Raw genomic sequence first — 60,948 nt, forward strand, 5'->3', positions numbered from 1 at the left:
AAAGGTTTCACATAGAATGCGAATCGATATTCTACATTTTAGGTAAAATTATGATATCCCAAATCATCATCTTTGAAGGGAGATGGCTCACAATGTAAACAACAATTTTTTTTGTAATACAATCAGATGGTGACAAGTCTGGCGACGATGTTGCTTGGAGTAAAAGAGAGGAAACAATAAGAAGAAATAAGTTAATTTAATCATGGTGCTTCCTTTCAAATATTTGTTGGTGGTGTATGTTTTTTAGCTTTGAAGTGATTGTATTTATAGATCTAAGTGCATGATCATGCATTAATTGATTGTGGTCAACTTCCGTCGGTTCAACTACTTTAAAACATTGCTACTCCAATTTATTGTTACTCAAAATTATATTTATAGGTGAAATTGTTGTTGGAGATTCTCTCTTACTTTCTTTGTTCCACAACAGTAGAGACATTTTATTTTTTACCCTTGTTTTAGAATAATACTCTCTCTGTCCCTAAAAGTTTGTCTCATCTTTCCATTTTCGTCCGTTCATAAAACTTATCTCATTTCACTTTTTACCATTTTTGGTAGTGGACCTCATATTCCACTAACTCATTCATCCTCATATTTTATTATAAAACTAATATATAAAAGTAGAACCCACATTCCCCTAACTTTTTCAACTCAGTTTCATTACATTTCTTAAAACCCGTGTCGGGTCAAGTGAGACAATATTTGGGGGACGGAGGGAGTAATAGTTAAAGTGGAAAAAGAGTAGTGTAAGAAAGAAAATATTGTAAAGAAGAATTTCTCTACATTATTCTCTTTTTTACTTTATTTTTTATCTACTTTAAATATTTATTACTCCCTCCGTCCACAAAGAATAGGCACTTTGGGTTCGGCATGGGTTTTAAGGAAAGTAAGAGAGAGGTAGAGAGACAAAGTAATTAAAATATTGTTAGTGGAGAATGAATCTCATCGCATTAAAGTGAAAAGAGTTTCCAAAATTGAAAAGTGGATATTCTTATGGGACGGATGGAGTATCATTTTTTTTCAAAATAAGTGCAGAAAATGAAATGACTCTATTAGTATGGAACATAGGGAGTACTATTGTCCAAAGTATTTGAACTAAAAAAAATTATGGCAATTAAATGAATCTTGCCACAATTAGATTAACTCAAGTGAATAATACACAAAAAAATAATACCTACTCCGTCCCATTTTGGTGTGTTCAAAGTAGTGGACAGTCATTTTCCTTTTTAGTACTTCCTCGTCCCAGAAAATTTGTCACATTTTTCTATTTATGTCTGTCCCACAAAATTTGTCACATTTCATTTTTTACCATTTTTGGTAGTATACCTCATATTCTACTAACTCATTCCTACACACATTTTATTATAAAACTAATATATAAAAATAGACTCACATTCCACTAACTTTTTCAACTCACCTTCCATTACATTTCTTAAAATCTTGCTGGGTCAAAGTGTGATAAAATTTATGGGACGCATGGAGTAAAAGTCAACATTTTTCTTCTCACTTACTTTACTCTTTGTAACTTTATTCTCTCTTCATCTCTCTCTTTTTCATTTCCTACTTTATTTTTCATTTACTTAACTAACTTAACACAAATTTTTTTAAATTGCGTGCCCAAATAAAACTCTTCCACTACCACATAAAAGAGGGAGTAATTCATAGTGTTCCAACTTCCAAACCTATAACAATATCATAATCTTAAGATAACGCGTGATATTGTTAATCAACTAATAAATCAAGTGAAACCCTAACATGTTGTAGATTCTTTCTTACTATTACTTTCTAAAGTATTTGAACTGAAAAAATGTAGGACAATTAAATGATTTTTGCCACTAATAATTTTCGGTATTTATTTTTTCTTTCAATTTTGGTAGGTATTTAATTGTGGTTTTGGCTTTATACTAGAACTAGAACTAGCTAGTATTATATTAATAATCAGTTACGTCACTACCAAATAAATTATTTTGTTGTGGGATCTAGTTTAACATTTGTAGATGTGTAGTTAATATAATACTACTACTGAAGTATATATTCTCTACGTCTTATATTAAGCGATTCACATTTTTGTTTTGGAATGTTCCTAACTAAAGTGATGTATTTTCTTATCACTTTTTTTTTGTCTTTGTTTTTCTTTTTTTTTCTAGACTCTAGTTTCGCTCCTACTTTATCTGTTTCTATTTAATCACTAATGGAGGGCATTGGGGAACATGCCGATTCACAGGAAATTGAAAGCACTGCGACTACCTCTGAGGAAATGGAACAGAGAGACCATTGGGAATATTGATGATGCAATCAAGAAATTTGAGGGCGAGCAGCTGCTGATTCAAGAAAAATTTGATTTGAGGGGCGGAGACGTTCCAGATTATCAGCAATTGAGGCACAAGCTACTGGAAGCAGCTTTCCAGGGACAATTGGATTAAGGGAGGGGATCGTAATACTAAATATTTTCATTAAGCTCATTAAGAGTGGTGGCAGGAAATTCGCGGATAACCAAACACCCATGTGGAAGAGGATTGTGAGCTCCAACCATGGAACAAATAATATTGTGGACCTACACGAGCATGGGACACATGATTCTGTAAGCTTATGATGGGATCAAATTCTGGACTTCTCTAATTTTGGGAGTAAATGCAAGAAGTGGCTAAGAAATCAAGGTTGGCAATAGGGCTTCTACAAGGTTTTGGCTTGATAAGTGGATTGAGGGAGATATACTTAAGAGGATGTTCCCGAGACTGTTCTCGATCTCTACGCAACAACATCGCCTCATTGGAGATATGGGCACTTGAGAATGGCCATTGGGTGTGCAAGTCGGAGATGAAACTTATTTGTCTGGGAGGAACATTTGATCGAAAGTCTCTACTTAGTTGTGGGTCATAAGTCCTTGAATGAGAACGAATGCGATAAAAGAGTTTGGGTCTTCGAAAAATCCAAGGCCTTTTCTGTTTCTAATTTTTTTTTTCAGGCTGCTCGTATGATGGGAAATGAAAACAATCAATTTTTACATGGAAGGTTGGCGTGGAGTAAAGTCGCCCCACCACGTGCGCAACTCTTGGTGTGGTTTATCTTTCAGGGGCGACTCAATAAAAAAGACAGATTGTTCCGTTTTGGGTTCCCTGGAATTGAAGATAATCTATGTGCTTTTTGCAAAGAGGAACCAGAGACTTTCGACCGTGTCATTTTCGGATGTAGGTGCTCAGGTAGCCTTTGGTATTTTGGTTGCAGTTGTTGGAACCTATCCGTCTGCCTGCCCAAAGACCCAATTTCGTGCTTTCATAGCTGGATGGGCGCACCTTTCTTCAAGTTTGATAGAAAGCTATGGACCTCTCTCTTCAACGTGATAGCATGGTCCATTTGGTGGCTTAGGGACAAAGTTATCTTTGAGAAGATGGTCTCGAATTGGGAAATGGAGAAAAAGTTACTACTTTGGAGGCTAGGGTTGTGGATCAAAGGGTGGTGTCTAAAATTTCCCTCCCTACAAGGGCAAATGTATGAGGAGTTGGTTAAGATTAGAAGATGGTCGGGCTACAAGCTTAGGACCAAGAATGCAATCAAAGATCATTGAGGAGGTGACCTTCTTCTTTCACTCGACTTGTTGTTTTGTGTTTTGTTGTGCGGGCTTGCTTGTGGTTAGCGTTTGTGTGCTCTTTTGAGGTCGGTGTGCCTTTGTTTGGTTGACTGTTAGTTTAGCATTGACTTTAGGCTTCTGGTACTTTGGATTGAGTTGTGTCGTTTGCTTGCTCACTGTTTTTCGCTTGAGCCTTTTGATTATATTAAAAAAAACAATACCTATTGATCTGTTTTTTTGGAGCGTTCCAACTAAAATGATGTATTTTCTTATTTGGCTAAAAACCAACACTTTTATTTCTCTACGTTTGCCTCTCTTCTACCTTATAATATTTTTACTTAATTATTAAACAACATTTCCTAAAATTCCGTGTCTAAAAAAATGTTTCACAAGTGAGACGGATAAAGTATTTATTACTCCCTCCGTCCCACAATAATTGTCACTATTTTCCATTTCGGTTCGTCCCACAATAATTGTCACACTTTATTTTTACCATAAATGATAAGTTGATCCCACATTCCACTAACTCATTTCACTCACATTTTATTATAAAACCAATATAAAAAAGTGGGTCACACATTTTACTAACTTTTCCAACCAACTTTTTTTTATATTTCTCAAAACCCGTCCCCACAATAAGAGTGACAATTATTATGGAACGGAGAGAGTATCATATTTGAGGTGTATAATTTTATTTTTATTTGGCAACTGAACAAAAAAATAAAGTTTACGTTCACGATGGACTTGAACCTGATACATTTGACCTCAGATATTACCAATCCGCCCCTAGAAAAACACGCATGTATTGAGGTGTACAATTATTAAGCCGTGAATTGCGTAGTTTAGAAATAAGAATTGGGCCATCAGTAATATTACTGTTATGGCTCGGCTTTATATTTGGAAAATAAAAGAGAGAATTGTGGGCTAGCTATGGTTATATTTTATTGGTTCAAACTTAATGAAAAATAAGGACGTTAAAAAGTCCTACTAAAGCTAAATATTTGTAAAATGTACTTTAATCGTGGCCTTTTCTTTCGAATATTGGTTGGTTTTGTTAGATTTAAATGTATTTAACTATTTATTGACCTAATTGCATCATCATACCTTTAATGGATGATTGGGTTTTTCGTATTTTGTTTATCTAAAACTTATCACAAAATGAAGTGGTAAATTGGCATTCATCCGTATTACATATGGGTTGCAATGGTGGATAATGTATACAACAATGGCACTAATATAATTTTAATTTTTTTTTATATATATCCAAGTGTGTAATTTTAGAGTTATACAAGATTAAATATTTGTAATTTAGAGTTAGAAAGATCAAATATATTCTGGCTTACATGGATCGCATGTAAAGTGGATCAAACACATTAACCTTGTTTTTAAAGTAGTTTTTATTCATCAAAGCATTGACCACAAAAGGTGTAATTTGCATATAGAATGTACTTATCTCTTACATTCGTAACAATGTCTTTTAAAGTAAGAATTATAAGTTTCGAAATTAAATTATAATTGGGTCGTATTAGAAACTACTCCCTCCGTCCCGGCTAAGATGACACATTTCTTGGCCGGCACGGGAATTTAGGAGTTATTGGTTAATGTATTTTATTAGAGAGAGAAAATGTGGGTGTAAGTATTAAAATAAAGAGAGAAAGAAAGATGAATATTTTAATATGAGTGAGAAAAAATAGTTGAGTGTATTAATTGGAGAGAGAAAGTTTCTAAAAAAAGAAATGTATCATCTTAGTTGGGACAAACTAAAAAGGAAAATGTATCATCTTGAGTCGGTCAGAAAGAGTAATTAATACTATTAAATATTTGAGGTGTATAATTAGTAAGTGGTGAGGTGCATAGTTTACAAATACTGAGACATAGGCCATCAATATTTTTAGTCTTGGTTGGGCTTTAGTGTTGGAAAATGAAAGGCCCACCTAAGCTAAATATCGGAAAAATATACAATCACATTACTAAAAATAGTTCGAGTTAAAGAATAATAATTGAAACGTAATTATTCTTTTTGAAATAAATAGAATAGTGTTGGAACTTGGCGTGACCTATTCCGTTATTTAACTAATCGATTAAGGATAGAAAATGTACAATTACTTATTCCGTAATATAATGATTTAAATTATGATCACATATATATATAATTATTATTATTGTTATTATTGAGTTTATTAAATTGATAACTAATCAGGAAAGGTGATAATACATCACTATCTTTCAATACCTATATATACTAAGTATTAATTATATTTTTAGTTTAGTATTTAAATTTTAAAAAAATCAAAATTTGATATTTTTCAAATACGGGAAAACAAAATTGTTAGAAATCATATTCCGAGACTCCAATATTCATTTTCTCAAGAATCATTTTTCCTGGAACTTTACTTTCCCGTCTAACAAACAGATCCAAAGTGTTTCATTTCTTTTTGGCTATATATTGCCAAAAATAACCTTGTGATATTTAGCAATTTTCCTCATTCAATATAATAAAAGTATCACACATACATCATAATCTTAATGCAATATACCTATGATATCATTATTAATCACTAATTTATTTAGAAAAATTCCAATGAAACCTTAACCACATGGGTATTTGGGTTCCAATCGCATATAAACATTTCTTTGTCGGTAGGTACACATTTGAGAAGTAGAAACCATCTTTCCTCACAATATAATATCATACCGCATTATGGTCGTTTTTGCATTGATTAGCAGTCGCCCACCACGTATCGTAAACATCGAACCCCTTGTCATTTCCGTTCCATTTGAAATGACACGAGAACAGAGTAGCCAAAGTGTTCTGTTAAGAGGCTCCTGCTCTTAACGTGAAGATTCTGTCCAATCTACCAAGTAACACTGCAAATCCGGCGCCTTCGACGTGAAGGTCGGCGGCTGACTTTGATGCTGGCGCGAAGATCGTTCTTCGTCGGTAGAGTTTAAGGTTCAAGAGTATTACGCAAATATCTTGGGCAAATAATTCTTCATTGATTAAAAGACGGAACAATGAATCGCCCTATTTATAATCTATGGACCCTAGGGTTGGTTCGACCTATCCTAGATATCGGGAAAGAACCAACAAAGAAAACCCGACCAAAAAATAGAAAATAAAATAATTCCCTAATTATCCCAAAAATAACCAAAAATAATTAAATAATAAAAGACTCTATTTTAGCTAAGTAATTTAGCTAAGCAATCGGTTGGGAGCTTTCAATCTATCTCTCGGCCTCAACTTTCTCCCCGTCTCCACAGCCGGCGGCGGTACCGGCGGCTCCTCCTGTGTGTCTTCTTGCGGTGTCTCCGTCGCGACCTCTTCTGCCTCTGGTGTTGCCAACGCGCCAGCCGGCTCCTCCGCTGTGATATCCTTCGACGGGCCAGCCGGCTCCTCCGCTGTGATATCCTTCGACGGTGTTGGTGCATGTGTAACAACTCCCCCCCCTTAGCGACACCCTTGTCCTCAAGGGGAATATCTGGAAAGCGTTTACGAAGCTCGGCCAACGGCTCCCACGACGGCGAGTCAGTCCCGTCTGACCAACGCACCAACACGTGCTCTACCGCCTCTCCCCTATGCCACATCGTTTGCGATTCCAAAATGCTTACGGGGTGAGCAATGGGTCTGCTCCCGTTGAACGCAGCCGGCAATGGTAGGACCTCGTTCGACTCTACGAACGCGCGCAACAGACTAACGTGGAAAACGTTATGCACCCGGCTGCCCTAGGGAAGCCGCAGCTTGTAGGCCACTGGACCTATCCTTTCCAGAATTTCGAAAGGCCCATAAAATCGTTTGGCCAACTTAGCCGAAATCGATTTTGCAACAAAGTACTGCCGGTAAGGCTGCAATTTCAACCATACAAAGTCCCCCACTTCAAACTGAAGGTGGCGACGGTGTTTGTTCGCCGTCGCACTCATGCGCTGCTGAGCCTTCAGGAGATTAAGTCGAAGCTCCACCAGGAGTGTACCTCTTTCCCTAATCAAGTCAGCCACGCTGGGAGGAGTCCGGGCGGACGACGGAGCCGCCACCAAAGTCGGCGGTTCTCGGCCGTATAAAGCTCGAAATGGCGACGTCCCCAGGCCCGCATGATGAAAATAGTTCAATGCCAATTCTGCCCACGGTAGAAAGTTAGACCAAGTAGAAGGTTTGTCCGCCGTGAAGGCCCTGAGGTACTGCTCCAACCCCTTATTCCGAATCTCCGTTTGGCCGTCAGACTATGGGTGGTAGGCCGTCGAAAACTTCAACTTCGTGCCACTAAGGCGCAATATCTCCTCCCACACTGCATTAAGGAAAACCGGATCCCGATCCGAAACCAGTGTCTTTGGAAATCCATGATGGCGGACCACAGTGTTGACGAACAGATGCGCCACACGGAGAGCGTCAAAACGGGTGGGCAAGGCCGCAAAATGGGCGTATTTGGACAACCTATCGACGACAACCATAACTGTGGTATACCCGCGGGATTGCGGCAAACCTGTGATAAAGTCCATTGGGACGTCATCCCAAACCTGAGTCGGCACGGGGAGTGGTTGGAGGAGGCCTGCCGGTTTCTGTGTCGAGTACTTCGTAGATTGACACATGACACACGCATCCACAAAGTCCCTTACCTCTTTCAGCATTTTCGGCCAATAAGATCCCTCGGCTAACAGACGGAAGGTGCGGTCGTGGCCGGGGTGACCAGCCAGCGGCGTGCAATGATGTTCCTCCAATAGAAGCTTCTTCATGGTCGATGAAGCGCTTACGAGCACCCTCCGGTTAAAATAGATCAACCCATCTACCCACGATAGGTGCGCCGGAGCCTCGCCCGACTTGATTGTTGTCGTCAGCTCCACCAACTCCGGAAATGTCGCGGTCTCCGTACGCAGTACGTCCAGCAGGCGTGGCCGGGGATGAGCTACGGCCGTCAACAAGGCAGCTCCCGAGGCGCATGCATCTTTCGATGACGCAGGCATCCCCGACGGATCCGGGTCACCCTCTTCGCGACGCGAGAGAGCGTCTGCTGCCTTATTCGATATCCCCTTCTTGTACTCAATTCTGAACTTGTACCCCATCAACTTTCGGACGTACATTTGTTGATCCGGCGTGTGAACAATTTGCTGGAACAGCTCCTTAAGGCTTTTCTGATCCGAGCGAATCACAAACTCCCTCCCCAACAGGTATTGGCGCCACTTTTGAACGGCCTCCACAATTGCGAACAACTCCTTATGATAGGTGGAGGCCGCCTTCCGTTTGGGACCCAATTTCTTACTAAAGAACGTGATGGGGTGGGCGTCCTGAATGAGCACGGCCCCGATGCCTACATCCGACGCGTCCGTCTCTATGGAAAAGGGTTTAGTGAAGTTGGGGAGGCTTAAGACCGGTGCTGAGGTCATTGCCAACTTAAGGGCGTCGAATGCCTCCCCTGCTGCCCCATCCCACTCAAAGGCATCCTTTTTAAGCAAATCCGTGAGAGGGGCTGCGATCATGGCGTAGTTCGCGACGAAACGGCGATAATACCCTGTCAACCCCAAAAATCCGCGAAGCTGCTTCACGGTCCGGGGTGTCGGCCATGCATTCATAGCTTCTATTTTCGCCGGGTCCGCCTTCAACTCCCCAGCCGAAATGAGGTGGCCCAAGTATTTCACTGTAGTGCTACAGAACGAACACTTCGTCAACTTCACAAAGAACTGATGGAGGTGTAACAATGATAGCACCTCTGTCAAGTGGTCGCAGTGGGCCTCGAGGGAAGGACTATACACCAAAATATCATCGAAGAACACGATGACAAACTTCCGAAGGAGGGGCTAAAATATATCGTTCATTGCTGTCTGAAACGTGGACGGCGCATTTGTCAGACCGAAAGGCGTGAGTAGGAATTCAAAGTGGCCATCATGAGTGCGAAAAGCCGTCTTAAATATATCCTCCCCGTGCATCCGAATTTGGTGGTAGCCCGAGCGCAAGTCCAGTTTCGTAAAAAACCTGGCAGCTCCCAATTCGTCGAATAATTCGTCTGCAGTTGGAATTGGGAAGTGGTCCGACATAGTAGCTGAATTCAGTGCGCGATAATCTATACAGAACCTGAATGATCCATCCTTCTTCCGAATTAAAAGTAATGGGGAAGAAAATGGACTCTGACTTCTCTGTATTATCCCCTGTTCGAGCATCTCCCGAACCTGACGCTCAATCTCGTTTTTCTGGAAGTACGGATAGCGGTACGGTCTCACATTGATCGGTTTGGTGTTGGGAAGCAGATGGATTTTATGGTCGAAAACAGGTTTAGGCGGCATCCCCATTGGCAAGGAGAACACCTGCTGATGAGCCTCCAACACCTCCCTGATTTGCGGTGGTAAATCGGGTGGGAAACCCGGCTCGGCAGACAGCTGCTCCCCCGTCTCCGGCGCCGAATCCAGTGGTACTATTTCGTAAAACTCGTGGGACGGCGAGTGTGCTGCCAGCAACATTAATGAGTGCAAGGACAACTGCTGCGGTCCCGGTCTATCTCCCGTCAACACAATTGATTTCTCTCCTTGCCGGAACTCCAGGGTCTTTCCCACAAAGTCCGCCGAGATCTTACCCAGGGATTCGAGCCAGTCCATCCCAAGGATGACGTCGGCCCCATGCACCTCTAGAATGTATAAATCTACCAAAAACCGGACGCCTTGCATAGTTAATTTCGTGCGACGAGAGACGTGTGCACACAATAACGAGGCCCCGTTCCCCACATAAACCCGAAACGGCCGGATGGGCGTCAGGGCAAGTTGTAGGTGTTCCGCGATCCGTGGGTGAAGGAAGTCGTGGGTACTCCCTGTATCAATTAGTACTCCCACCTCCGTGGCTCCTATGCGACCCGTCACATGAAACGGTCGCGATCGGCTGTTCCCATTCAAAGAGTGCAAGTGCGATAGGTCCGCCGTAATAACATGATCGTCCTGCACTTGACACTCAGATTCCAGTTGTGCCTCGTCATCGTCGTCTTCCCCCACATAGCACAATAGCTTTACCGCACATACATGCCCCGGGACATACTTCTCAGGGCAATGCCAACACAAACCCTTCCTCGATCTCTCCGACTTTTCTGCGAGTGATACCCTGATCGGGGCAGCTCTTGGTTGGGCCGTTTGACCCCCAGACGGCGGGGGTGCCGAGCTGCTGGGCGGGGCCCCCACAGCAAGCCGGGTGTCCCGGTTCGGCCACAGTCGTTTCGGAGCTACCGACGCCTGCTGTGCTCGGTTCTCCTGACTTGCTCCTAATCGTAGCGCTAGCGCCATCGCCTCTGCTAATGACTGTGGTTGCCGTAATTCGACCGTCTCCTGGATCGGTTGTTTAAGGCCCTCAATAAAGATTGGGATCAACGATTCATCCAAAAGACCCTGGACCCTGTCCAAATACCGCTCGAAGGTGTTATGGTACTCTGCCACCGATCCCGTTTGTACCGCATTATGGTTATTTTTGCATTGATTAGCAGTCGCCCACCACGTATCGTAAACATCGAACCCCTTGTCATTTCCGTTCCATTTGAAATGACACGAGAACAGAGTAGCCAAAGTGTTCTGTTAAGAGGCTCCTGCTCTTAACGTGAAGATTCTATCCAATCTACCAAGTAACACTGCAAATCCGGCGCCTTCGACGTGAAGGGGCTGACTTTGATGCTGGCGCGAAGATCGTTCTTCGTCGGCAGAGTTTAAGGTTCAAGAGTATTACGCAAATATCTTGGGAAAATAATTCTTCATTGATTAAAAGACGGAACAATGAATCGCCATATTTATAATCTATGGACCCTAGGGTTGGTTCGACCTATCCTAGATATCGGGAAAGAACCAACAAATAAAACCCGACCAAAAAATAGAAAATAAAATAATTCCCTAATTATCTTAAAAATAACCAAAAATAATTAAATAATAAAAGACTCAATTTTAGCTAAGTAATTTAGCTAAGCAATCGGTTGGGAGCTTTCAATCTATCTCTCGGCCTCAACTTTCTCCCCGTCTCCACAGCCGGCGGCGGTATCGGCGGCTCCTCCTGTGTGTCTTCTTGCGGTGTCTCCGTCGCGACCTCTTCTGCCTCTGGTGTTGCCAACGCGCCAGCCAGCTCCTCCGCTGTGATATCCTTCGACGGGCCAGCCGGCTCCTCCGCTGTGATATCCTTCGACGGTGTTGGTGCATGCGTAACATGTTCTCACAGAATGCGAATCGCTATTCTGTATTCTGAGTGAGATTATGGCATCCCAAATCATCGTCTCTCGAAAAGCAATGAACATTTAGAGGTGGGGAGTTTGGAGGGACATCGCTTCGAATATAAACAGCTATTTTTGATGTTAAACAATCAGGTGGAGACGATGTTGCTTGGAGCAAAAGTAGTGAAGCAATGAGAAGAAATAAGTTGTAGTTCATCATGGTGCTTTCTTTCAAATATTTGTTGGTGGTGTGAGTGTTTTAGTTTTGAAGTGATTATATTTATAGAGCAAGTTCAACAACTTTAAAACATTTCTACTCCAATTTATTGTTACTCAAAATTATATTTACAGCTATAAAATTGTTGTCACATATTCTTTCTTAGAGCATCAGCAATGGAGGCGTCAAAACCGTGACGCCGCTTTTTCGCCGACGCCGTTTCTGACGCCGAACCATTGCGACCGGCGTCGGCGAAATCGGCGTCAATTTCGGCGTACCCACGCCGATTCGTGTGGTGACGCCGGTTCTAACGCCGATCCTCACGGCGCCATTGTAGGCCACGGATCGGCGTCAGACCGGAGTCAGAATTTAATTTTTTTTTCGAAAACACTATATATACACGCTTTGGACGTCATTTTCATTCGCACCACTTGTTTTAATGTACGCCTGTATTATCATGCACAACATGATTGTCGAAGATGAAGGTGTACAACTGACTGATTGGGCCAATGACGATGATGAAGCCGGTCCAAGCCACGGCGTCGCCGCCGCCAACGTACGAGGTGGGGTACCTCACGATGAAGAAGCCCTCCTCCAAGCACATGCCGACATGCGTCAGACGGAGGCTCATATTCGACTCCAAAATGATTTAATTGAAGAGTTGTGGGCGCGGAGGATTGGAAGGCATTAGTTTTTATTTAAATTTATGTAATTTTTTTAAATGTATTTTTTTTTAAATTATTGTACTTTTTGAAATTTTAATAGTATTATTCAATTTTCCTGTATTTATCTCGTAAATTAAATTCCGTATGTTGCTACAATTGTAAATTAAATTTATATAATTGTTATTAGTGATGTGGATAGGCTATGTGAGGGCTATTTGATGTCCAGTTGCATGTCCAGATGATGTGGCAGGAGGATTTTAGTGCTGGATGATGTAGCAGTGGGAAGGCTATGTGAGGGCTATGAGAGGTCCTAGACCATTGTGGATGCTATTACTACTTTTCAAGTGTTATAATTGAAAAAATTATGGCAATTAAATGATTTTGCCACATATAATTTTTGGCAAATACTTTTTCTTTCAATTTTGGCCAGCAGCAATGTTATTGCCAATTTACTTTTCAAAGTGTTATAATTGAAAAAAATTATGGCACTTAAATGATTTTTGCCACATATAATTTTTGGCAAATACTTTTTCTTTCAATTTTGGCCAGCAGCAATGTTATTGCCAATTTAGTTACAGATTTGTTTGTATTATATTAATAATTTTACATCTCAACCAAATAAATTATAAATGGGATATTATTAGCTTGTGGGATCCAGTTTAACATTTTTAATACGAATCATATATTCATATTATTAGGCTGTGGGATGTGTAGTTAACCTTTTAACCCGTCCCACAATAATATGTACTCTTTTCATTTTAATCCGTCTCACAAGAATATGTACTTTCTAATTTTGAAAACTTTTTTCTCTCTAATGAGGTGAGATTCATTCTCAACTAACAATACTTTATTTACTTTTTCTCTCTACTTGTCTCTTACTCTCATGCCGAACTCAAAATGCATATTCTTTGGGGACGGAAGGAGTATTAAAATGACCTCTTACTTGGGTAGTACAAGATTTTATGTAATTTTATTTTGTGTGTTGAGTTGAGAGAATAAAGTAAGAAAAAAGGGAATAATGTAGAAATAAATATGTTCTATTTTTAGTAATAGATCATCTTGATTGTGACAAGTGAAAGAAAAATGAATCATTTTCGATGGGACTGAGGGAGTACTACTATAAGCAATCAATCCATCTTCAGCTATGGGTAAATCCAAACACGATCACAAGCTCAAGAGCTCTTCTTCTCCACGAGGTATTTTTATTTCAGTTTAATTGTTCAATTTGATGATTTTGCTCTCCCCACTTAATTCACTATTTTAATTTACTAAAATACATTTGTGATTTTAGACTATATATAATGAAATTTTTATTATAAAAATATTAGTATGAATAAAATAAAATAAATAAAGCATGGCACAGGTTTGGTAACTAAAAGAGCACAATTTCCAATACCTATTTCGCAAACTCTGGTGATATGGAGTACTCTATTTTAACTCAAATATTGGTCCATTCCATGTACTAGAAATATAAGATTTTTAATATTCCATCTATCTCATTTCAAGTGATTAACTATTTTTCGGCACATATTTGAAGAAAGTGATTGATAAGGGCAGGAAGCCAAAAATAAGATGAGAAAACACATCACAAATTGAAACGATGCAGTGAAAAGAAAGAGAGGGCACGCGCAACTACACAACCACGTACTCACCATCAGCCTTGATATGTTTGAGGCGACACGACAGTAGAGAGATAGGAGCGAGAACAGAGAAAGAGAGGAAACAAAGGATCATAATCCTCGGGTGTATGCGCAATGGCCTCATCAAATAGCCTCCACGCAATGGAGTTAATCGACGATCCTCAGCATCGGAAGAACGAAAAAAAAGTTTAAATGGAAACTTCTAAATTCAAAATCTGGAAACTGAAGAAGAAGTGGAAGATTTAAGAGTGGTAGAGTTAGGGTTTTTTGGTTTTTGATTTAATTAGTGAGGGCTCCTTTTTTATAGCCAGCGAAATTAGACCTTCGATTGCCCAAGCATTTCTATGTACAACATCCACCAATAAAAGAACATAGAGTATAGTTAGTGGTTGTCACGACCACACTTCTTAAGGATAGAAAGCACGGTGAATCACGACTACTGGGGGAATTAAGAAGCGGGGAAGAAAGGGGGAAAACGATCAAAGGGTACGACATATAGATCAAAAGATGAAACTTTAATACCAAGTCATAGTCTGAAATTACGAAGTAACAAAGTCTGTATGAAAATAGTCCAACGATTCAAAGAAACATAAGAGTTTAAAACTTAGAGTTGCGGGAAGCATTTGAGAGTTGACTACTACTCCCTCTGTCCCACAATAAAAGTCATGTTTTGTCATTTCTGTCCGTCCCACAATAAGAGTCATATTTCACTCTTACCTTCAATGGTAAGTGGGCCCCACATTCCACCAACTTATTCCACTCACATTTTGTTATAAAACTAATATGTATAAGTGAGACTCATATTTCAGTAACTTATTCAACTCACTTTTCTTTATATTTCTTAAAACCCATGCCATAACTAAATATGACTTCTATTTTGAGACGGAGAACGTAATGAACTACAAGTTAGTACTCACATCCCATCCAAGCCTGCTAGCTCAACTGGTTGAGAAGGGAGGAAAGGATACCGCCCATCCAGGAGGTCATGAGTTCGAATCCGGGATGGCGCAACTTGGGATTAATTTCCCATGTGGGCCTTTGGGCTTGGCAAGCTTGCAGACCCCGACCCGCTTGATGGCGAGAATTTACGGTCCCGACCCCGGCTGCCCCGGACCCGTCGAACGGGGGGCTAGAGAACGAGCCTGAGGAGGGGCTTGCTCACAGGCTGGTGCGCGGCTGCGTGTGTCAGGGTTAGTCTTCGAGCCATGAGGGGTTGTGTGTCAGGGTTAGCTCGCTTGCCGAATGTATCACGAACTCCCAAAGAATATGCACTATTTCCTTTTTCATCCGTCCCCAAAGAGTATGCACTTTCAATTTTGGAAACTCTTTTCTCTCTAGTGAGGTGGAACGCATTCTCCACTAACAATACTTTAAAACTTTTCTCTATATCTCTCTCTTACTCTACCAATAATGCATTAAAACCCGTGTCGAACCCAAAGTGCATACTCTTTGGGGACGGAAGAAGTAGTTTACAATAATGTATTTAACGCTTAGAGTTTAAAACTAGTTTGGTATATAATACAACCCCATATATATCACTTAGGATTTAAGTGTTATTGCATGAACATGGTTGCAGACAGTAGAGACAATTACACAAATATTATAAATATTTAAAGTTCAAATATTTTTGCATGTACTAAAATGTCATTGTTATCATGGTGGTTTTATTTGAAAAATACCATATAACATAAAATTAGCTTCACTTAAAATAAAAAAATATGTCCAACTTTTTCAATTTTTTATGGCTATAGTTTAACTTCTAATTTAATTTTTTATCCAAACATAATTATATAGTATCTGGAGAGTCAGATATTTAATTTATTCAAAGCACATAGATATGAGCTGATTTAGTTTAAAAAAATTCTATCCATTTCATTAAAATAGGTTTCAAAATTTGGACATGGAATCTTAGATTTTTCTAAGAAACCACCTATTTTAAAAAGTAGTGTATACTAGGGGTGAGTAAAAAAACCGGAAACCGAACCGAACCAAACCGAAATTTTGAAATTCGGTTATTTCGGTTTTTCGGTTCGGTTTTGAAAATATAAAAAATTCAGTTTTTCGATTCGGTTCGAGCGAAGAAAAAAACCGAATAACCGAATAACTGAATTTATTTAATTATTTATATTATATATATATATGTATATATATATATATATATAGGGTTTTGATCTATGCAAAACTAGATTTAAATACAGAAACGCAGAACAATATCATAATTAGGTCACTTTTAGGTCATAATTAGGTAATTTTTAGGTCATGCTAACAAAGCATGACCTAAAACGATCTTAGCATGACATTAAACTCAAATATTATAATATGACCTAAAATTGCTTAATTATGACCTTCCGTGTTTTTGGTTAATTATTGACCATTAGATCATCTAATCCTAGGGCCAAGATTTGGTCTGCATTTCTGGATTTAAACACATACTTATTTTGATCATCTCCCTATATATATATATATATATATATATATATATATATATATATATATATATTACTATTATTTAATTGTAACTGAATATAAAATCCTAAAAACTAACCCTACTTTCACTCACGCTTGCGCCTCCTCTATTCTCTAAACCTAATCTCTCTACCTCCACTCCAAGCAGCCACCAGTTGTACTGTCCACCCACCCTCCAGCCATCCACGCCGGTCGCCGTCGCCTCCGGAAGACCCACGACAGCTCCAGCCCGTCGCTCCTCCACCCTTCCACCCACGTCGTCGCCCCTCCACGCCTTCAGCTCTAGATTCACGCCATCGTCTCCAACTTTACACACCCATCCACGACACTCCTCGAGAAAAAGATAAACGCTATCTGATATAATTTTTTTGTATGTATTTATGTTTCTGTATTTGATGAAATTGAATGTTCATTGTAATGCAAAATTGTATGATTGTTGTTTGATAGGAAATTAGGAATTGTATGTTCAGTGTAATGTAAAATGCTATGATTTCATTATTCAGTTACATAGATGTTGTGTAAAATTGATGATTTCTTTGATAAATGTTGTGTAAAATTGTATGATTGCAGTTTGGTTCTCGGTTTTTCATCATTTCGGTTTTTCGGTTTTAGTTCGGTTTTTTTAGTTCAGTTTTCAGTTTTTCGGATTTAGGTTTTTCGGTTTTCGGTTTCGGTTCGGTTTTGATTTTAGCCTAAATTTGGTTTTTCGGTTTGGGCAAAAAACCGAATTGAAACCCGAATGCACACCCCTAGTGTATACCATTTTTAAGCGACGAGCACCTAGTATTCTTTATTCAAAAGCCAAAGAAATTTGCGTGTGCTCAACGCACGGCTACGTGGCAATGAATCTTACTAACAAATGATTTATTAAAAACAGCAAAAAAATTTTGTAATATTGATAATGCATTTGTTAGAAAAATAGAAGAGGTAATTAATAAAAAATGAAAGAGACACCAAATGATACCGTAAATTGTGAATTATATTATTGAGATATTAGTCATAGATTTAATTTTCATTTTAAAGTAGTGATTTACTATTAAAATACTTTCTCCGTCCCATAAATTTGTCACATTTTACTCTTATCATTTTTAATAGTGGATCATATCTTCCACTAACTCATTCTCACTTATATTTTATTATTAAATTAATATATAAAAATAGGACTCAACTTCTACAGACTTATTCTACGGACTTATTAAATTCATTTTACATTATATTTTTTTAAATTTTTTAAGGGAGTAAATAGTCCTAAGATAAATTAGATTTATGAGGTACACCATTTTCCTATATAGTATTTCCCATATTCCATAATACTATAATGAAAATTTTTTGCCCGCAAGGGCGTAGCGCAGTTGGCAACGGAGGGACAGATCTTACTACAAATGAAAATTTTTCAATTTACAGTGTGCCTCCCCTGCAAATAATTCCACTGATTTTTTGTTAAATCTATGGGGAAAAAATAATTGAAAAAACAGAATTGCCTTCATGCTAATTGTACCTTCTCTCTCCCTCTCTCGATTTCGACTCCCAAACCACACACTCCCTCTCTCTCCACGCACAGATCATCCAGGAAACGGAGGCGCCACCATCAAGCGCGAGCGCTGAGTGCTCTATTTTCCCCAAACGATCTCTTTCTCGATTTTGGGATCAGATTTGAAGGTTTTACATTACAATAGTTCCTTTCGCATCTTCGCTCTTTACCTCACTTATGGTTTTGTTCTTCTATTACCCTCGCGGTCCTGGTTTAAATTGCTATTTTCCGATGGTGATCCGCGGTTTCGGTTTGTGTGCTTAATGCAGGCGGAAGTGAGCTGACTTTTTAACGAACGTAAATCGGATCACACATGCGGCGTTGATGGCATGCACCGCATAGGAGACGTGGCCTCGCTCGCTGCCGTTGGTTTCGATTTAGGCGTGATTTGGATAATACGATGTCGCTTCAGGTGGTGAAACGGCGGCGGGAGGGGCTGGCGCCATGCATGACATGCCCGCTCTGCCACAAGCTCTTCCGCGAGGCCACCACTATTATCGAGTGCCTCCACACATGTAATTAATTGCTCGCCCTAACTGATTCGATTCGACACCATGATTTGTTTTCAATTTTATTTCCCGTGGTTATTCGATTTTTTTACCTGTTTGCTTTTACTTTGCGATCTGGTATTCGGTTGTGCAGATTGCTTGTGAGTGATCTTGTTATTTGGGCGTCTTCGTGGATTGTTTGTTACTTAGTTTCTGTATGTATGTGATTTGTTCATCGTCAATGTATGTGATTGATTTGCAGCCCGGTGGGGATTTGGTCAATTTTTTAATGTGTTCATGCCACTTAGGGTTGCTGGCTTTCCTGGTACAGTTATCTGATCGGTATTTGGGAATTTCGTGTGAGGTTAAATGACTGAAGGCACGTGTGCATGCCAAATTTCATTTGTTGACTCCAAATATGGTTTAATCTCTAAACACTCTGTCTTTACCCCCTATTGTATTTTAAAAAAAGGTATAGAGATATAAGACATAACTTAGGTCGTTATAAGTTGGAGAATTACGAGTGTCTCCATTATAAATCTTGAGAACTGCATGGAAAGTTTTCCTTGAGAACTGCATGGAAAGTTTGAGGAAATTTCAGCAAAGACTTATACCTGCTTCCATGTCATATTCGCTGCCAACATTTTTTAAAAGCTTGGGTTCTTTGTTTGAGGATATCATACTAGTTAAAAGATTGTATGTGAATGATATTGTGGTTTATTCTGATGAGATTTTGTTATCATGTGTTTGAAAATTAACCTCAAACTAATAGGTTTGTGATCTTCTTGCATTCAGAATTTGTAAGCCATGATAAACTTTTCTCTGAACTGTATCCACTTTGCATAATTTTTAGCTGTTGTCTAATGTCTAATATATGTGGATTTCTTTTCTGTGTCTATAGTTTGCCGGAAATGTATAAACAAGAAGCTCTCAGATGAGGAACTGGAATGTTGTCCAGTATGCAACATTGATTTGGGATGTGTTCCTTTGGAAAAGTTGAGGTTAGAATCTGTCATCTCCTATTTTCAGTCAGTTTTCTCATCTGTGAATTTGTCACGAACTAGACATAAATCTACAATATAATTTCTATAAGTTCTTTCCATATCTCCTATTATGATAAACAATGGCTTAGTTAACATCCCGAAAGGCTTACAAATGTATGTTAACTCGTGATCACTACGGCTCTATTTTGTACATCGAGGTGGCAATTTCTAGCTAGATTCTTGGACAGAACCATGTAAGTCTAGCTTTACGCAGTTTAACTCTGGCTATGTGCTTATCTGGTGATCATTTGAGCACACTGCAAGGCATGATTATTTCTCAACTTCACTCTGTATGGAACTCAAGGAGACGTAGGATTTCTGACGGAAAAAGATTGAAATGCTCATGAAACTTGACTCAGTACTTTTATAGTATTATTTCCGACAAACTTAAGTGTTTAGTGAAAAATATACCTTTTACGTAATGTGGACAGAGCACAACTTTGGTATGCTCCTAAATCATGTTGGAGCTACCCCCGTAAACCTGAAACTAGACGAGTTTATTTGTGATCTACTCTATATTAGTGAGCTCAAGTTTGTTCTTTTTCCTGCACTTGTGTCTCATACTTATGTTATGGAAACATAACCACCTCTCTCCACCCCCATATTGTATCTTATGTTCTGTTTATTAGGCTGGACCATAATTTGCAAGATGTGAGGGAGAAAATATTCCCTTATAAGAGGATGAAAGTCAGAGCTCCTGAAGTCGTATCTCCTGTTACATCACCTGTCAAGAGAAAGGAAAGATCTCTCTCATCATTGGTAGTTAGCACGCCTAGAGTTTCAACTCAGAGTGGAATGACTGGACGGCGATCAAGATCCATAACCAGGAAAGCATCAAGAGGTTCCAGTTTCACAACAGAGAAACCTATCAAAAAAGAAGATAACACCATGGATGATCACCATGAAAGCCCTAGCTCACCTGAAATGCTAAATAGATATACCCAGAATACGAGGAAGGTATGACATATGATTCTGAAGTTTATGAGTTATGAACACATCCCTGTGCATTTGCAAAAACCAACCCATGTTGATTAGCATGTTTTTTGCAGAGTTCTATTGCTAGTGATCCATCCAAACACCCTAGTCCAGATAAGGGAAGAGAGAATGGATCTGAGACTTTGGAAGGGAAGGTTGATTGGAAACCACTGAAATGTTTGGTGGAAGCAGCGAATATGAGCAAGTCTTCAGAGTTTAGCATGCAAGGAGTTGTTTCTAAATCAGAAGCTCCGAATTCTCATGACAATGAGGGGCCAAATAAAAGCAGAAGTAAAGAAAACAGGCAGAAATCGAAACTTCAAGATGTCAAGAATTTCAACAACCATACCCCTCCAGATTCAGTAAGGCCCAAAAAGCTTCGCAAAGTTCGTCAAAAGAAAACACAGGATTTCGGGGAATTCAGAGTCCCTCCCCAGGTTGTGTTAGATGCTGCTGGTGCTAAACTTGACCACAAGAATCATCCAATTTGGTTTTCATTGGTCGCAGATGGGCAGTGAGTATTTCCTACAAAGATCATCACTTCTGAAATATCGAAACTGGATGTCTCTCTGTGTAGTCATTTTGCTAATCTGATTTCTTAATGTATTACCCCAGGGAAGGTGATGCACTGCCCTTGCCTCAGATAACTGCAAGTTACTTTAGAATAAAGTAAGCTTGGACAAACTACTTTTATTTTAACATTTTCTTGTATCGCTCAACTGGAATGATTGCAAATTAGCCTTTGTAACTTAACTTGGTGTGAGTAAACCTTCAGCTATCAATATTGTATGAAGAGATAGTTCCCTTAAAAATGAAAAGATATGTGCATATTTTTTTATATATATTTATGAAACTAGCCTCATAACTAAATCATTTGGACATGGGTATACTTTGGTCAAACCAAATCATTAGAATTCATATCAATTGAGTAATTGGTTGTTAAGTTTTTCATAGTATAGAACATGTTTATCATCTTCTTTGTTGGTGTTTAACCTCTCCAAGCATCTGATGCCATGAATAAATCAGTTTGAACTTAATAAGATCTGAAACTTGCAGCAGTCTCTTGTATACAAAATTAGTTTGCTTTATTAGCCTAAAATTATCTGCCATGTTTCATGAATCTTTCCTGACTACGCTTTTCAGCCAGAGAAATAGCAGAATGATGACTCATCTGTAATCATTTCTCAGCAATTTTGATCATGCTATTTACCCATTTTTGGTCTTTGCTGATCTTCTTGAGGATATATAGGTTTAATAAATCTATTAAACCCACCCTTTATAGGTTTAATAGATTTATTTAGCACGAGTTAATGATTTAACAGTATGTAATCTCTCTCATTGCATTATTAACAGGGAGGGGGGCATGATGGTTTCTTCCATTCACAAGTACTTGAAGCTGAAGCTAGATCTTACAAGTGAAGATGAGGTAAACTTACCATCATCGTCATAATCTCGTTGTTATAAAGAGAAACGATGAGGTGATATGTTGTTTGTATGTGTTACAATAACAGTATTGATGAGTAAGGTATCTTACAGGTAGAAATAAAATGCATGGGAAAAGCAGTGATCCCAACATTGACACTGAATAATGTAGTGGATCTATGGCTTCAAACAACCACCACCGAGAAAGTGTCTGCCAAGATCGGTTCATCAGCAAAGGACCTAGTAATGGTATTAGGCTATGCTCGCAGATCATAGCTCCGAATCGCCATGTTATCACGTCATTTTCACATTTCATCAGATTCTAGCCGTAAAGATACTCTATCTTGTCTCAGAAGTGAAGATAGTAAACAATTTTTAGTTGTATGAAACCGAATTCATCGGAAGAAATCTATGTTTTGAGAACTCTTTTATCTGCTTGCAAATTCAAATTGTGATAGTATTAGTGTTAATATTTTGTATCCATCCCATCTTCAAACCTTAATTATCCATTTCTTTCACCAGTGATCAAATGCCAAATTTTGCATCTGTGTAATACCAGGCCAGGGAATGGATTTCAACTAAAATAATTCATTTTTAGTATGACATGTAGGAGTAGTATATTTTAGTTTGATTACTTATAAATTATTACATTGCATTTACAATTAAAGTCTAAATTATTTTTTTATTTATCTCTTTGGCGATAAAGAAGAAAAACTAAATCAAAATTTGTTTTTCAACGAAATAAATAATAAAACAAAAATAATGCTATAAATCCTCATTAACCTCAGATTTTCAAATTAAAGTAATTACTCTGATTTAGGACTTTTTTCCCTTTTTGCAGATGGGTTTAAGTAATTACAAAACGACGTCGTCGTCGTAAACTCCCCAAATCCTCGCATAATTCTCCCGGCGATCGATCCATTCGACCCCGTCTGGGTTTTGCAAACCCTAATCGCACACACAGAGTGAAGGAGCTGAATTCTCACTTTTCTGATCATGGTTTACATTGAATCTTGGGACGATTTCGTGGAAAAGTCCGTCCAATTGTTTCGATCTGATCCCGAAAAAGTATTTCTCTTCACCTCAACTATGTTGCACTCATATCGTTTGTATTCCATTAAATCTAACTGACGGATAGATATCCTTTACTGGCTGCCACAGACTCGTTATGCCATGAAATACAGGCATTGTGATGGAAAATTGGTGCTCAAAGTCACCGATGATAGAGAGGTCAAATTTCTGAATACTTTAACATTTGTATTTGTTTTCGAAATTTTGGTGTTAGCGAATCTTACATTACCTGTTGATAGTTAGTCGAATTTTGAATACAAAGTGAATGAATGGTGAGAGGAGAGAATTTTCATGCCTTGTCTTCTGGAGTTTTTGATATATTAGTTTGATGTTTAAGATTGATACTACGTTTTAGTAAATATGTACAAGCCCTGTCAGTCTATTTGATGTTTCCTTGCGATATAAGTTCAATTCTGGCAGAGATATCATGTGCTGTCGATTTCTGTGAGTGATGAATTTATTCTTGAAGATGTCTTCATTGATTAAGGTGTTTGGGGAAGTTCTTATTAGCTGTAAGTTATGATGGATAAGCTTTAGCAGCATTACTTCACAATTATGTCACACTTATATCCTTAAGAGTTACAACTTCAACCAGCTTGTCACATTCAGGGTTTAAATTATAAAAGATCTTCAAATATGTTGAGCTATGTCCTTAGAAAGTTAAAATCTAGTTGGTATATAGATCTTTGAACTTTCCTTTAAAATGTGACTGGCCTTCTGGTTATTTGCATGTGATTCAATATGTACTATGTCGATTCTAATCACTTACTGTTAAACTGTAAGTGCGCTCTGGTTCTTAGATTAGACACACCTATATCATATGTGAAGTGTATATAGATTTAAAAAATCAGATGATCAAGTAAATTACCATTTGCTTTAAAATTTAAGCTGGCTTCTGGTCCTCACGCAGACCTATTTTTTGGGACATGCAATTCTGTATCTTAATGGAAATTATAATCATCTTGTAATCTAGTAATTTACCATAAACATTCGATATGCAGACCTCATAATGGAGAGCCTTCAACTTTAACTAAGATACCTGTACGTGGTGTTCGGTTTCCTAGATAAAATAATACCAAGATATAATATAGGATTGAGTTGTGAGATTATTTTAGTCATAGGGGGTTAGCTATGACTTATTATCCCATGATTATCCATCTATGATTGAGTTGAGGGATTAAATTTCATGAACCAAACACACTACTAATGTAATCTCGGGATACAATCTTGCTAACCGAACACCCCCGTACAAGACTAAAGTTTGGACACTTTTTGTGCACAGTTCATACTAGAAGTTTCACTTGACAGGGTTAGGTGAACCTCAGATGCAGCATGCAAAATTCTTTTGGCTCATGAAATTCCAGTAGGAGTTAGCATGAACCTATAGTGCTGATAGTGATAGGGTTAGTGTTCAGTGACTTCAGTCATACATAGGGATGGAAGAGGATTAGTTGATTTCGTTTTATGAGTGCTATCTTATTTGATTAAGGTATATTTATTATTTAAGGGTCCTTTTATAGGTGTTCAATTTTCTTAGTAACCTGGCATTTTTTTTGCATTGAGTTTCCATTTACGAGCACTAGATTATTACACTAATAGGACAAGATGATTGTGATGTTATTTGGAGTGCGGTTGTATCATTCTGATTTTCTGAGTGGGTTCTTTCTTTGTCTAGATTTACTAATCCCCTTAATACATACTTAAACCATCCAGAAGGTGAAAGATCTTTCTTACTCGTTATGCATCCATTGTGAATGTGTGATTATCATACCTAAATTAGTCTACCTTGCACTGATAGATTTATTATAAAAATAATCTTGAAGATGCTTGAGATTTTAGAATTTAGCTGAATATGGCTAGCTACTTGCCACAATTTTAAGATTAAAACTTACTGAGTGGAATGTGAAAATCTATGTCGAGAACGAAGATCAGTAACTTCTTTAGTTATTTTCTTTCAGTGTATCAAATTTAAGACAGACCAAGCACAGGATGCAAAGAAGATGGAGAAGTTCAATAACATCTTCTTTACTTTGATGGCTCGGGGACCTGATGGTAATGTCTTGGCTCATTATTGTCTGTCATCTAGCTGCCTTTATCTAGGGATTAGGGTTAATAGAAATTCTGAGTTTAGGTGTGTCATTATACTTGTAATGTAAGTTAATAATTCAGGACAGAAAATATACTTAATTTATGTAGATTATGAATTCAGAGGTGATGTTAGAGTTAAGATTGGAATCTATGATCCAGTAATATTATGGAGATAGGAAGGTAATGATGTTCAAAATTTCTTAGACCTGTGCTTTGCAGGTCCTGGGATGCTACTTCCTTCTCTATAGCCCTTCAGCATTAGCAAAGAACATGATTATAGTACCTATGAATAAAAAAATTCTTAGAATTTTTTTTTGAAAACACTGTCGATTTTCATGGAAAATGCCACATAGAAATATGGAATCAAGATTGAGGATGACACCATTCCTTCGGTAAAGGTATAAGTTAGGTCTTTGATAGTCCACTTCAGGTAGACGATTTTGTGCCATAACTTCTGCTACGTTTTAATATTTTGTGCTCTGCTGTAGTAAATATGTTTTTGTGAAATGTACTAGTACAAGATATTGCGAATCTGTGATCTGTTTTGGGTTTCATTTTGGAATGTGTTTGTACTGTGATTAAAAGGTTATTTGCAAGATTTTGGATAAAGAACAACGTTTTGGAAGAAACTATTGGAGATTGTTTTAGTCTATTCTTTCCTAACAGTATGTCTTGATATGTAGTAGTGTTTTTTCGTGTTAATAAAAAACGATAAAAACCCTTATAAAAAGTCTCACTTGTTCCTGATTGAAAAGTATAATTAGACTTCTTTCTCACTAATCTCTTTGCTTTTCTGTAGAGCTGCTATAAATATGAACTAGTACTAATTAACTTGCCAGAGTTTTCTGTTTATACCAATCAGTTTTAGTGTTAATTGCGATTTGCATTCTGATTTATATGAACAGTGTCTTTCTTAAGATGCAATGCTGTGAACAGTATGCAAGCAATAGTTTGTAGTAAAATTTGCCACATCCTATTGTTGTCTATTTCCATTCATTCTCTTCTTAGAATAATTTGAAAATTATGTCTCTGTTTCCAGCCGACATATCCGAAGGTGGTGGAAAAGAACAAGTTGAAGCACAGGCACCAAGGAGAGGAAGGGGAAGGAAGCAATAGTATTACTACTATTCATCAGCATCTGCCCAACGTAAGAACCATTTTGTGAGACATGGTTTAATTTAGTTATAATTTATTTAATCTGAGATGCAAAGAATTTTGGTTTATTCCTATTATTGAAGATAATAGTGTGTGAAATGGCTTTGGTAACTTCATTTCACTTATACTTTTGTTGTCGCAAACTCTACCATCTTCTTAAAAATAGTTCAAAGCCCATGTTGTTGGTTTGTCGATGAATTTGTTTGTTTTTGTAGAACCGATTTTGAGATACATTGAATTCGTAATACAAGTTTGCATGGGCTTGTTCAAGTTCTTTGCTATGGAAAAGTAACAAATAAATCTGGATGGGTTTTGGGCGTATAGGGTCCACATATATGCCATCCATATCTAAGTTTTAAGTGTTCCAAATATAGCTATTGAAGTAATCAATTTTGTATTTTATATAATATGTTTATAGGGGTCTAAAAACCATTGTGACCAAAATATCCACACTGAGACGTCTGATTTTGGGGAGAAACAAATTTGGGAGGGATAAAATTGTCAATTCATTTCATTTCTAGGTGTGGACTTCAATGCAGCTCCATTTACCACCAAATGACTGAGAATTGATTTAGGCACATATCATAGAGGAACAGTAGGAACCGTGCGAGCCTAAAATTCTAAGTAAGGCTTTCCACATTTGAGGCATGGAATGGAACTTGAACACTAGAATTGGGTCAGAATTGAACCCATATCTGGGTTTAGGGTTTGTGATAAAATCTTTAATTTGATGCACCAATCATAAAAATAAACTTGAAACAGATAAATCATAGTACTACTGCTATTTAAAGTTCTAAAAATATATCTTTTTCTTTTCAGATCATCTTTAACCATTTTGCACCGAATTCAAATCTGCTTTTAAGTATATGTTATATTAAAACATCTTTAACCATTTTGCACCCAATTCAAATCCGCTTTTAAGTATATGTTATATTAAAACGTAATTTTACTGTAATTATTTATATCAAACTTAAATTTTACACCATTTTTGAATATATGTCTCATAGATTTTTGCAGTAGCTACAATACACATCCATATTTGGTGGGTTTATGATTGGAGAAGTTTTCTATACAAAAAATGAGATTAGAGTATGGCTGGAGATGGTCTTATGGAGTCAAAAATGCTCTCCAAAACTAAAATTTGTAGAAATACACAATTTGCCTCAACGATATGCATGAAAGCGTTTCTCATCATAAAAATGCTTATTTGTGTTTTTTTGCATTTGGATCTATGAAATATAACGCTTTTATTGTTTAAAAAAAGTACTACTCCCCCCGTCCCATGTTATTCGCACTTTTCATTTTAGGCACTAAATTTGGGATTGATTTTTTAGTGTAATTAAATTAGAATTTTTAGTGTAATGAGGCATCACTTAATAAAGGAGCTCTTAACTTAATATAACATATTAATTAAATGCATTAATTATAACTTAAACTATAAATAGTGTAAGGAGTTTGTGACGAGCCGAAAAACAACAGTGCAAGTAACATGGGAAGGAGGGAGTATAAAAGGTCGGATGAAGAAATATAGAGAAAACACACATTTGTGTTCCTATAGATGAACTATGATGAGTTGTACGAAATTAATAAAATTATGGATATAGAGGGTTTTGATCTATGCAAAACTAGATCTTAATATCAAAACGCAGAAAAAAAATCATACGGAGAGCATGTTTAGGTCATTCGTAGTGTATTTTTCGGTCATTTTAATAATGGATGACCTTTAATATACTAAAAATGACATCAAACCCAGATTTTTAAAATGACATAAAACTTATTAACAATGACCTTCCGTGTTTTTGGTCAATTATTGACCATTAGATCACCTACTAGGGCCAAAATTTGGGTTGTATTTCTGGATTTAGATGCATTCTTGTTTGGATCATCTCCTTATGGATACATATGTATATGAGGTGGAGCATATATATTGGGAGGTGAATGTCGTCACAGATTTCTTGGCGAAACAAGTGTCTTCATGTGCATCTTCATGTCTTTCAATTGAATATGTAGGGATCATATCATTGTGGATTCACTATTTCCTGAAACCTCTTTTGTATCAAGTTAGGAGATGATAAGTCTCTCAAAGCCACAGACCAAGATACAAAATGAATACACGATTACAAGTCCCTAACTACACTTAAAGTCTTCACCGCCTTAAGTCCAAGTCGTCCAACTTATATCATCGGCACACTAAGTAAACCGTTAGTAATACGAGAACAACAAATCATTTATACAAAGGGCAGTAACAATTAAGAAAATATAAAATTAGGAATATATGGTTAAGGTTGCACAACAATTGCACCATGCTCTCAATCTCAACCGACAGCCACAAGATGAACACCGTAAGATAGCTTGAACTAGAAACCCTAGGATTTCACCGATTACCGCACACCCGACCTTTTCAACACTACGATGTCACAACACTCACAATGAACTCGCACACACGTCTGAAGAACACAAGGATCTCTCAGATCTCACCAAATGGACCGAAGAAATCTCATCCAACTTGGTCATAGTTAGAATCCCACATTCATCTGCCTAGCTCAGGGGTGCCCATAACACAACCTCTTTCAAGGTGTGGTTACATTGCCAATCCCGAGTCCTATATAACCTTGCACGAGGAGAAAAAATGTTTTTGACTTGTATACTTGCAAGTAGTTATAATGCTAATAAATTGTGCATCAGAAAGAAATTGAGCTTCAAGTGGGGTCATTGGGTCGAGCCAGTTGGTCATTGACTGCATTCTCTCCGCGTTGCTTCGAGTAAACAGGTCACTGGGTTCGCAAACTCAACTAGTGTCTCACTATCCAGTGCAATTTTCATAAAAGGATCATAATTTTCTATATGGCATTCGATTAAGGTGATGTACACAGGAGAAGCTCTTTTAAAGATGAAGACATTTTTGATTTTAAAAGAGAGTTTGAAAACCATCTTTGTAGTCCGATTATTGTTTATAATTTGACATTCTACCTTTAGTGTACACTATGCCTTGAGTTACTACCTATACTTCAAACTTACTATATATTATTCTATAAAATACTTGAAAGTGCATAGAACTACTAGGGAATAAAGGATCATGCCAATGTGATTCACATCAATCATACTATGAGGTCCTCTGAGAACATTGATCTTCAATATATTCCCAACATTTAGATAGTGGATTGCACACTGGGTACAATTTCGAACCATGAGCATGTAACTCGTAAGTTCTTATGATCTATTGGCCTCATGCTTAGTTTCAAACATCCTTGGTTATTTTGTATTTTGTGTCCAGTATCAATTCATAACTCGAGTCCGATAAAAATACAACAAAACATTCAATTATTGATCAGATAATTAAAACATTAGGAACATAAATTATTAAAGTAAAACGAGGTCTAAATATTAAATAATCAGGAAAACATCAGAACCAACTACTTTCATTTCAAATCCTAGATATATAAGGCCATCCACAATAGGAATAGCCCAGCAATAGCCCAGTCATAGCCTAGCCACTGCCACATCATCAGCACTAAAAATCCTCCTGCCACATCATCAAAACAAGCAAATAGCCCAGCAATAGCTCAGCCACATAATATTCACATCACTATTAACAAATATATACAAAATGAAATAATTAACAATCACACAATATACGAAATTTAATTTACGAGACATATACGGGAAAAATTTAATAATACTATTAAAAATTAAAAAAGTACAATAATTTAAAAAAATACATTAATTTAAAAAAATACAATAATAAAAAAAATTCAATAATAAGATAGAGAGAGTACTCGTTAAAACAAGTGGTGCGAATGAAAATGACGAGCAAAGCGCGTATATATAGTGTTTCGAAAAAAAAAAATTTAAATTTCACGCTAGGCGGTGCGCTGGGCGATCCGGGCGCTGCAATAGCGCCGAGCGGATCACCCAGCGCTGCGCGGTTTCTCTCTCCATTCGTCCGCTGGGCGACTGCAATAGACCGCCCAGCGAACCGCCCAGCGCCGGCGCTCGGTTGGGCGCTATTGTGGATGGTCTAAGAGGTTAGCTACTCATAGACAATTAAAGTAAATCAAAAACAAGAAATAATATGGTAAATGTAAAGCTAACTAGATAAATCCTCGTGGAGAATTCTATCACTTTTAGTCTTCCACGAATCATTGCATTGCTTTGCTTGATCGATACCAAAACTCTTAGATGGTGTTTGAATATTTTGGTGGCTGAAAATATGATACTCCATCCGTCCTCCATTAATTGTCCACTTTCACTTTTTACCATAAATGGTAAGTAGGTCTTACATTCCACTGACTCATTCAACTCACATTTTATTATAAAACTAATATACAAAAGTGGGACCAATATTCCACTAACTTTTTTAACTCACTTTCCTTTACATTTCTTAAAACTCGTGCCGGAACCAAAGTGGATAATTAATGGGGGACGGAGGGAGTTTGAGATATGTAAGAGCCAAACCATATGACTCTATTTATAGTTGAGAAGAGACTGAGTTATAAAAGGCAAGATATCTGTGAAATTTCCACTTTTCTAAACTCTCTACCGGACTGTTGGATTAGTTTAGACTCCATGTATTGCTTCGGTTGAGGTTTGTGTATAATGAACCTAGTGGACTACTGATATGAATCTTGTGGATTTAAGAAATATGAACACAACCATGATAAATATTTCAATAAACCCAAAAATAACCAACAAAGAAATGATTAAATGAAATAACAAATGCTACTTTCACCAAAACATGAAAGTGTTATGAGTTAGATTAATGTCTGGGACCTTGGACTTCTCCAATAAGATGAAGACAATTCAAATGCTACTTTCACCAAAACAAAAACCTACTGGCTCTACTAAACTAGCAAACATAAGAACTAGTAAAACATACTTTAACATTTAATCTTAGTCCAACAAAAGATTGGATCCAACCAGAAGAGAATTTGATAAATCTACAAAGATGAAAAATGGTGCTCAATGTTAAGACTTTTGAAATGTTCTACAAAAGTTCAAAGCTGCCCAAGAACAAACCCTGTAGTAGTGTTTATACTTGGGGGGAAGAGTTCCAAAACAAGATAAAAATCTGAAAAGTCGTGCGAAGCTGGCGAGTCACCGGGTTCGTTATGGAATGAATCTAACGGGTCGCCTAGAATGTGCTGGGATATGCCGGACAAAACCAGCGAGTCGCCGATATTGCGCTTGGATTTCTTGTATAGAGTCAACGTCGTCAGGTTCTCGATGTTTATGAACTCAGCGACTCACTGGATTTCTCAAAGTTTTACGACTCGCTCGACGAGTCGCTGGGTTTTCCAGTAGTGCGATGTCGGCGACTAGCTGGGAATGCATGGCTCTTCTCCCACAATCCACTCGACTTCCACTTGTCTTCAAACACGACCTTCAGCTTCCGGGAGTCCATTACTCGAGCTTCCTCCTCTATGGCTCGATTCCATATGAGTGTGCTTAATGCGTCTTGCATCCGTCGGGTTGTGGATCTAGTTCTCATGTGTGTTGGTTGGGTTCGCATCAACCACCGACCATTTAAAGCTCGCGGTTCCAACTCCAAACTATATGTACTTTATATTCTTCACATCTACTCCCCTCATTTTCTAAAAATAGGAACTTTGGAAACGACACGAGTTTTAATGCAAAATTAGTAATGTAAGATAAATGAAGAGAAAAAATTAGGAAATTATGAGAGAGGAAGATAAAAAGTAGTGAAATTAGCTTAGATTGTGGGGTCCATTTCCTAAAATGGAGAGTTTCTATTTTTTAGAAAACGGATAAAAAAGGAAAGAATTTATATTCTTAAGAAACAGATGGAGTATTAAGTTAACTCTAACCCCTAACACTTGTAAAATCCGTGTGTATCACGTGAGACATTCCAACATGAAATACGACTCAAATGATGTGAGATAAATGGAAAACTAAATTTTATGGAGCTTAGTTGGCCCAACAGGTTAGTCCAAAATTTGAAATTTTAGGATTAAACCTGAAAAAAATTATAACCTAAATGACTCATAGTCGAAATAATCACATAAGGTAAGATATACATATTCGTCAAGTTGACCTAACTATATTTCGATTCTAGATAGCTTTATTTCTCTCATTTTATATACTTCCTCCGATCAACCAAAGATGTCCATATTTGATTGGTGCGAACTTTTAAAAATTGTTGACTTTGTGAAGAATAGTGGGTGAAAAAAGTTAATGGAATGTGGATCCTACTTTTATATACATAGTTTTATAATAGTTGTGAGTAGAATGGGTTAGTGAAATTTTATATTCACTTATTAAAATATAGTAAATATTAAGCGAGACATTTATTAAGAATCATTCAAATAAAAAAATATGAGACATTTAATAGGATCAGAGAGTATTTCTTAACCCATCGATTCGTGCAATAAACTGGTGAAGTACGTATATAATACTCTCTCCGTCCCATTAAATATGAAACATTTGGTTTTTGGCACGAGATTTTATGTAGTGTTGTTTTGTGAGTTAATGAAGAGAGAGTAAAGTAAGAGAGAAGAAAAAGTAGAGAGAATATTGTTTCCATTTTTAGAAACGTTTCATTTTTAATGGGACAATCCAAAAACTAAAACGTTTCATTTCTAATGGGACAGAATGAGAGGGAATACTATTGAAATAGGTAGTAGTACTTATCAAGATGACTACATATTCGTCACCTTGACCTAGCTAGTAATGCAATAAGTTAGGAAAGAATTACATCAATGTTTGACATTACTTTGCCCTAATTTTAAATGTAACGAACATCGATGTCAAGTTGATGAGATGATGTAATTATTTCATTTTCAGATTGGTATCACGATTAGGATCAGTTAGTGAACGGGTTATGCTCTATATTTGAAGTTTATCTATGCTCCTTTGTGTTGTGGCTAGTTCTTCCTTGAAATGTCTTCACTTTATAACTCGAAGCTAATAAAAAATACATGTCGCTTTACAAAAATATCATGAATTATTGGATGATATTGTTACTTCACGCGTATTGTTAATATGTTTTTTTTATAACCACGTGTATTGTTAATATTACAAAGGAAGAAAGCAAAAGTGGAATTTTGTGGAGCATTATATGCTACTAGGTGATGGTGAGTGAGGTTGGAATCTTCAACCAAAGTATTTAAAAAACATTTGTTGATCTTTCACTAATTTACTCAGTCTTGCTTAGCAAACTAGTTATTCTACGTTTTTTTCTTCAACAAATATATTGATGTTGATTAACTACACATTGATTTACTATGTTAAATAGAGTGCACACATTTTAACCTTTGGACAACCTTGTTCATTATCATATTAAAAACAATACTACTAAGTTATAGTAGTAATTCATAAAATTTGGAAATAGTGACAAATATTATGTCTAGTGTAACCATTAGATTAATTTGGAAACAGTAACCATTAGAATAATTTGATATGTGAATTAGTTCTATAGCATGTATAAGTTCCATGGTGTGCTAGAAGAATTGAATGGTGTGCTAGAAGAATATACACAGTGCATACCAATGATAATATTTTTTGAAGTAAATTAGGATGATTAGGTGTTTCTGAGAGATCTTGCCGATTAAAGATGGTGTCAAATTAAAGTTCCTAGAAATAAATTGAGTTTTATGCAATATGTTTTGATGGTAAATTATCAAAATGAAATGTTATTTTTTTTTAGAGATATATCTGAATGGTTTGCCATGTAAATTAATATTTGCGCTTTTTGGATCAATTATCGCCGTAGATTACGGTAACACGAAATCTGCTATTACAAAATTTTAGTATGAAATTCGGTATTACAAAATTTTAACGGTTAACGGAAACGTCACACGTGTCAAAAATTTACGTTACATAACTTTTTTTTTACGCTACAATGCCAAGTGTTCTCATATTTTTTTTTGCTTCAAATCTTCACCACAACAACATGGTGACATTTATTGTTAATCCAGAAGGTGCAACATTGCTCAATGAGAAAATCATAATATAAGATGATTTATGACAAAAAAAACTTACACTACATGGGTTGAGACTACACATAATAGACTAGCTAAGAATTTGTTCATCTTCCCTTCAATTCAAACTAACATTTCCCCTATCAAATCTCAATGGATTTACAAGATTCTTGTTTCTAAACACTCCCACATTAACCTAGAACATAATCCAATATCAAAATCACCATTACATCCCAAGCATTCTCACACAATGCTCCAAAACCACGACACGCTCCGTGAAAACACTCATCTTGACCACTTTACCTTCCGAGACCAATATCTCCCGCACCGCTTACCTTCAACGCACAAATGAACATTCCCCTGAAACCTTAGGAAGTTCCCTACAAAATAAATCAATATTTGGAAAATTCCACAAACCCTAGCTCGAGTTATCCCCAAATTAATCAAGCATAGAAACACACCCCAAGCCCCTAAAACTGCCAATATCAACTAATGCTTTTACAATCCGTCCTACTCACCCTGCCCGCAGCCGTAGATTAGATCGCATCACACGGTCTAAATTCAAAAATTCAGAACCATCTCAATCCGCGTCAGCTGCCTCTCCACCAATCAGATTGCGTCTTCTGTATATTAAATCCGCCCAATTTCGCCTTCAGACTTGTACCTAACTTGGTATTCATAGCTCTTCACCATAGATCTGCAGCTCGATCTCCTTAATTCCTCAAACCCTAGCTCTAATTCCTAGCTGAATCTCCCATGGCTGCCACCGAAGATCCAGTTGTTCCGATTGAGGATGAGGCGGAGCAGCCAGCCGTCGAGGATGCTGCCATTTCCAAGGAGGAAAATCCGCCGCCGAAATCCAGCAAGGCGAGGAAGGCTGCCGCTCCAAAGGAGAAGAAGGTTCCGGCGCCGAGGAAGCGCAAAGAGCCCTCCCACCCTCCCTACTTCGATGTATTAAACGAATCGAATTTCTGATTATTTAGTTTTTTTATTTGAATTCTGCAATTGTGGAATGAGATCTGATTTCTCCTCGTTTGCGCACGCAGATGATTAAGGAGGCGATCGTGGCGTTGAAGGAGAGGACTGGATCTAGCCAGTACGCGATTCAGAAGTTCATCGAGGAGAAGCAGAATTCTCTGCCGTTGAATTTCAGGAAGATTTTGCTTATTCAGCTGAGGAAGCTCGTCGAGAATGAGAAGCTCGTGAAGGTGAAGAATTCGTACAAATTGCCGTCGGCTCGCGCTTCCAGAACCGCCGCCGCCACCGCGGCGCCTGCTAAGAAGAAGGCTGCTTCTTCTGCAAAGCCGAAGGCTGCTACTGCTGCTGCGAAGGGGAAGAAGACTGCGGCGAAACCTAAGCCGAAGCCTAAAGCTGCTCCTGCGAAAACGAAAACGGCACCTGTAGCGAAGGCCAAGCCAGCAGCCAAGGCCAAGCCGGCTGCCAAGGCCAAGCCTGCGGCGAAGCCAAAAGCTGCAGCTCCGGCTAAGGCGAAGGCGGCGCCGAAGAGGAAGGCGCCGGAGAGGTCTAAGGCTGAAAAGAAACCGCCGGCTAAAGCGTCCAGAACTTCCACCAGATCTACTCCGAGGAAGGCGGCTGCGGCTGCTGCTAAGAAAGCTCCGCCGGCGAAGAAGGCGGCTCCGGTGAAGAAGGCGCCGGCTAAGAAGAAAGCAGCGGCAGCAAAGAAGGGGAGGAAGTAGAAGATCAGGAGAGGGGTAGTTTCGGTAAAGAAAAGGTGTTTGTTTGTAGGGATAGTATTGTAAATTGACGTTGGTCCTTTCGCTTATTGAACGGATTCTTTATCTTTTTTTCCCCTCCCAATTTTGCATTTTTAGGGTTTTTTTTCCTTATTTTTATTAAATTGAATCGGTATGTATTTCCGGCCAATTCCCGTATATTTCGTTGTTTTCAATTGCGTATTATCCTGTGAATTTATAGCTGATTGATTATTACATTAATGGTTTTTTGCTCAATAGCTGGTTGCAATAAGATGATTAAATTCTACGTCATTACCCACATGCTTATTAATGTCTTATCTCCATGGCAAGAGCTGATGTGCTTCTTGATTGTAATTTAAAGTTTTATGTGGTCTTTTTCATGGACTGGTTCCGATGAGGTGGAATATTTAATTGTAACTTGTTTTTATTAGTTCTCAGCAATTAAGTATGGCGTTTCATATAACTCGACTCTTGTGCCTTTCTTTATACAAATGATCACTTACATACAGTGATAGAGATAAATGTCTCAAGAAATATGTTAAAAGTAGTAACAGAGCAACAGCTACAAGACTAACAAGTATTCATGGAGATGGACTGAAAGAAATGGCGAAATTCCATAAATATAGTAGTGAACTACAAAAACACTCTTTGGACTTCAGGTTTATTTCTCCAATAGTATCTGACTAAGGGGGTGTTTGGTAGCTAAGATAAGCCCTTGATAAATGAGTTATCTAAATTTATCTTGATTTATATGAGTGTTTGGTAGATAAGATAAATTATCTATATAAGACTTAGGCCCATCTCGACCCGAAATAAATTAGTTCATTTTCTCATCTATGTTATCAGGCCCAAAGAGGTGTGATAATTTATCACGCCCATATCCATCATCAAGATAAAATATAAAATTATTAAAATACCCTCCTCTTTCATCTCTTTTCTCCGATTCTGTAGCCCTACTTTATGAAAAATCTCCAATTCTAAAATATCCAATTCTTCTAGCCCTAATTTCAGGGAAAGCTCTCTCCGACGGCGCCGCCGATCAACTCACTTCGACGGATTAGAACGTCAGCTGGCCGACGTGCCACCTTGTAGACTGTGATTTCCTTCCTCGACTGTCACAGAATGCTTGATATGTTGATGTGATCTGAGAGAGTTCAATCAATTTTGAGTAAGTCATATTCGATTGTTATTCCTTGTTAAGGAGGTGGAAATTGCTTTTATTAGGTAGGAATGAGGAAATTTGAATGGAGCATGTGCTTTTGTTTATTGCCAAAATTAAAACTTTGGAGATAGATACATGTATTATTTTGCGTCGAGAATTTAGATCATTGATTTTTGTAGGGAAGTTTCCTGTGTGTGCGATTGTGTGGAGTGGTTTCTGTGTGCTTAAATAAAATTGCCCACAATGTGTTTGATAAAATGTTAATGATTTATACTTGAATGAATTCCACCGTGAAGGTGTTTTTGAAAAAAAAAATTGATATATACTTGAAAACAGTAGATTTAATTTTGCAAAGACCTTCAGGTTCACTTTCCCCTTTGATAAATGGATTTTGAAATAGGGCTTATCTACTCCCACTTCTAAATAATATGTAATAATCATGCTCTAAGTTATGTTTGTACATGATTGGCATAAACTGAGTTAAAGAAGAATGCATGTATTGTTCAAATGCATAATTTCAATTTCAGCTGAACAAATAATTGAACTTGACATCAAAATAATTTTTATATCTCGTAGCCTGGCTGTGAGAACTTATTTATCTTGTCTTACTTTCTTTTATATGGATTTGATATAACTTTAATTTCACAAATAGGATAGATGCCGGGTGACGTTGATGCCCACTCTCCTACTTACCTAATTATAGAGGCGATAATTGAACTATATCGGCTGATTCATATGTTTCTAATCAAACTACTTGTCATCGAGAGACGGAGGAAAAGGAAACGAAAGTGTAGCACATTAATTCTTCGGTATTCAATGGTTGATAGAATGCCTAACCAAGTAGAACACATGAATCGATTAGTGGGTGTTACTGATATTGATTGCATGTCAAACTTTAGAATGAACAGAAATACATTTGGTAAGTCATGTTCATTGCTACGCCAAGTAGGGGTGCTACATGATGGAAGATATGTAAATGTGGAAGAGCAGGTAGCCATTTTCTTAGCCATTATTGCTCATCACAAAAAAATAGGATCGTTCGTTTTGATTTTTTGAGGTCTGGACAAACTGTATCACAATATGTCCATAAAGTTTTGCACTCTATTTTGAAATTGCATGATATTTTGTTGGTAAAACCGAATCCGATACAGGCAGATTGCACAGACTAACGGTGGGAGCGGTTTAAGGTAAATCATAATATGATTATGTGGTTTGTATATGCTTTGGTGTGATTAGTATTTTTTATATTGTGGTTGCTAATGCCTTCATAGGATTGCCTTGGTGCATTGGATGGAACCTACATTAATGTACTTGTCAGTAATGAGAACAAGCCGAGATACAGGACACGGAAGGGCCATATTGCTACCAATACGTTGGCAGTTTGTGATACAAATTTAAAGTTTACATATATTTTACCCGGGTGGGAGGGATCAGCCGCAGACTCAAGGGTATTAAGGGACGCGATCAACAGAGAGGATGGCCTTAGAGTACCGAGAGGTGAACCATCTGTTTAAGTTTGTGTTTGGTTTTTTATGCTGAAAATCGTTAAACTGACCATTTGTTTAATTCTTCTAAAATTTTTTATAGGAAACTATTATTTGTGTGATGGTGGATACGCCAATTCCGAAGGCTTCCTAGCACCATACAAGGGAGTGAGATACCATTTGAAAGAATGGGGTCATGAGAATCAGAGACCTCAAAATGCGCGTGAATTGTTCAACATGAGGCATTCAAGAGCACGCAACGTTATTGAGCGTGCCTTCGGTATAATGAAGATGTGATGGGGAATATTAAGGTCAGTGAGTTATTATCCGATAAAGGTTCAAAATCGAATTATCATGGCGTGTTTCCTATTACATAATTTTATTCGTAATGAGATGGAGATAGATCCCATTGAAGAACAAATAGAAACAGAAATGCCTCACTTGGACTACTAGGACGATGGCAGGCATGCGGATTTTGTAGATATCGTTGAATCAACTGTGGAATGGAATCAGAAGCGCGATGAAATTGCACAAGCAATGTGGCTAAATGTGAGACAAACATCATATAATTTTCGCATAATTTTATTAGATATTTTATGGGAAACTACATTAATCCACACAATTACTCTCTCTCTCTTTTTGTCAGTATAATGAAGGCGGGATGTGAAGACTACCACAAGAATGGCCAAAGTACCAGAGCTTGGTTTCTATTTTATAGTTGAAATGTCATGGTTGTAGGTTTCTAGTACCATAGCTTGACTCTTTTGTGTTTTTGTCACGACCGCCCATACTAGGGGTGTTACAAACGAGGCGATCGTGACCAAGGGATAAATATTAAGAATAGCATTTAAGGATAACAGTTCATAAGAAAGACTCAATTAGCTTAAAAGAATAATATTTTAGTTAAAAAATATAGCAGCGGAAATAAGGTTTCAAAGAGAGTCAAGGATGACGCCTATGTATGAAGACACAACGCATCCAAATTCCCTATGCCGACTCAACATCCACCGCAACATCCCGCTCAACCTGCACATAAGGAAAACACATGCAGGGCTGAGTACTTGTTGTACTCAATGGGCTCATGCCGAAAATATTTTAATAAAAACAGTCATGTCATCCATACCAGTGATCTCGAGTTTTATGTGTAGTTAAGAAATATCACGAGAACACAAAAATATTTTAAAGTCTGGCCAGACAATCAATCTCCCCACTTTCTCATCAATCATTCAATCACATTCTCTTTCTATAGTGCGACGAAAGTGTGGCCACACTATTCGCCCACGAGACCGGCCGACTAGCAAGGACGGCTCACGATCCCACTTGTGTACACAGCCTGATAGGGTTTGCGGCCCTACTCAGACCCGAATTCATTTCATTCATTCATTACAGCCATATAGCCTAACGGAGCAAGCTCAGAAGAACTAGGCATCATGCAACAATCTCATAAACAAAACATCATGGCATGACATAACACTTTAAACCACCCTTATTTCTCCATAATCATACTTTTGAAAGCGTAAAAGAGTTTAGTAAAAGAAATCCCACCTCGTTTACTTAAACCATTCAATATTCATTTAAGGCAACCCTCGTTCCTCGAGCTCACGTATACTCAATCACCCTTGCCAACGACAACACAATCAGTCTTTCATAACCTTATATTATCATGCACGTCCTATTGTTCCCTTTTTTTATCGTTCTCTTACCCATCCCAACATTCACCAACACAAGAAAGACATGTCATAGTACTTTTGTCAAATCACACATGCATCACGTCATAGGATACATTCCTAAAACATACATGCATCGTATAATTCACTCAACTTGGCAACAAGTGATATTTCCACATAACAACGAATATGGCAGAACTGCGCAGTTGGTTTGTAAAATCACCAAAAATCCATCCGTCCTCATATGACGCTAAAATTTGGTCACAGAACAGTAGACACATTCAAGTTCACCCAGTTAAAATTGCACACCGAAATCATATCATTTGGTCAGTCAAAACATTTATGCAACTCTCTGATCGGAACATAAAAATTCTGGCAGCACTGCGCAACTTATTTGAAAAATTCGCCAAACATTCATCCGATGTCTAATAAGGCTGAAATTTTTACAAGACTCAGAAGACACTTCAAATTTTCATCTAGTTCAAGAATAACATCAAACGGAGGTCATTTAGTCGGTCAAACAGAATACGAAACTTTCTGGGCGAGAACACAAGTTTCTGGCAGCATTGCGCAGTCAACTTCAAACATTTTTCAAAAATTCATTTTTCGACAAAAAGGACTGAAATTTATATGAGACACAGAAAACACCTTGAAATTAACTCATTAAATTTTTCATACCAAAATTCGATCGTTTGATAGGTTAATTACACATCAGAAACTACTATTCGAACGTCACAGATTTCAGACTCACAAATTCGAAATTCGGGTTTCTTCCTCAAACATCCAAATACAAATTCTCATGCTTATAACACGCAATCATGCTTGATAAGACTCTCATAAACATGTTTGCTCATAAACTTACATTATTCACCAAGGATTCAAATCAAACTCCACATAAATTCATTCAAAATCGCATATTCATCCAAGTTCTCATGCAAACACAAATTCCCACCGATTAATTTTGCGATCTATGATTCCTACACTACTATATGCATGTAGGGATCAAGAACATGGTTCAATGAAGGAGATTAGAAGAAAATCTTAGTTATACCTTTTCGAATCAAGAAAAACGAACGGTAGAAATAAACGTTGGCACGATTCGTCGGGAACTCTTGAAAATCCACTCCAATTGATGCAAGAAACAAGAATTGAATGGAGGATTTTTGGAGAGATTGTAGAGAGGGAGGGGAAAAAAACGTGTGGAGTGAGGGAGAATGCGGGCTAGGGTTTATATTAGAGATAGGGATGAATTTAGAGATAGGGATGAATTTAATTATAGATAAGCTTGGTATTAGAGATAAGGATTACCTTATCCATTAACCACTATATATATATATGTAACATGTAGTTTCATGGTGTGTGGAATAAGAGGAGCCATATTTTCCTATCAAACAAGAAAGTCTCCCTTCTCTCATATACTTCTACAAATCAACACCAATAAATAAAATCCCACAAATAAAAGAAAGGCAAGGTTTCGAAAATTATGCCTAGAAATTCAATAAGGAATTTATTTGGTATTTACTTGGAGAGGAATAGATTCACAATTTAGGAAATAAACAATGAACATTCCATAAACAAGGGAACAAAATAAATTAAATCTCCAAGTAGGAAATACTGAGGGAGGGGGCGAAAATTTGCTTAATTCACCGCAAGGAAATAATTCAACTCTTAATTTAATTGGGTGAGGGAATAAAATGTGGCAAGATTTAATTGAATTTAAAATAGCTAAAGGAAATCAACAAGGTACCAATTAAATCAAAGAAACTAATTATCCTCCTAATTAAAATAGAGAATATTCGAAACTCACAAAAAATAATAGGTTAGAGTTCAAATCTCATGTAGCACAATTTAGGGATAATTTGATTTGGATTTAATTTGGATGAATATCCCAAAACAATTAATTAAATCCAAGAAGAATAAACCTTCCAATAATTGGAGGGGCCGACAATAGCCACTTTATTTGGCTAAAACAAGATGCATGATCTTATTTAAATTGATTTTCCCCAAATTAAAATATAAATATAAAAGTATCAAATACTTCATTCCATGTCACCCACGAGAATTATTTCACATAATTCACTTAATCTCATAGAAACAATCAATTTCATAATTGAAATTTCAAATCAACTTATTAAATAAAAGTCACAAAATTCTGGGATGTTACATCCTTCCCCTCTTAACAGAAATTTCGTCCCGAAATTTGATCGTCTCACATAAACAACTCGGGGTACTTTTCTTTCATTCAATCTTCTAACTCCCACGTGGCTTCCTCGGGACCATGGTGTTTCCACAATACTTTCACGGATGCTATCGACTTGTTTCGCAACTCTTGCACCTTCCGATCTAGGATTGCCTCTGGCCTTTCCTCGTAGCTCATGTCGGGGGTTAGGATCACTTCCTTTTGACGAATCACATGCTTGGGGTCAAACACGTACTTGCGCAACTGCGACACATGGAACACGTTGTGCACATTCCCAAAACTGGGAGGTAACGCCAAACGATACGCTACAGGACCTACTTCATCGATAATCTCGTACGGTCCTACAAAGCGCGGTTTCAGCTTGCCCTTCACTCCAAACCTCACACTCCTTTCGTCGGGGATACTTTCAAGAACACTTTGTCACCAACGTCGAATTTGATTTTCGTTCGACGCACGTCAACATACGACTTCTGCCTATCTTGAGCTTCCTTGATCTTTGCGCGGATTTGATGCACAATTTCGGTCATTTCCTTTATAGCGTCGGGTCTTAACATCTTCCTCTCGCCAACTTCATCCCAATATAGTGGGGATTGACACTTCCTGCCATATAAAGCTTCATACGGAGCCATATTGATCGTCGCTTGGTAGCTATTGTTGTAGGCAAAATCAACCAACGGTAGAACAGTTTCCCAACTTTCCCCTCGATCTAAGACAACGGCTTGCAGCATATCCTCAAGCGTTTGAATCATCCTCTCTGACTGCCCGTCCGATTGCGGGTGATAAGCAGTGCTGAAGTTCAGTTGCGTGCCCAATTCTCGTTGCAAACTCATCCAAAACTTTGATGTGAACTTCATATCACGGTCGGACACAAAGGTCTTTGGCACCCCTTGCAAACGCATAATCTCATTCACGTAGAGCTTTGCTAACTTGTCCGCGCCATAAGTAATTCGAATTGGTAGAAAGCGCGCGCTTTTAGTTAGTCGATCGATGATCACCCAAATCGCAGTGTTGCCCTTTTGTGACGTTGGAAAACCCGTCACGAAGTCCATGGCTAGATGCTCCCACTTCCATTCGGGAATTTCAAGTGGTTGCAATTTCCCATATGGCCGTTGGTGTAAGGCCTTCACTTGTTGACATGCTAGACATCGTTCCACATACGATGCCGCGTCCCATTTCATTCCATTCCACCAAAAACGTTGTTTCAAATCTTGATACATCTTCGTGCTTCCGGTGTGAGCAGTGTAAGGCATGTCGTGCGCTTCACTTAAAATCTCATCTTTTAGCGCCTCATCGCTCGGCACACACAATCGTCCATCGTACGTCAAAGCATTATCCGCCTCCTCATAATAATGATCGAGCTTCTCGGCTCTCACCTTCTCACGTAATTTTTCCAACTTCTCATCACGTCGTTGGGCTTCTATGAGCTTGGTTCTCAAATCTGGCTCGATCACTAGCGTTGCTATTCTTCCTCCTATTGTCTCGGGCGCTTTTACTATTTCCAATCTCATTCTATCGAATTCACGAATCAACGCTTCCTCTTACGTTAGGAAATAAGCTAATTGCGGTTGGTTCTTCCTACTCAAAGCATCGGCTACTACGTTCGCCTTGCCCGGATGATAGTGAATACCACAGTCATAATCTTTCACGATCTCTAACCAACGTCGCTGTCGCATGTTTAGCTTCTTCTGCTCGAAGAAATACTTGAGACTCTTGTGATCCGTATATATCTCGCATCTCACTCCATAGAGATGGTGTCTCCAAATTTTCAGTGCGTGCACTACTACTCCTAGTTCCAAATCATGGGTCGGAAAATTTAGCTCATTCGATCTCAACTGTCGGGAAGCATATGCTATCACTTTTCCATCTTGCATCAACACGCATCCAAGTCCTAGTTTCTGATACATCAGTATAGACGACGAAGTCCTTGTTGGCTACCGGCACCGCTAGAACAGGTGTTGTGGTCAACTTTTCTTTCAACAGTTGGAAACTCGCCTCGCATTCCGGCGTCCAAACCCCTTTGATTCATTTCTCCAACAATTGTGTCATTGGTCTCGCGATTTTAGAGAATCCCTCGATGAAGCGTCGGTAGTATCCCGCCAATCCCAAGAAACTGCGGATTTCACTCGGCGTTTTTGGTGATTTCTAATTTTGCACAGCCTCAACCTTTGCGGGGTCTACTTGAATCCCATTTGCCGTCACGATATGACCAAGAAAGTTCACTCGAGTCAACCAAAATTCACACTTACTAAACTTGGCATAAAGCTTCTCCCTTCGTAACGTTTCCAACACAGTTTGCAGATGCCCTCCATGTTCCTCCTCGTTCTTCGAGTATACTAAAACATCGTCGATGAAGACTAACACGAACTTGTCGAGATACTCTTGGAAAACTCGGTTCATCAAGTCCATGAAGACAGCCGGGGCGTTGGTCAGCCCAAATGGCATCACAATGAATTCATAATGGCCATAACGAGTGTGAAAAGCAGTCTTAGGTACATCCTCTCGTCGGACCTTTAGTTGATGATATCCCGACCTCAAGTCCATTTTCGAAAATATGCCCGCTCCTCGAAGTTGGTCACACAAATCATCAATCCTCGACAGTGGGTACTTATTCTTCAAGGTCATCTTGTTGAGCTCACAATAGTCGATGCACATCCTCATCGTGCCATCCTTTTTTTCTTTACGAACAATACTGGCGCTCCCCACGGTGACACACTAGGCCGAATAAATCCCAAATCTAGTAGTTCTTGCAACTGAATCTTCAACTCTGCCAACTCTTTAGGGGCCATTCGGTATGGGGCATTCGATACTGGTGCAGACCCTGGTTTCAATTCAATAGTGAACTCTAATTGTCTGTCGGGTGGCGGTCCAAGCAAAGCTTCAGGAAAACACATCGGGAAAAATCTCGTACTACTGCCACGTCTTCCACTCTCTAATCCTTCTTTTCCTCTCCGTTCAAGTACACAAGATACACCAGACGCCCTTTCCTTATCATCGTGGTTGCTTGCAATGCGGAGATTATGGAGGTTTGTCGATTTAAAGAAATTCCATACAAGATAGTCGGCTCGTCGTCAGGGGCTCGAAAAGAAATTTGCCTCTCCTTGAAAATGTTGCATCAAGAACTCGGAATATGTATCAAGAACTCAAAGTTTAATCAAACAGTCTTAACTTGGATATGAACCGATTTCGAATTGTAACAATCGGTTATGATCATCCCCACGGAGCTTGAAAGAACATAAGATAGGTCATGAATATGGGATGGAATCGAATTAATGTCAATTCTCATAGTAGGCTACCACACAAGATAATTCAGTTGTTCGACCAAATTTGAAAGGTCAGCACATCAATGGGTAATGACTTAAAGGGTTGAGGAAAAAAAGATCAGTTGCATGAGGATTGAGAAATGTAGGCAGTTGTTACAAAGCTGTACTGATCATGGTTCAACAAAAATCATAATATAGAATGATAGAATCACATCAATGAGTTCATAGGTTTGTGAAAGGCAACCAAAGTCAAATGGGCTTTTCAAAAAAAAAATTCAAGTGGATTAAGTTTGTTAAGGCAAGGTACAAAATGTAGGCCTTAACTTCGTTTTGTAAAAAGAAAGGTTCTATTATGGAAAGAATACATATAGTGGAACTGAACCAAAAAGAATTTCACTCTATAAGAAAGAATGACACAGACATGGTGACAAAAATGAAAAGCCGAACAAAAGTTCAAAGAAGAATATCCCATAGAAAACATGTCTGCGAAACATGCCTATATTGAAGGACATGACTGCAAGCAGCCTTAGAATGAAGTTCAATAGCAAAGGCTCACAAAGTCAAAACATTGTTCGTATAAATAATAAGTCAAAGAAGACTACAATCAATCCAATTGTCCAAAGTTATGAAGGCAACACCACTTTCCAAGAATTGAAAGTGAGTTATGACTCAATGGAGGAAAAGAAATAATATGCATCACTTGCAAAGCACGGGTCAACCAAGGGGTTTACTGTTATCCAATACGTATCAAAAAGAACTTAGAATCCAAGTAAGCTAGCTACGGAGGTCACACTCTCTCATTCATCTTTCTGAGGCCGAACATGGTAACATCGTTCTACGAAACTGCGGATTCCAAGTTGAGATTCCTCGTGTCGTTACAACTAATAACAGTAGTCGAAAGCCATATCTTCATATATTCCTTGCACGTGATAATCGTCATTTTCTTAAAAAGTTGTAGTTATACTCGCGCTCTCAACATGCTATAACGGTCGTTTTCGCCGCATCGCCACTTTTGACCGAAGATCGGATTTATCTATTAGATCGCAGGTATGATCTCTACATCCGTTGTAGAATTACATCATTTTGCATCTCTTCTTGGGTCGAACATTTTCTCGTTTGGAACATCTCTTCAATTTGCACTTCTTCTTTTCTTAAACTCTTTATCATATGCTACGTCTTTTCGCATTCTCCTTGTTCTCGTCATTCAGGGAAAAAAATTTCTGAATTTGTAATCATTCGATAAAGTTCGAGTTCACACCACATATTTCCATTTGTCCTATCACTCGGAAAAGTGATATTGCAGTTGTCAACAACTAAATTCGATATCACTCAATCTAACATACTTCTTAGGCACTCTAAGTTCATAACACATTTCATCATCTCAAAGGTCAACGACTCAGTATAGCTGAAACGAGGTATTTTTTTATATCGCGTGTGCACAGAAATAGATCACTGCAAGCGCTTGGTCAAGACACCACGCTCCTTAAATCCACTAGAGCACAAGGTCTAGGAACTTAAGAGAACATAAAGTGCTTGGTCGTTGGACACACATCGACTCCCCTTCAAAAAAAATATAAATCCCTCAACCCGAATACTATGAATTAGTATAGGGAAGTGGGGTCGATCCCACAGAGATGGACTCGCAAAGTAGTGCTCAGAGACTTTGGACAGACAAATGGCTGCTGCCACGCAACAAAGGGTTGAGAATTTTAAACTAACTCTAGACCTAGGCAGAAAATGTAAATGCTAGACCTAGGACATGTTAAACTTGTAAATTCAGACTTCGTCAACAAGAAACATAACCACTTCCTAGACAGTGTAAACAACTACCTAATCTAGCTAAACAGAATATGACTGAAAGTGGGGACCATAATTCCAAAAATGGCAAGTACGGAAAGAACTGCAGATTAACAAACTCTGACGCTAGCTCGCAGCAAAATGCATCCTCTCAACCAAATTAAACTTGCAGATGAACAAACAGAGCAAAAAGCGAGATTCGAACAGAATATAGAGATTTGGTCGTCGTTATCTTGCTGCAACTCGGAAACACATCAGATCTGCGTACACTAGACGGAATGAAAGAAAAACACGTAAACTAAGCATGAAAATCAGATCGAAACTACTCAGATTCACGTCAGAATACTTGATCCACTCCGGATCCAAGACATCCGAACCCAACAACCAACAAATCCAGCAAATCCAACCAAAATTCCTCCACAATCCAACTCCAATCTCCCAGATCTGACCATTAACCTACAATAACTCAGTAAACAGCTGCGAAACGCATCCAACTCAGACAATTTAAAAACTCCAAAATCTCAATAAGCGAAACGATCAAACCAGAAATCAACACAATCGCCATAACGGAAAATCAAACTTGCATTTAAACCAGAAACTATTCGGTGAAAACAGCGGACCGAGCTTCGAACAACGAAGCTCGGCAGAGTAAGCAAAATGCGGAAAGCGGAAAATAAATTGTTTCTTCGCTCCTAACAAGAGCGGTGTTACACCATATCGGAAGCTAAGATGAAACCCGAACGTGCGAACTGAGATCTCCTCAAAACTAGTATCAAGTGTGTGTGTGGGAAAGTGAACTAAGCAACAGGCTGTGGTGAGGTCTCCCCCGGGAAGATCCCTCCAGCTTGCATGCTTCTGCCTTTTATAGATGCGGACATAGCCCTTGAGTCTTCGTAGAAATCCCTATTCTACCCTTCAACTCTGGAGCTTCCTCCGTCGAGCAATTCTCTTCATAATCGTTCACTAAATGGCCAGTTCCTCGACCTTGTGATTTTTTGGTCTTCTTTCCTGGACCTGGCGAATTTCTTCACACACCTGGCTTAAAACGTGCGTTAGTCCTAGTAAAATCACGAATTAAATCCCTAGACCCATGCATGAAATTAGCCTTATCAAACTGCTCACACTTAAACCATGCTTGTCCTCAAGTATGAAAGACAAGAAAAAGAAATAAGGCGAATTTCAATGCACGGCCCCCCCCAAGTACTATTCTACAAACAAAACAGACTCCTAGACCTAGACAACTACAACACGAAACACATAAAAATCACAAAAGAAAAGAAAACACATAAGCGCATAAACTGGTATTTTCCTAGCAGCCATCCCCACAAGTTTAAGGTCAATCCAAGCGTTTACAGCCTCAGATTCCTCCCCTTCCCTTCTTCTATCTAGTCGAGTTGTCAGTTCGTCAAGATAGCCTTCTGACTTCCCAATTGTTAGATTCACTCGATCACTCATTCCTCACCAGGGATGTTAGGATCGGATCGCTCTTAAGTTAAAGTTACTCCACTGATGCATCGGGTTATGAGAGTTTCTCCTTCCTACCGTCTCCTTTTTATTCCTGGGTCTGGTTACTACTGCTTCCTGCCCTTAAATTTTTTTTTTTTTTTTTTTTTTTTTTTCCTGGACTTCGTCCAGCTTATACCTCCGGTTTTATTATTTTAACTCCTCCCCTGGACTTCGTCCAGCTTATACCTCCTTTTCCTGGACTTCGTCCAGCTTATACCTCCTTTATTCTCTACTCCCTAAGCATCAAGTGGTAGCCCATTCGTTTTACAAGTTAGCTCAAAGTGTATAGGCTTATAACTCGCTCTTATAGTAGGGCTGCACAACTGGGTTATCTAAGGCATCCTCTATCGTTCTTACTTCATCCAACTGACTTTGATTTATTAAGAGAAAAGGATTCACAATTTAGCATGTATTTTCTCTTCAATTACTCTCCCTAAGGGGCTTTTTGCTATTTATTTTACCAGTTATGCAAACACGAAACCTAAAAAAAACTTCTACAAACTCCTAGACCTAACAGAATATGTACAAGACACTAACTGCACTAACTGCGTCCCCCCTCCCACTTCATTTATGCTTGTCCCCAAGCAATCCGTATGAAGTGGAAAGCAGGCCAGTTAGTGGCGACATGAAACGAACTCAACAAAACACAAACTTCTCACACTTAGACCAAGCATTGGGCTAAGTGGGAGAAGGAACAACATACAACACAAAACATGTTATGACATATAACCCCTTCTCACACTTAGACCAATGCTTGGTCTAAGTGGAAGGGTTCAACACATATATACAGAACCTAGCATGCTGGCAGGTAAAACAGAAATAAAACGAAAGAACTGTTAAATAAAAGAAATAAAAAGTTACTTGGGTTTGAGGGGAAATTCAATTCGGTGTTTGGCCCCCATGGGAGCCAAACTTTGGTGGCACCGTCGGCTGGGTCACCTTTGCTTTCTTCCTGGCCGGCATCTCCGGCTTCTCTGGTCTGTCATCAGTAGGTCGGGGTATGGCTGTCCTCAGGACCACGGGTCTAGCGGAAGAGGGGGTGATGTGAGGCCTCGGGCCTTGTGATGGCTTCTGCGCGGATACACTTCCTGGACTTAGCGTTGTAATGTTGCCGCTAGACCCAGGAATAGTTTCTGATGCATCCGGGAACTTTTTGTGCAGCCATTTCAGCATGGTCGTCATCAAAGCAACACCCTCCGCCATCCTGTTGGTTTGCTCACTTGACGAAGCCACCCAATCGGTGATACGTCCCCTCAGGACTGCGGCCTCTTCCCTGCTTTTTCCGAATTCCCTTCGGATCTCAGTCATTTCCTTGCGTACCCCGTCGATTCCTTTCCTTACCTCCTCAACTTCTTTCTGAACTCCCTGAACCATCAGCCTGACTTCGTCCTCAGTGGCGTGATCCTTTACCTCCACACCATCGGGTTCCTGCTTGACTTGTGCCTCTGACTTACCGACCTCATAAAAACACACCTCCTTCCCTCGGGCGATCAGCAACCCCTTGTTGAAAAAAAAGTCGAAATTGAAGACTTCCGGGGCTGAGCACATCTTTACTACACGGCAGGCCTTGCTGATTTTAATTACAATGTTGCGCTGCAAATAGGCCCCGAGAAGATGGCACGTGTACAGATGCCTGGACGGGTTGGAGGTGACTTGATGGCAGGCTTGGGCTAACCAATAACCCAAATGAACTCGTACTCCTGTGGCCATGCACCACGTAAAGTATAGGTCGGCGGTCGTCAGGGCGTTGTTGGCAGTGCCCATCAAGTTGTAGCTAACAAAAGTTTGGGCGAATCGCAGGACCCGATTTTCTATATGGTGTGCCTTCGAAAAACTTGTTTTAAATTGACCCACTCTTGAGTGAGTCAAGAACTCCCACGCACCTTGTGCCTGAAATCCTGGCGTCAACTTCGGCGGACCAACCATTCTGTCGTTCCACAGGCCCTCATCATCTTCTGTTCTCGTTAGCAAACCCATCCGCAGCGTCCACTCCCGGATACTCATCCTATGTTCTTCATTAAAAAGCCTGAAAGCTATGGAATCCGCATCCAAATCGGCGGTGGATTTGAACCGGAAGGTGGAAAAGAATTCACGGGCCGCGTCGACTGGAACTTCGAAAGTGCTGTGCTTTAGTAACCAATCAAAACCGATTGCATCTATATACCCCCTGAACTCATCGTTAGAGCTAATATGTTTGAGTTCCGCCGGGTGGTACATTTTTCCGGACTTCGCCACCTTTCCCTCAGCACTCTTTTCCTTGTATATGGCCACACGTTTTGGATCGTCAAATCTTCTCATATCGTCTAGCAGCTCGTTTTTAATCCAAATCTCCGTCGGCTCAAAGTTCAGTACATCCTCGTCTTGCTCCTCCTCTGAATCACTGGACCTGGCAGGATTCTCGGGCTCTGTGGCGTATGGTACCTTGGCGGGTGGAGGAAGTGGAGATTCAGTAGATTTTCCCCTCTCCTTCTCGGTCGAGGAGGAAGCAATTTGTTTCCCTTTCCTCTTCTTAGCCCTCGCGCGGCGCCCCTCTTCGTCACTCTCCCTTCCACTCGGCCTGGGGGAGTCTTCCTGCGCAGACACGGCTGTCGCTAGGTCCAGCGTATCCTTTTCCTTTTGTTGGGCAGATACGTCAATGTCATCAAGAATACTCCGACGTGTCCGTCTCCTTGTTTCCCTTAGATTAAGCTGCGAATCGGCCTCCTCAGAGACCTCAGTTAAATCCACTATCATGTTGAGTCCTGCATCGACAGTTTCTTGAGCACCCTCAGAATCGAGTGCTCCACTTTCCTCTGCTAACAATGGGGTTGCCCCCGTGATATAAACAGGGGTTTCTAACCCCGTAAGATTTCCTTCAGGTTGGGCTTCAGTGCCCACAGATTTTTCGGGAGTCCTTCCCGCATCAACATCTTCCTCAGTAAATTGGGCTTCATCGCCCCCAACTACGTCTAGGGTTTCCTTTTCTACATCCTTCTCAGAATTTAGGGCTTCTCCGCCCACTTGAACATCATCATCATCAACAACGGCATCCCTCTCAACAGACGCCTCCAGAACAGGGGTTTCCCCCTCAACCCTACCAACAGTAATAGCGGTGTCTTCAACTACCGCAACAAGAGCATCTACCCCCCCAACAACACTCTCCACCAAATTCACAGCAGAAATATCAAGGTTTACTCCCTCTGAAACACCATCACCTCCAAACTTTAAAACAGGGGATTCCTTCTGAGAATCAGAACCTAACCTGGGTTCACTTACGGCCAATAACGTCAGTCCCGCGGCCAGATCTGTCTCTACTTCGCGAATCTCCGCAATGGGTGATCCTGGAACGTCGGGCACTGCATCGTCCTCCGGCCTGGTGGCGGTTTCTGGGACTGTGTCCTGGGCAGAGGTGGTGTCTTCTGGAATAATGGTAGCAGCCTCCGGTGCGGTTTCTTGTACAGCAGTGGGTGGTGTCTCGACAACCTCCGGTTGTGTCACGGTGGTTGTTGGAACGGCTGGCATGGGTTGTCCCATTGCAAACATCGCGAACGCTTGCATCGCTTTATCGGCCCCTCCGAACTTCTGAAATAGTTCATTCATGAACTCCGCCGCACTCTTCTCGGCGGATCCAGAAGCGCTGCTGGTTCCTTGTTCGTTATCCATGGTATTCTGCAGAAAATTTTGAAAAGAACTTGGGCGAAATTTTCAGATTAGGGTTAGAGAGAGATTGAAATTTTGGGTTTTTGATTTGGGAGAGAGAATATTTGGAGAGAGAATGAGTAATGAAAAAAATAAAAAGGCCAAAACCGATCATAGTGTAGGCATTGGAGAGGACAGTTTCCTTTTGCAGGCGGGTGCAGGTGGTGACGCTAGCGACCGTACGCCTCCCCATAAAGTGCTCTTTGAAATCCGGACCGGTGCCAACTCCCTCCAAAACTCTTTTACCCCACAATTCCTTGCTCAAGTAAATTCCTTCTGCCAAAACACACTAAAAGAAAACATCAAACTAAAAAAAAAACAAATATGAAACGCCAAACTCCCCGGGTCTAGGATATGACAGCATCAAAAACATTCCCGATGGGTCTGGTGTTTCGAAAATATTTTTGGAAGAATAAAATTTTTTATTTGTTTGGATTTTTCTTGATTTAAAGAAAGCAATTAAATATTTACAAAATTGTTGTCAAGTGTTCTCAAAATTTCCTGGATCAGGGTATGGTCAAACTTTTAATTACTAGACCCAGGAGATATTTTAAAAACACTTCCTTCCTAGACTGGTTAGGTGATATCAAAGAGTGCGCGTAGTGGCACTTCGTCCACTACACACAACTCTGAGCTATCCCTAAAGACCTTTATCCTATGTCCATTGACAAGAAAAGGTATGGAATTTGGTGCACTTCCCTGGATTTCAACTGCTCCGTTTGCTCGAAGTCCCATGATGATGTAAGGCCCAATCCATTTAGACTTTAACTTTCCAGGCATCAACTTGAGCTTGGATTGAAACAAAAGGACTTTCTGTCCTACCCTGAGTTCCTTGACCCGGAGATTTTTATCATGCCAAAGCTTAGTTTTTTCCTTATACCACATGGCAGATTCATAAGACTCAAGCCGTAACTCTTCCAGTTCCTGGAGCTGCATCTTCCTCTCTTCTTCACAAGCCTGCGGATTCATGTTGATCTCTTTGACCGCCCAGTATGCTCTGTGTTCGATTCCCACGGGTAAGTGGCACATTTTTCCGAATACCAACCTATATGGTGACATACCAATAGGTGTCTTATAAGCTGTCCTATAAGCCCATAATGCATCATCCAGTCTCTTACTCCAATCCTTCCTAGACGGGTTCACCGTTTTTTCGAGAATGGCCTTTATCTCCCTATTTGATATTTCTGTCTGGCCGTTGGACTGAGGATGATAAGGTGTAGACAACCTATGGTGGACTCCGTATTTCTTCATGAGAGCCTCTATTGTACGGTTCTTAAAATGGGTTCCTTGGTCTGAGATGACAGCCCTAGGGATCCCGTACCTGTTGAAAATGTTAGACCGCAGAAATTTGGCTACTTCCACAGCTTCGCAGGAGGTCGTAGCTTTTGCCTCTATCCATTTCGAAACGTAGTCCACCGCCACAAGTATGTATGTATTCCCATATGAAGATGGAAATGGACCCATAAAGTCCATACCCCAAACATCGAAAATCTCACAAACAATCACCGGAACTTGTGGCATTTCGTCCCTTCTAGAAATTCCTCCAATCTGCTGACACCTTTCGCAATTCTGGCAGAATTCGAATGCATCCTTATGTAATGTAGGCCAGTAGAAACCACTGTCTAGAACCTTCCTTGCAGTCTTCCTAGGTCCAAAGTGACCCCCACAAGCTAAAGCATGGCAATGATTCAGCACATCCCTTTGCTCCCACTCCGGAATGCATCTCCTAATTACCTGGTCAGCTCCCATTTTCCACAAATACGGATCGTCCCAAAAGTAGTATTTGGCTTCACTTTTTAATTTCATCTTCTGGGCCCGGGAAATTTCGTCGGAACTGGGCACTTCTCTAGTGACCAAGTAATTTGCTAGATCAGCGAACCATGGCTCTGCATTCGCCTGGCATTTCCTTTTTTCAGCATCTCCTGGACCTGTTGCTGCCATTACTTCTTCCCAATTGATAGGTCTAGGAGAATCGTTAAAATAATAAAGATGTTCTTCCGGGAACGCATCAGGTATTGCTTCATCCGTCTCACCTTGGTAAATGCGACTCAGGTGATCAGCCACCTTGTTCTCCGTCCCCTTCTTGTCTCTGACTTCCCAGTTAAACTCCTGTAACAGTAACACCCATCGGATCAACCTTGGCTTAGACTCCTTCTTTGCCAGTAAGTACTTTATCGCAGCGTGATCTGTGAAGACTATCACCCTCGACCCGAGCAGATATGGTCGAAATTTTTCAAAAGAGTACACGACTGCCAACATTTCCTTCTCCGTGGTGTCGTAATTTTTCTGGGCTTGATTTAGCGTTTTTGACGCATAGAAGATCACGTAACTTTTTCCATCAACTCTTTGACCTAGCACCGCCCCTACTGCATAGTCACTCGCATCGCACATGATTTCAAACGGCAAACCCCAATCAGGTGCTCTGATGATGGGGGCAGATACTAGTCTGTCCTTCAGCAGCTGAAAAGCCTTAATGCACCCCTCATTAAAAACAAACTCAACATCGTTATGCAACAGATGAGTGAGTGGCTGAGCAATTTTGGCAAAATCCTTTATAAATCTCCTGTAGAATCCTGCGTGACCTAGGAATCCCCTCACTTCCTTTTGATTTGTCGGGTGGGGCAGTTTTGATATCACGTCCACTTTTGCTTGGTCCACCTGTATGCCCCTTTCCGATACTACATGCCCCAGGACAATTCCTTCAGGGACCATGAAGTGGCATTTCTCGAAATTCAAAACCAAGTGCTTCTCTTGACATCTTCTCAGCACTACATCCAAGCTCGCCAGACATGAATCAAATGAATCCCCGTATACAGTGAAGTCGTCCATAAAGATCTCGATGCAATCTTCCAGCAGGTCTGAGAAAATACTCATCATACATCGTTGAAAAGTGCCTGGTGCATTGCAAAGGCCAAACGGCATTCTCCGATATGCATACGTTCCGAACGGACACGTGAAAGTTGTCTTCTCCTGGTCCTCGGGGTCCACGTAAATTTGGAAATACCCACTATATCCGTCCAAGAAACAGAAATATTGCTTGCCTGCTAATTTCTCCAGCATCTGGTCAATGAACGGAAGGGGAAAATGGTCTTTCTTGGTTGCCTCATTCAATTTTCTGTAGTCAATGCACATCCTCCAACCAGTGACTAGCCTGGTCGGTACCAACTCATTCTTGTCGTTCTTGACAACCTGGATTCCCGACTTTTTGGGTACCATGTGTACTGGGCTAACCCATTCACTGTCTGGTATGGAATAAATGATTCCTAGGGATAACAACTTCAATACCTCCTTCAATACCTCTTCCCTCATATTGGGATTCAATTTGCGTTGAGGGTCTCTGCAGGGTTTCGCTCCTTCATTTAATCGAATGTGATGCATGCACAGATCAGGGCTAATCCCTACCAAGTCAGAAAGTGTCCAACCAATAGCGTTCTTGTTCCTTCGGATGACTTTCAGCAGCTCCTCTTCCTGTTCCTTGATCAAGTTGCTGTTGATAATCACCGGAAAAGTCTCATTCGCCTCAAGGTAAGCATACTTTAGGCCTGACGGAAGTGTTTTCAACTCCTTCTTGGGAACATCTTTTTCCTGGGGCAGGGGGTTCTTTTCTGCTGCTCCAGTCGTCATCCCCTTAGTCGATCCAGGAAGATCTTCCTTGCTTGCCCCATAAAGTGTCTCCCTCGATCTGGCTAGCTCGGGCTTGGTGCAAAATTCCAGAATTGCTTCTGCTAGCTCTTCATCTGACAACTTGCTCGTATTCATTGCTTGGCACCAACTGGCCACCTCCCTATCAACAGCATGACTCATCTCTGAGTTCTCAATCTGTCCCTGCATTAATTCAGTCTCGAGGTATTCCTGGACCAAGGGGTTAATGATATCTACAGAATGCATATTTTCAACATCAAGTGGCTTCTTCATTGCCTCATCTATGCTGAATGTATATTTATCCCCATTGTAATCGAGACAGATAGTACCATCAAAGACATCAATGATAGTCTTAGCAGTTCGCAGGAAAGGTCTCCCCAATAATACTCCGCCAGACTCTACAGACTCATTATCGCTCATCTTAATCACATGGAAGTCAGCCGGGTACAGGAAGTCGTGTACCTTGACTATTACGTTCTCGAGCACTCCTTCAGGGCAGATGCATGACCTGTCCGCCAATTGGATCACAACCTTCGTATCCACCATACCTACTCCCACTAACCTCTTGTATATGGACAGGGGTAACACATTTATGGATGCTCCCAAGTCACACATAGCATGCTCAATTTTTACATCGCCGATGGAAATAGGCAAGGTGAACATACCTGGGTCATTGCATTTCGAAGGCATCCTCCGCTTCTGAATTACCGCGGACACATTCTCGCCTATCAAGATTTTTCCACTAGGTCTAGCCTTCCCAGCTATAAACTCTTTGATGAACTTGCTGAAAACTGGCATTTTCAAAGCCTGTAAGAAGGGTAGATTTATCTCCAGTTTCCCGAAAATATCCATAAGATCCACTGGCTCATCCTTCTTTTTCTTTGCCTCTCCTCGGTTTGGGAAAGGTTTTGGTCGTTTCCCGGTTCCGGAACATTCACCTGCTGAAGATTCATCGACTCTTTTTTTCTCTACCAATTCCGGTTCTGGATCTAGGAAAAATGGTTCGATTGTCCTGGGCAGCCGTTTCTCTAAATCTCCTGCCTGAAGTTCATCTCTAACTGCAGGGTTGCTTTCAACCGAGTTTCTTGATTCAGTGGTTTTTTCCTCTGTTTCCTTATCCTTAATGGGGGTCGTGACCTCTCTGTACCTCATGACCGGCCCTTCGTACTCCTTCCCAGATCTCAGCGTGATCTGGCTAATATTGGCTTTGTCAGGTGGTCTTACCGATGCAGGAATCTTGCCCTCGTTTCCCCGCATATCACTCAAGGAAGTAGCTATTTGAGACAACTGTTTGGCCAACATATCCATTGCCGCCTTCTGTTCTTGCTGCGCATCCTGAAGCTTGTGGACCACATCATTGTTCGACTGTAAATTGTTCTGAATGTGCTGCTGGGAACTAACGAGGTCGTGAACCATCTCATCAAGGTTCCTTGGTCTAGAGCTTGGCTGACTAGGGTCTGGCCCTATATTTTGGTTTGTTCCACTTCCTTGGCCTGGGCGAATGTGCCCTTGACCTCCTGGATTGTTGTTGAAATTACTTCCTTGACCTGGGTAAGGTGCTTGGAAATTCCTTTGATGTGGTGGTACATAAGAATTCCCTTGATAATTTTGATTCTTGTTTCCCCAGGTCGAGTGATCTCCTTGATTACGGTTGTTCCAATTTCCTTGCCCCTCATGATTTCTCCAGTTACCCTGCCTCTCGGGCTGCGGTGCGGACTGTATACTCAGTTGGGGTGCTGGCTGGCTTTGCTCGTTTTCAGACCATCTAAAGTTCGGGTGATTCCTCCAGGGTGCATCTCTTTGTCTTCCTTGGTTCCAACTTCCATCAGGATTCCAACTTCCCATCGCGTTCGCCTGGGCCTGGTAATCACCTTCCTGAGGTCCGTAATATTGCTGGAGTTGATTATCTACTGGACCTAACAACTTAGCCGTTTCCCTTGGTGCGGCTGTATTAGTTTTTTCGATAGCATTCAGCAATGCTTTCTCCAGCCTATCAATCCTTGCTTCAACTTTGTCATCCTCCTGCTCCCTCAATGCATTCACAGAGCCTTTTCTCACAGCATTCCTCGTACTGTCATACGCCTTCTTGGCGTCGATTAATCTTCCCAAAATCTCTCTTGCCTCACTTCCTCTCTTTCTTGTAAAATTCCCCCCGCTCGAGGAGTTCATCAAATCCTTAGACTCGGGAGTTGCCCCTTCATAAAACAGAGAGTAGGTCTCTGCCTCTATCATCCGATGATTCGGGCATGCGTCCAGCAATCTCTTGAACCTTGACCAGTATTGGCTCAATGACTCATCGTAACCCTGCTTGCATTCCACTATCTCCTTCTTCAGAGCGTTCGTCTTGTTGGATGGAAAGAAGTAATCTAGGAACTCCAATTTAAAGTCCCTCCAGGTGCGGATAGAATCCGGGGGTAATCTCAACAACCATGTATTTGCCTCCCCCTTTAGAGTGAAAGGAATCGCGCGCAAGCGATAGTCCTCCTCTGTCGCATCATTAGGCCTCTTTTGAATGCCACATAACTTGCTAAACTCGTTCAAAAACTCGTACGGGCATTCACTCCTTCGCCCAGAAAATGTTGGCAAGACACCTAACACATTCGTTTTGATCTCAATAGATCTCTGACGTGGGTTCATCACTATTGCGTGTGCTGGTTCTCCATCGAGATGAGCCGTTAGTGACCCTACAGGACCTACTTCATCGATAATCTCGTACGGTCCTACAAAGCGCGGTTTCAGCTTGCCCTTCACTCCAAACCTCACACTCCTTTCGTCGGGGATACTTTCAAGAACACTTTGTCACCAACGTCGAATTTGATTTTCGTTCGACGCACGTCAACATACGACTTCTGCCTATCTTGAGCTTCCTTGATCTTTGCGCGGATTTGATGCACAATTTCGGTCATTTCCTTTATAGCGTCGGGTCTTAACATCTTCCTCTCGCCAACTTCATCCCAATATAGTGGGGATTGACACTTCCTGCCATATAAAGCTTCATACGGAGCCATATTGATCGTCGCTTGGTAGCTATTGTTGTAGGCAAAATCAACCAACGGTAGAACAGTTTCCCAACTTTCCCCTCGATCTAAGACAACGGCTTGCAGCATATCCTCAAGCGTTTGAATCATCCTCTCTGACTGCCCGTCCGATTGCGGGTGATAAGCAGTGCTGAAGTTCAGTTGCGTGCCCAATTCTCGTTGCAAACTCATCCAAAACTTTGATGTGAACTTCATATCACGGTCGGACACAAAGGTCTTTGGCACCCCTTGCAAACGCATAATCTCATTCACGTAGAGCTTTGCTAACTTGTCCGCGCCATAAGTAATTCGAATTGGTAGAAAGCGCGCGCTTTTAGTTAGTCGATCGATGATCACCCAAATCGCAGTGTTGCCCTTTTGTGACGTTGGAAAACCCGTCACGAAGTCCATGGCTAGATGCTCCCACTTCCATTCGGGAATTTCAAGTGGTTGCAATTTCCCATATGGCCGTTGGTGTAAGGCCTTCACTTGTTGACATGCTAGACATCGTTCCACATACGATGCCGCGTCCCATTTCATTCCATTCCACCAAAAACGTTGTTTCAAATCTTGATACATCTTCGTGCTTCCGGTGTGAGCAGTGTAAGGCATGTCGTGCGCTTCACTTAAAATCTCATCTTTTAGCGCCTCATCGCTCGGCACACACAATCGTCCATCGTACGTCAAAGCATTATCCGCCTCCTCATAATAATGATCGAGCTTCTCGGCTCTCACCTTCTCACGTAATTTTTCCAACTTCTCATCACGTCGTTGGGCTTCTATGAGCTTGGTTCTCAAATCTGGCTCGATCACTAGCGTTGCTATTCTTCCTCCTATTGTCTCGGGCGCTTTTACTATTTCCAATCTCATTCTATCGAATTCACGAATCAACGCTTCCTCTTACGTTAGGAAATAAGCTAATTGCGGTTGGTTCTTCCTACTCAAAGCATCGGCTACTACGTTCGCCTTGCCCGGATGATAGTGAATACCACAGTCATAATCTTTCACGATCTCTAACCAACGTCGCTGTCGCATGTTTAGCTTCTTCTGCTCGAAGAAATACTTGAGACTCTTGTGATCCGTATATATCTCGCATCTCACTCCATAGAGATGGTGTCTCCAAATTTTCAGTGCGTGCACTACTACTCCTAGTTCCAAATCATGGGTCGGAAAATTTAGCTCATTCGATCTCAACTGTCGGGAAGCATATGCTATCACTTTTCCATCTTGCATCAACACGCATCCAAGTCCTAGTTTCTGATACATCAGTATAGACGACGAAGTCCTTGTTGGCTACCGGCACCGCTAGAACAGGTGTTGTGGTCAACTTTTCTTTCAACAGTTGGAAACTCGCCTCGCATTCCGGCGTCCAAACCCCTTTGATTCATTTCTCCAACAATTGTG

At 39.8% G+C, this 60,948-nt stretch overlaps 3 protein-coding genes and 1 long non-coding RNA gene across 4 annotated transcripts; all 4 read left to right on the top strand.

The window, feature by feature from the left end:
* Window positions 1-18,174: 18,174 nt before the first annotated feature.
* Window positions 18,175-22,688, top strand: LOC121763737 (E3 ubiquitin protein ligase DRIP2-like). Its single transcript, XM_042159802.1, has 8 exons — window positions 18,175-18,365; window positions 18,507-18,752; window positions 19,627-19,726; window positions 20,398-20,725; window positions 20,818-21,257; window positions 21,359-21,412; window positions 22,097-22,169; window positions 22,280-22,688. Exons 2-8 carry the CDS (start codon window positions 18,638-18,640, stop codon window positions 22,439-22,441), a joined length of 1,272 nt encoding a protein of 423 aa, XP_042015736.1. The 5' UTR covers window positions 18,175-18,365; window positions 18,507-18,637; the 3' UTR covers window positions 22,442-22,688.
* Window positions 22,689-22,992: 304 nt separating this feature from the next.
* LOC121764997 (signal recognition particle 9 kDa protein-like) lies at window positions 22,993-26,749 on the top strand. Its single transcript, XM_042161028.1, has 4 exons — window positions 22,993-23,233; window positions 23,327-23,395; window positions 25,195-25,288; window positions 26,364-26,749. Exons 1-4 carry the CDS (start codon window positions 23,162-23,164, stop codon window positions 26,438-26,440), a joined length of 312 nt encoding a protein of 103 aa, XP_042016962.1. The 5' UTR covers window positions 22,993-23,161; the 3' UTR covers window positions 26,441-26,749.
* An 8,322-nt stretch (window positions 26,750-35,071) lies between these two features.
* On the top strand, window positions 35,072-36,221 carry LOC121765822 (histone H1-like). The gene is made up of 2 exons (XM_042162069.1): window positions 35,072-35,367; window positions 35,463-36,221. The coding sequence occupies exons 1-2, from the start codon at window positions 35,173-35,175 to the stop codon at window positions 36,111-36,113; spliced, it is 846 nt and encodes a 281-aa protein (XP_042018003.1). The 5' UTR covers window positions 35,072-35,172; the 3' UTR covers window positions 36,114-36,221.
* A 1,722-nt stretch (window positions 36,222-37,943) lies between these two features.
* LOC121764904 lies at window positions 37,944-39,648 on the top strand. The gene is made up of 4 exons (XR_006042653.1): window positions 37,944-38,480; window positions 38,565-38,790; window positions 38,881-39,326; window positions 39,424-39,648. It is a non-coding gene; the product is annotated as an uncharacterized LOC121764904 (long non-coding RNA).
* Window positions 39,649-60,948: the final 21,300 nt, after the last annotated feature.

Source organism: Salvia splendens, chromosome 14 (genome assembly GCF_004379255.2).
Source record: "Salvia splendens isolate huo1 chromosome 14, SspV2, whole genome shotgun sequence".
NCBI lineage: Eukaryota > Viridiplantae > Streptophyta > Magnoliopsida > Lamiales > Lamiaceae > Salvia > Salvia splendens.

Excerpts from the sequence above, each read along its gene's own strand:
- LOC121763737 (XM_042159802.1), top strand. The coding sequence starts at position 18,638 with ATGTCGCTTCAGGTGGTGAAACGGCGGCGGGAGGGGCTGGCGCCATGC. Across the intron at positions 18,753-19,626 it reads TATCGAGTGCCTCCACACAT|TTTGCCGGAAATGTATAAAC; the intron begins GTAATTAATTGC and ends CTGTGTCTATAG. Across the intron at positions 21,258-21,358 it reads TCATTGGTCGCAGATGGGCA|GGAAGGTGATGCACTGCCCT; the intron begins GTGAGTATTTCC and ends GTATTACCCCAG.
- LOC121764997 (XM_042161028.1), top strand. The coding sequence starts at position 23,162 with ATGGTTTACATTGAATCTTGGGACGATTTCGTGGAAAAGTCCGTCCAA. Across the intron at positions 23,234-23,326 it reads TTCGATCTGATCCCGAAAAA|ACTCGTTATGCCATGAAATA; the intron begins GTATTTCTCTTC and ends TGGCTGCCACAG. Across the intron at positions 23,396-25,194 it reads AAGTCACCGATGATAGAGAG|TGTATCAAATTTAAGACAGA; the intron begins GTCAAATTTCTG and ends ATTTTCTTTCAG.
- LOC121765822 (XM_042162069.1), top strand. The coding sequence starts at position 35,173 with ATGGCTGCCACCGAAGATCCAGTTGTTCCGATTGAGGATGAGGCGGAG. Across the intron at positions 35,368-35,462 it reads CCCACCCTCCCTACTTCGAT|ATGATTAAGGAGGCGATCGT; the intron begins GTATTAAACGAA and ends TTGCGCACGCAG.